This window comes from Pocillopora damicornis, chromosome 14, assembly GCF_964200805.1.
Source record: "Pocillopora damicornis chromosome 14, jaPocDami1.2, whole genome shotgun sequence".
In the NCBI taxonomy this organism is placed as follows: Eukaryota; Metazoa; Cnidaria; class Anthozoa; order Scleractinia; family Pocilloporidae; genus Pocillopora; species Pocillopora damicornis.
Window position 1 is genome coordinate 17,177,749 of NC_142683.1, and position 72,089 is coordinate 17,249,837.

Below are 72,089 nucleotides of genomic sequence, written 5' to 3' on the forward strand. Positions count from 1 at the left end.
GCTGTATTGTGATGTAAATTGCTGAAGAGGGAAGTAAATAAAGTGCTATCTAGGGGTGCATGTTGCTTTTTATGATCCATCAAATATTTTTGCCCGCGAACAATTGGTGTAAACGCAGCTAGTAACTAAATATCCCACAGCTAATACTGGGTGATATCAGAGAATGGTGATGTATGGTGATGTAAAATGTAAAATTCAGTAGAGGAAAGCACTGTTCTATTTAGGGGTTCATATTGTTATGATACGCTGCACAGTTACTGCATTTTACGGATTTACAGTGCTACTCAGGGGCATAATGTTGTATTGTGCTGTATTATGATAAAAGTTGCAGTAGAGGAATGTATATTTCTGTTTAAGGGAGGGGGAGAGAGGCATATAGACGTCCGTATTGGAGGGGTTTATTCTAAGGAGACATGGAGTCGAATAACCGACGGAACGTGTTTGCTCATAATGAATCTCTCGGGCTGTTATCGACTACCTCTTAGGAAGCATTACAATAACTTAACCTTTCTTAATTATTGTTTAGTCAAAACTCTTTTTCAAGGTCCTCTCTGCGTCTACATCCAAGATGGCGGCTATCGACTCGGAGAAGTCTGTGGATTGGCCTGCTGCCATCTTGTATTCGCGATGTAGGTGGACCCTGGGCGAGAGTTTGATCCATTCAATCAGATGATAGAAAGAAGCCTTAATCTGGACATTGAAGGACTCGTTTCCAACAAAATGCATCGATTATGTCGCAGAGACTTGGAGGGAGTTCTTTCGTTTTATAGCTGCTACTGTGATGAGAGGACTGAGGAGAGCAAACACTGGCAAGTGAGACTTAAAATTGAGAGACCCTGTGGACTGGGAATGAGTAGAAAGGAAAACTGAGATTTTACCAGAAATGATGCTTAGAGGACACTGTCCTAAAGTGAACAAAATAAGCATAATAACAACTACTCTGGGGGAGTAAGGAGGTATATGAATTGTAAGAGACCTGACGTTGCGCGAGGATTGAGACGAATGAAAACTGAAACAGACAAGGAGATAGTCGCGTCTAATGAAGCGCGTAGAAGAATAAAGTTGAGGGCGATGAAAGAAGTGCGCGTAAAAATGGGAATAAAGGAAAAGTACGATGAAAAATAGGGAAGAAACAAAAGGAAGGAGAAAAAAGAGATGCGCAAATGTGAAAAGGTGTAAAAACTTGTATGAGGATAAAGGTAAAAAGGGCGCACACAGGAAACAGTATGAACACGTCCGTCGGCATTCAAAATCGTGTGACAATATGGAGAACGGTAGACAGTGAAAGAGACACAATCGAAGAGGTGGCGAGCGTTTGTTAAGTGGGTGGGGGCTTGAAACATGGAATGTCAGTACACTGTCAGCTGCAAAGACTATCAACTTGACGGGTCAAAATAAGCATTGAAGTCCCCATAGGATCTGTTCTCTCTACATCTCACGTGAATCCCTAGAATATGGAGACAGACAATGAAAATCAACGCAGTTTTGTATTTTATACACTCTCTATTTCTCTTACACAAAAAAGTAAAAAAAAGTACAATACAAACTGCAATAAATTGTTCAAGGCATTAAGTAAAGTACGCGCTAAACGGAGACACTAAAATGAACCCATTTATTCCCAAGACTGATCATAACTTAAATTCTCCTCACAAAATCAATGCACCGACAAACATGGTGTCAATAAGAATTAGAGAAAATCTAAACTGGAGGATTATTTTTCACTAGAAACGTTATGTTTCATCGAATTCCCAGAATGAAGCGACAAAGAAACACATTCTTATCAGTTGGGAGAATTTTTCTTCAGAACTTGGGAGTTAATGAGTTAATTAATAAAAACTAAGGTAAATAGACAAATAGCTTCAACTTTAAATACAAATAGCATCAAAACAATTCACACAAAATACACTGACATTATAAAAAGCATATTTAGTTAAAACTGTCCCAGCTTGTTGTTAAAATCCTACGTTACATCATATTCAACCGTGTGCGAGGTTAACTATTACATTTTATACCAGCATATACCAAAAGCAGTTATGAAAACCTGCCAAAAATTAAGATTGATTTTACAAAAATTTCTTTTAAAACAGCCGTCTACCTTAAACTTTTGACCACATAACGGGTTCTAATCACAAAGCGTGCTCGGAATACCTAAGTATAAATTCTTAAATCTAACAAAGATATCGTCCGACATCTTCAAATTATACTAAGGTAAATTTAAAGCCATGAAAAAAATTTGAACTGGAAATTTTCAAAAAAATGCAAGTTTTATCCTGAAGCCGTCAACCTTTTTACTGCGGACTACATTTACATTTATTCATAAACATTTTCACTAGAATAATTCCCATTGAGGACTACATGGCTTACTTCAACTGTTTCCCTAATTTATTAGCGTAAACATTTTCCTACTAGAAACAACAAATTCCATGTCACATACATTAAAAGTCACAGCTATGGAAACTTCAGTTAAAGTAAACTCTGCTTCGCTATTTCCTTGTTTAGATTACATGGACAATTTGTCTGTCGTGGTTTTTTAAAACAAACAGATGAGTGTTTGATAAAACGGACTAAAATTCATCAAACTCGTTTGATTGAAAGCAGGCCGTTGTAGTCAGCTCTTTGACTTGTTGTAGGCCTTTTTCCTGGGAAATTTCAATTTTTGTTTCAACATTTGTAAGAGTCATATTAGAAAAGTCAAGTGGGCGGAAAACAATTGTTGGCCGGGCCCACGGGACTAGAGGCTGGCCACACCCCTGAGAGTAGGTCTAATGTCTCTAACATATGGTCAGTAAATTCAACAACATCATCTCTGATGATTACTTCTTCAAATTAAGCTTAGAATGGCAATCTTGGCACTGATGGAATTGGATTGCATTAAAATGAATTGAAAAAAAGTTGAAAATGATAATCAATTTTTTTGTAAAGATAATTGCAAATTGCAACAAAGTAATTAATGACGTAGAAAAACCATTAAGATTAATTCACATATGGCTGCGAATTTTGCAGATCAAATTTTTTAAATTAAAATTTCGCCACCTTTTGCAAATGACAAACTGTTTCTTTGCTTATCAAAAGCTTAGAGTATCAACGTAATTAAAACCCTGTGGACAAGCTCCTGGTTGTGTACAAGAAAAAAACCTTCAAATTATTTCCCATACAACTGATTGCAATAAACGAATAGATCTGAGTGTCCTTTTGGCGAAACGAAAACCTCGTAGTCGCCTTCAACAACTTCAGGCATTAACAACAAAAGCCTTGTTGCATCTTGTTCTCTTCGCAAGCATCTAAATTTGTAAAGGTAAAAAAATAGCAATTCCATTGAACAAAATATACTGAAATAGTCTGTTTTATTTCTTCATCAAAGTAAAGTCACACATCTCAAGTTCCATTTAACAAAAAAGTGAAAAGTCATGAAAAATAGCCAAAAAACTCCAAAATAGAGAAGCATTTAAACCTTCCAAGTTCCTGCGTCATTCATTTTGAGATGAAATAAAAAGTTTTCATTTATGTGATTTCATATTTAAATTTTCTCTTTCCTTTGCCATGAAGTCAAGAGTGACGTCATCTCCAATCAGCAAAAAGGGCGCCCAGTGTTTGATGTCGCAGAACTTGTCTGATTCTCTGAGGCTTTTCATGGCCAGGTTCAGTGACTCGCTTGCTCGTTTACCTCCTGCAAGTTGTTGATAAAAGTATTTCATGAACTCAAGAGTAGCCTTGTCTTCAATCGCCCACAGGGACAACACAACAGACCGAGCACCAGCCCCCATAAAAGCGCGCGCAATGCCAACCACACCTTCAGCCTTGATTTCGCCCTGGCCGCTGTGGCAGCAACTAAGCACAACAAGTTTGGCCCGAAGTTGAGCATTCAGCACATCTCCAGTTGTTAAAATGTAATCCTCCTCCGTTGGCACAGTGGATATTCGGTCTGGGTCAGGTGTAAGAGCAATTTCGCCAGTTTCCATACATCCGTGTGCCGCAAAGTGAACTAAGGAAACGGAACTGAGTCTTTTCAACACCTCACGTTTCGTGGCCTGACTGCCAGTGATTGGCGTGATATTCAAAATTTTTCCGATCATTTCTACTTCTTCTTTAGCACACGGAAGCTGCTCGAGGACTTTCTCTCCCTCGCTGTTAGTAACCTCGGCTACCCACGGATCTCCTACAAGCAACGCGCCACTGCTTTTGTGATAATCATCTGGGCAATCGGCGATGAGTCTAAGACTTGTTAACGATGGAGCGAGTCGGATTGTGAACGATTCACACAGGTAATTAGAATTACCATTCTTCAATGCAGCGTAAGGAGCAAGCCACAGGGGTCCATCGGGAATAATGACTAGCTCATCCCCTTGAACCAGGTCAGCCACTGGCTTCATGACGGTATCATACAAAGTGCTCAAGCATTCTTTTTGTTGGATGGGAGGTCGAGGGCTGTCTTCTTTAGTTTCCTCGTCCACTTTTGAACGGCTCCCCCTCAGAGCATCCAAAGATCGATTCTCGCATCTCACATTAGAACGAACACCAAGTTGTGTATAGACACCGAGCATGAACGACTCAAAGGACTGGCTAACTCCACTATTCTCTGAAACAAAACCTTTGAGTTTTCTTTGTCTTAACCGAACTTGTTTTCCTTCGGAAACAACCCAAAGATTGACGTTAGCTTTGTCCACTGCCTGAAAGACGGTGTTTGATGGAACGTTTTTTAAAACTGTGAAATCTTCATCTTCTCCCTTGTGGTGACTTGTTCCACCACAAAAACTGGATTCCATGAGGTCGGTCAGAGCTTGAGCTCGCCCTTTCTCAGCAACAAATAAGGCTTCATCCACATTACCTTGTTCTACGAGAACTCTCCACAAACCCGTATACGCCATTTGATACTGATTTCGAAAATTAACTTTCCACTCATCTTTAGATTTTAGAAGTACTCTCAAGAAATCGAATACGTTTATGCTAGCTTGATAATACTCAACGGCTTTTGGCAGTCCACCTTGCAACTCAAAAACGTATCCTAGTGAAGAGTAGGCCATTGCCTCCAAGGATTTGTCTCCTACTTCTTTAGCTATTTTAAGAGCTAGGTTGTGGTACTCTATGGCTTTTTTGAAATCACCCACACTAATATAAGCATTGCCAAGATTGCCATAAGTCTTACCCTCCCCATGCTTGTCTCCTACTTCTTTAGCTATTTTACGATCTAGGTTGTAGTACTCTATGGCTTTTTTGAAATCACCCAGACTAATATAAGCAATGCCAAGATTGCCATAAGCGTTACCCTCCCCATGCTTGTCTCCTACTTCTTTAGCTATTTTAAGATGTAGGTTGTAGTACTCTATGGCTTTTTTGAAATCACCCAGACGGTGATAAGCATTGCCAAGATTGCCATAAGCACCACCCTCCCCATGCTTGTCTCCTACTTCTTTAGCTATTTTAAGATGTAGGTTGTGGTACTCTATGGCTTTTTTGAAATCACCCAGACTAATATAAGCATTGCCAAGATTGCCATAAGCGTTACCCTCCCCATGCTTGTCTCCTACTTCTTTAGCTATTTTAAGGTGTAGGTTGTGGTACTCTATGGCTTTTTTGAAATCACCCAGACTCTGATAAGCATTCCCAAGATTGCCATAAGCGTTACCCTCCCCAATCTTGTCTCCTACTTCTTTAGCTATTTTAAGATGTAGGTTGTGGTACTCTATGGCTTTTTTGAAATCACCCAGACAGTGATAAGCATTGCCAAGATTGCCATAAGCGTTACCCTCCCCATGCTTGTCTCCTACTTCTTTAGCTATTTTAAGATGTAGGTTGCGGTACTCTATGGCTTTTTTGAAATCACCCAGACTAATATAAGCATTGCCAAGATTGCCATAAGCGTTACCCTCCCCATGCTTGTCTCCTACTTCTTTAGCTATTTTAAGGTGTAGGTTGTGGTACTCTATGGCTTTTTTGAAATCACCCACACTCTGATAAGCATTGCCAAGATTGCCATAAGCGTTACCCTCCCCATGCTTGTCTCCTACTTCTTTAGCTATTTTAAAATGTAGGTTGTGGTACTCTATGGCTTTTTTGAAATCACCCAGACGGTGATAAGCATTGCCAAGATTGCCATAAGCACCACCCTCCCCATGCTTGTCTCCTACTTCTTTAGCTATTTTAAGATGTAGGTTGTAGTACTCTATGGCTTTTTTTAAATCACCCAGACTAATATAAGCATTGCCAAGATTGCCATAAGCGTTACCCTCCCCATGCTTGTCTCCTACTTCTTTAGCTATTTTAAGGTGTAGGTTGTGGTACTCTATGGCTTTTTTGAAGTCACCCAGACGGTGATAAGCATTGCCAAGACTGCCATTAGCGTCACCCTCCCCATGCTTGTCTCCTACTTCTTTAGCTTTTTTAAGATATAGGTTGAGGTACTCTATGGCTTCTTCTCCCCAATTATAGAGATCTATGACTTTCTTGACATCACCTGAACTTGCACTACCGTGGTCATGACTAATAGGATCTTTTTCCTCCATGGACTTATTTCCCACTTCACTGACAGACTGAAGTCTTAATGACAACAAGATCCTATTGTATTTGTCAATCTTCTTTATGTTAAGGGTTAAAAATGTGGAAAAAACAAAAAAGATTATGTTTCTGATCATATTGATATGTAATAGTCCATTTTAACATTTGCGTGCTTGGTTCCCAAGCCTCTGAACAAGAGGGATGATAAAGGGTGACCTTGTTATGTTAAAAACATTGCTGCTTTTTAAATGCAAACTACTTTGTTATTATCGTTTCTAGACAAATTTGGTCTGGAAATTAAAGGGTTATTTAAACTAATGTAACAGTTATTGGCATGGATAGTAGAACTAAGTCAAATTGGCTAAAAGGAGTAATTTCATTAATAAGTCATGAGGTAATAACTTCTCCTATATTTTTAATCACACACACTTAAAGTATATGAGCTGACAAGTTCCCATCATAATTAATACCCTTCTTTGTATTTTCTCCCTTGAAACATCAAATTGTGGAAACTTTTTTTTTATACCCACGGTTAAAAATGAACGATTCCTTCAAAGGATACAACTAGTCCCTTATCACACCAACTGATTGCTTCTTCAAATCTCTTCAATTCAACACAAGCAGCGGCTCCTGTAGGCAACAACACAAAGAAGCATACTATTACTGTAGCTTAATTTTGAGAAAAGAACCTGAAACCATTGAAATCATTACAGACCAGAAGAAAAAAAAAAAGACAAAACAAAATGAAACAAAGAAACTAAACGGAAAAGAATAAACAGGCCCTATTAGGTTTCAGTTAGATTTATTTAGCTTTACAGACAACTGAAACTTTTAAGAACAATTAAATTGGGATCAACAACTCCCACAAAAACACTAAGAGTTAGGTAAGTCCTGATCCTTCTTTCTAAAACAGCTAGATAGTGACTTAAGAGCGTGTCCACGAGAGCACTGGGCGGTCGTGCTACATGCCATCTCACCGATTTCAATGAAACCTTGTCAGTTTAAAGGCTCTACCCCAAAATTAAATAAAAAAACAGACTGGTTTCTGTTTTGGTTTTTTCCGTGGGGAGATAGACCACCCCCGGTTTTTCTTGGTTTTCACTAATGAAATCGCTTCAAATAGGTAAAATATATGAAGCTCTCACTGCGATGGTATTTAACTGATTACTTTGAGGATTTGCACACATATTTTTACATCCTTAGTTAATGGCCGCCGCGAGCATCAGTCAGTTTGATTGACGGCTTGTCAATCAACGGAGGCAAATATACGACTGTGTTTTTAGACTTTTCGATTCATCTAAATATTTTACAACTTTGAGGTCAAATATCTTCCGTTGCCAGAGAGCTACAAGACTAATCTTAATTACCCTTTATAACCCATCATTTCATCTCTGAAAATTATCCAAAGAATCTTTGGGCACCACCGTATTTTTGTCTTGGATACCTTTTAAAATCTGCGATTGTGACATTTGCTAAAATCAGGACATAGGGCTCTTGTACAGAACAAAACATTAGCCTATACTTTGATCGTCTATTATTATTATCGCACAGTTTACAATAAGGAAACTGTAACAGGAGAGGAGATTTTAAAGTCACATGTCGCCTGCTTGTTGACGTACAAGTTCCCGAGTGTAACAACTTCGGCTTTTCCATACCGCGCATGACGGGAAACTCTGCCCCCCTTATTTGATAGGAAATATCAATAGCCCCATAAATTCATTAATTACGCCATGTTTCCAGAAAATAAGACTGGAAAATGTTTTTTCCACTTTCCACCATCAAGAAATTCCACGTATAGAAATAGTATTTGTAGGGTTACTGCGTGACTTTTCATGAGAAGTAAAAATTGTTCATCTTTTTTTTTCAAGAAGATACTTCTAGAAAGTTCTTAATCCTTCTGTTATCTTATTTTTCTGTTTTTTGACTGCAAATATTATTTGCATTTGCTATTGTTTTCGCTGATTGTCATGGCCTTTCCTGCGTGCACGTGCGAGCTAGTTCATATACAGGTCTCTTTCGAGTTTCTCTGGGTGGTGTCGGGCTTAGGTGTGTGGGTCTGGCTCGAAAGATATCTGCACGCTGCAACACGGGTTCCTATGTTTTCTCCTTTTTCTTCATTTGGATTTTCATTCTCTTGCTTGCATTATCACACATTTATGTTTTTTATTCCCTCAGCGCGTTCCCTCAGATTTGGAAGTAGGCCGTGAAAAGTCAATATTGACCAGAACGGAAATCCTTTTCTATCACTACTTGTTTCAGAGAACCCCCGTCATTTGTGACTTTATTTCTCAAGAAAATGTGTTTTTATTTGCTATTTATTTCCATTAGAACATGAAACTAGGTCCTCATAAGTTTTTTTTGTCTCGTGACTCCCAAAAACCAGGTTTGCGACAACATCAATTAAGAAATCAAAGGCAATTACGCCTGAGAAATTCGCTTGTAGCCTTCTACCCGCGGAAGGCAACTCCATATAATGAAACGTTCTAAGACCTCTGTAAACTAGAGACATTGCGTGATGTTGAGGGTGAAATATTTACCCTAAATCTGTGACCCTCAAACGTATCACGTACTCATACATGTAACGTCCGGAAAATGTCACGCATGTATAACACCGTAGGCGCACCTGGCGAATTCTATCCATTGGCTTCAATAGCAAAGAGACAACTTATTTACTATTTGTATATGAGCAAGCTTATTTACCCTACTTGAAAAAATCCTTGATGAAGTCTACTATTGTCAGACGAAACGCGTGGGAGATAAATACAAGTTTTTACTTTCTCAGTTCGTGCAGTGATGCTCACTAGTTTGTTCCGTCAAAAACGCTTTTAATGTGAAGTCACGTCGACCTCGACAGAAAAATTAAGTTCACCCTGTCATAATCGATGGTTTGATACCGTAAGTACCAATTTAGGTACATTATTGGGCTTTGATCACAATGATAAAAAAAATGTGCGTTTTCTCACGCTTGCCACGTTTATTCTTTGGAAAATTATTTTACTGGAGGGCGATGTCCCTTACCTTGGCGCGTCTTGACTCTGGCCGACGAAAATTATCGAGGTGAACTCCATGAAATTCTAGTCAAATGTTTTAAAAACTTTGTCTACCCTTGATTTGCACGCAGAAAAAAAAGGCAAATTCCGAACGGTATTTCAAAATATTTTATTTTTTTATTCATTAGTCAATTTATGAACTGTTTTATAGCAGCCCGAGGAAAAAGCAAAATTGAAACAACCGGCGTATCGGTCAAATGAATTCCAATTTTTTCAACAAGGAGTTGGTAAGTTCATTTTTCCTAGTAAATTTAAGTGGGGGTCATTTTTTTGTGACAGCCGATCAAAACTAGACATCTCTGAAACGTCTCTGAAACTCTTTTTAAAGAGAGTTTACACTTCCAGTAATATTTTCCTCCTTCTCGCAACAGCGCAACAGACATTTTAATCCTATGTAGTGTAGGTGTATCAGTTGTATTACGTCTTCATAGTGATGTCATATAAGAAACCGAGTGTCTAAAAAGCCCTCAATTCAATCTAACACTCGAATTGATAAAGTCAAGATGGTGCAGTTGTCTTGTTCCTTTGCAACTAACTGTAGAACCAAATGTTATTTTTCTCGCGCTGGACAGGGACGGCAACAGCTCATACCTCTAAATTCGTGGGTATACAGCTTAAAAAAAACATTTGAGAGACATCGGTGTATCCCAAACATGCGTTTCGTCCGAGATGGAGCTTATTCTAGCGCGTATTGGCTTATTTGGAGATTACGAAGGCCGAGATTTCACGATGTACCTCAAATATCGTGCACCACTTGGTGTGAGATTCAGACCTTCGGGTTCGTAAATGCCAGTATCCTCCTCATAAAAATCGGAGACATAAAGTGAGAGAGAGATGAATCTACTGATGGCAGAAGAAATCAAAGCTGGTAGCGAGTCTTCCTGGTAGCGGCAAGGTGACTGTAAACCTAAATAGAACGCTTACTGTAGCTGCTATCTTAGAGTTGGCAATGAATAAGGAAGAAGGGCAAGAAGAGCGCTTATCTGAACATCAGTTTTCCTAACTGGTGATTTGTGACTGAGATGAACTTTATATCATATGATTGCTAGGGATACGCAGGTACTGTAGAGGAGCTCACATAGATAGAGGTGGGCGATCCTCTCTCTGACTTAAGAACTGCGACAAGTTTATAGCGCAGACCAACTGGCACGGTTTGAAGCACCTCAGGGTCTCACTAGGCTCATCACATTAGAAACCTTCAGCAAACTAATCGTAGAAGCGGGTGGTTATCAGCAACGTGCACAGATTTCTGAACGTGGGTCATCGCGAGAACTATACCCAATCCGTCATAGACGGAACAAGAAAGCAAGATATTCTTGCTAAAAGAAGGATGTATCAGGACGTTTCAGTCATTGGCTGCCATCCAAATGTACCTTGACAAAGACAAACACAGTGAGGCCGACAAAAAAATTGCGCCTAGGATAAGATCAATAGGAAATGGACTAAGACCGGCTTGCCATTCTATAGGGGATGGCTACGTTCAAGGTCGGACCTCAGGTAAAAATTCTGACGAACAATCCTTAACTAGCCAAGTGGACTTTGGATGGGCTCTTTGGAAAACACAAAAAACAGCCACCTTTTCTCAGAAAGCAGAGAATTATCTCTTAGACGTGTGCTGGACAAGGGAGGAAACTAGTAAGGCAACCGCCTCTAATGTGATTTCCCAAATATCGAGAGATTTTAAGAGACGACACCGGTCAGAAATGTTGTCTAAGACTGACCGGTTGATACAGCAGCAAATCGCTCAATACTTCAGCCGGTTATCTGCCGTAACAAAAATTGGTTTATTGATGAGGTCCCCCTCTGTAAATATGAATGAGGACGGAGAGGCCGATGCCAATGATCTAGCTTCAGAATTCGAAACTGACCGAACAAGGCAGAAGATAAGGAGGAACCTTGCAAAATTTAGACAAAGACTGCAGGAGAGGGTACAGCTGCTATTAAGCTAAAAAAAGAAAAAAAAGATATTTGCATCTCACTTTTCTTTCATATTTATTGTCTTTGCTCACGAAAACAACTGGCTATGTCTTGGGATTTCATCAAGGGAGATTTGCAGGAAGCCTACTCGTCAAATTACTGCTGGCTCATTCTTATTTTAAAATTTTACAAGTCACGCAATTAAACCCGGCAACACTCGATCTAGAGAGATGTGGATTTATATGTAGTGATAGAATGCTTGAAAAAAATATGCAGATATTTTACAATCGAAGCAGGCAAATAGTCATAGAGATCTGCAGATTATTCTGAAATTGTTATTTAGCAGACAGCATGAACAACGCGCTTGAATAATTCCTACGGAGAGTCTTCGGGTCACACAACAGATGTTAGCTTAGCGGAGTTCTACATGGAAATGTTCGATGGCGGTAAGTGACAACGACAACAGTATTTGAATTTTATTTTCGGGATAGAAGCACGGTTTTTAGTCCGATAGAACTATTGATATTTGCTCTCGAGCGAGAGCGTAGAATTTCTCGTCTGTAAAAGCCGAAGTTGTAGTACACTGGAACATGTAGTAATATCAACCAACACGCAGCATGTGACTTTAAAATCTCCTAAAATGAGCAATGATGATTCTAAACAATCAAATTATAGACTAATGAATGTTTTGTGCCCTACAAAAGCCATATCTGCTGATTTTAGCAAATCTTCAAAGTAATAAACGACTGAAGAAAGAAACGCTACGATTTTGCCATTGATTTTTCGTCTACATGCATCTCTCTAAACGTGAAATTTTCCATTCCTACAAAAAATCTCGAAAGTTTTTCACATTTTTTACCTTTCTTTAACAACCATCTTGTATAAAGAGCTAAAAAATGTAGGTTTATTTGGTCAAGTGACCGCCGAGAGCAAGAAGTGCGTGACAGGTGTAGTTAAGAGAAACTTGTCACAGTCGCAGATTTTAAAAGTCATCCAAGACAAAAATACGGTAGTACCCAAAGATTTTTTTGATGATTTTCAGACATGAAATGATGGGTTATAAAGGGTAATTAAGATTAGTCTTGTAGCTTTCTGTCAACGGGAGATATTTGACCTCAAAGTTGTCAAATATTTGGATGAATCGAAAAGTCTAAAAACACAGTCGTATATTTGCCTCCGTTGATTGACAAGCCGTAAATCAAACTGACTGATGCTTGCAGCAGACATTAACTAAGGATGTAAAAATACGTGTGCAAATCCTCAAAGTAATTGGTTAAATACCATCGTAGTAAGACCTTCATACATTTTACCTATTTGAAGCGATTTTCTTGGTGAAAACTAAGAAAAAAAAGGGGGGGTTGTCTATCTCCCCCCAGAAAAAAAACAAAACAGAAACCAGTTTGTCTTTTTGAGTTTTGGGGTAGACCCTTTAAACTGGCAAAGTTTCATTGAAATCGGTGAGATGGCATGTAGCACGACTCTCCGGTGCTCTCGTGGACACGCTCTTAACATATCTGACACCTGTGACTCATTGAACTTAAGGAACTAAAATATTCATGCTAAAATTGTGCTTTGCATTCCGCATTGAGTTCTTCATCCCGTTCAAAATAATATTCTTATCATGATTAATGGAAGCAATGGCGTAGCAGTCAAGAGCTGGATTCAAATGTACATTTATTTACTCTTATTTACTCTTAATTAAAGTCAATTGAGACAAGATTGAACTCCATTTAACCTCATTTAACTTTAGAGTGTTGAGTTCTTTTTTTTATTACTATTATTATTATTATAGCACAGCTAACATATCTAACCTCTCACAATTGCCTTAAGGAAAGTTGGATTTAACTCAATGGCTGCTTCTGCATCCCTTAGTGAATCCCGGTGATTTCCTGTTATTGAAATAAATATCTCTGATTAACCATACATGTTGCAAACCAACTACCATTACTATAATTTTGGGAAAAACTTGTGATGCTCGTTGATATCTGGGGTAAGAGGTTACTTCTTTGTATATTTGAGAGGCCAAGATAAGATGTAAATTTTTCCGGGCATGCATATAAAATCATCACCTTTTTCAGAAAACTACTACTGAGAACTTAATAGCTTCAAAATAGAAAAAAAAATGCATATTAAAGCTCTCATCATCTTACCAAGTTTAGAATGTGCAATAGCCCTGTTGTTGTGCAGTTTGGCCTTCAGTTCTTTCTCGTTGCAGTTCATTTTAATTCCTTTGGTGTAAAAATGAATAGCATTGATGAAATCTCCTTTCTTGAAGGCCTCATTACCCTCATTCCTATAAACATCAGCTGCGGCTGCAAAGAAAAAATAAAATAATTCGAAAAAAAATTAAAAGTCAAAGTCTGTGGTCGTAGTAAATAATTATTCGTGTATAGTCAGAGCTGCCAAGATCTGAAGATTTCAAATCTGCAGATTTTCAATAGTTATGATGATGCTAACAATGTAGGTGACAACATGGGTAAGAATAATGATGAGAATTATAAGCATCACTCAACTTGAGACAAACCCCTGGAGATGAGAGATTTTGGAGATAGGTTTCCTAAAATTCCTATTCCCTGGCAAAAATTAATAAAATGTTCAATTGCCCCACACAATCTTATGTAAAAGGCGAAATAATTAGCAATTTCACTTTCAACTAATTGATCAAGCTTTAAAAACTAATTGACCAAGCTTTAAAACCTAGACCTTGAAGCCTTATTTCTTCTGAGCCATTTGTTAGTGAAAGTACACTATCTACCTTAAACACCTCCATATTCAATGATAATTAACACTTGTACTCTACTGGAAATTAGATGTGACAGTTTTTATTCAAATTCCCTAACGTCAGTCAGGCAGGGTTAAGCCCCCTTCCCCCCCTCCCCCCCCCGCCCACCCTCTTTCGCTTGGATGAAGATCAAATGCCTGTGGGTTGCTTGAGGAGAAAGGAGGGAATGTTAAAGGTTTCAAAGCGATTATGTTTCATTAAAATAGAAAGATGATGGTGATGACGATGATGGTGATGATGATGATGGTACCTATGATGCAAACTTACAATGGATTTTATATGATGATCAAATAAAGTCTTAACTTATTATAACTTTGTGTTAGTGCTTTGAACTGTTAGTAAAGAAAATAGCAAAAGTTTCTGTGTCATAAATCTTCTCAATGAATAGCACATTGTAATCATAGAAGAGAGTCATGACTGGTCAAGTATCCTTTAAAGTGGTCATACAGTGTATGTATCCTTTTCCACATCTGCTTGCATTCTTGAAACTGATCGAATAGAAATTGCTCTAACAATAACTGAAGCCGAAGTTGAACCTAGCTCACCTCGTAAAGTGTCCTCGTCAAAATCTAGTGCATTTTCTTTGTCAGGTAAGTCTTCATTTTCACATGGAACTTTAATTGAACTTCTTCCGGTAGCCATAGCAACTGTAAGAAGACTGATGCTTCTTAAAAAGTTGTTCTTTTAGGTCATCCTGGCCTGAAAAAAAGGTGATTGAAAATGGTTGTAAACATCAGTTCAACATATTACCCAGTAGCAAAATAAATATTTTTCCCTCCTGAGAATGGGAGGGATACATAGACACAAAACCAGAAGCCAATTAAGAGCTAATGTCAACATGCATCAGACAAACAGCGGCAAGTCGCCCATATTCGTTTTCTCTCCTACTTTCATATTTTGTAGCCCAATATGTCCTAATAATTGTGGTGTATTTTTTTGTGAAAATACATTTAGTTTTTGAGAAATGATTTTTTTCGTTCGACCGCTCAAATATGCAAATTTTCACTCTGAATATTACCCGAGTTGTGTGACCTCATGTAACGAATTTACTTGACCTCCGGCATTTCTGTTGGCACAATCCTTTGTTTTATCATCTAAACTTAATTCCCTGACACTATTGAGGCTGGTAAAACAATATTTATTTTTTGGTGAATATTTTTGTCCGACATACTTTTTTTATGTCGAAAAGTAGCATCAAAACAAAGACAGTTTTAACAATGACCAATGAGACAGAACCTACTGAGCTTCTAGCTTTTAAAAGAAAAAAGGATGGTTATAAAGTAACTGTAAATATTTTCTTGTGTAATTGTGTTGTTCTATGGTGAGACGAACTCAAAGTCCGGCAAAATTTACTTGCTAGCGATTGTGAAATATACATGGTGTGCCTACTTGTCGCCACCTTTCATTGGCATATCAAGGCATAGATCACTACAATTTATAAAAAATCTAACATAACACTCTTACCTAGTTTATTTATGATTTTATAAGACCAATAAGCTGTTTCGATCATTATATTACGCTTGGGTATTATTTTTTGCCGAGAGCCCAGGTTTTACGTTGTGTTTTCCCCTATCCCAGTTATATCAGAGGCTAGTCACGCAATAATTGATACCAACACAAATGAATATTTACCCTGTGTGAAGATTTTTTTTTATGTTGAATCGACAATATTACAATACGTTACTTTTGTGGTCACTAATTGTTGTTTCAGTGGCAGCGTAGCAGTTCAAAGCGGGTTGTTGCTTCAACGCTATTGAAATTTATAGTAAAGTAAATGGTTTGAAATTTATAGTGTTCTGGCAGGAAAGCAAAGCATGATGCTCTGGGAATAAAAACTCTTAGGGGCCTTTTACATGATATCGGAATGAGTTTTGTTCAAGAATGAATTTATCTCGGTTGCCACATAATACCAGAGTAAAATTATTCGAAACGAGTCATTTCTGAAGGAGTTTATTGAGGTTTTCATTCCAGAACGTAACACTTATTCTGGACAACCTTTTGTACCTGTGTAAAGTAAACGCGGTACGACACTCATAACTTTTCATGTGATGAAAGAATTTGGATATATATGTATTACTCGCGTTGTTGTTGTTTTTTTTTACATTACCGAGCGAATTTCAAGTGATAATTTCAGGAAGTAAGAAGCAACAACAAAAGGATTCCTATCAAAGTGAGGTGCCATTTTCAGTCATACGTGATCGGACACCTTGAAAACAAAGGATGACACGCAAGCAGTTTACTGCATATTTGACATGAAAACTGTTCGTGGATATTGACAGGAAAATGAAAGATCCTTAAAGATCTTGGCAAGAAAATGAAAGATCCTTGAAGATCTTGACAAGAACTTTGAAGATCCTTGAAGATCCTGGCAAGAGAATGAAATATCCTTGAAGATCTTAACAAGAATTTTGAAGATCTTTAAAGGTTCTCGTAAAGATCTTGTAGGATCGTTAAAGATCTTTCAAAGATTTTCATCAGGGATGTGTCACAACAAGGCGAAAAATATAGAAAACGCTTGGTAGCCACTTTGGAAATTTAGCCGGGCATTTTAAGGTTGTTAATTCAAATGTGATTTATTATAGTGTACACGTAAATACGCTAGTCATAAAATCAGCAGTCCACTGTTTGCAACTCTGCACAATTATCATGATAATATGCGAGACTTTGTTCGACGATTTCCGCTTGCTGACAAGTCTTTCCACTTGATACAATTTTACCCCGGGTTTATATTTCCTTTTGCCTTTAGAAGCAACAATAATCTACACGATCTTTACTTCTTACCGATCGCACCATGTTGTTTTTGCAACCACACCTTCGGGCATGCTCCGTAGAACTTTGACCCCAGTCAGGAGGTATGGCATCAACGAAATGACTCGGATTAATTGAAATGTTTTCTCTCTTTCATATTGGACTATTTCCTTCTGGCATTTCAAACTAAACTAATAGATAAATATTCACCACCCAAAATGCCTTCAATGAAAATCACGAACGGGTAGCACTCATGATTTTATGTGGAACAAGCAAATGCAATTAGGCAATCTCATTTCAAATTTTCGTTAAATTTCCGACTCGAGTTATGACGAACAAGAACGAGGAGCATGTGGTTCACTCGTTAATTTACGTGGGACAAAAAAAAAGAGCAAAGAAGACGATCATTTATTCCAAAATGTATGTGCAAGCTGGATTTCGGCTTATTTTCATTTTCCACAGGTGTGCTGATAAATATTCAGTTACGCTATGTTCTTAATTTAACCTACATTTTTTTAAAAAGAAGTCAAATAATGTGTTAAAGAATTCGTATTTTGATTTGTCGCCTTAAATTTTTCTCTGACCGAAAATACCTGCCAAGTTTTGTATCATTTAGTAAGCTAGGAGCGTTTCCATCTTCCCCTCGAAACATGTGTTTGTGACAACTGTTTCCTCTTTCAATTTCTAACATGCGAACAGGATGTAACACGTAGACGGTAGTTGATAATCAAAATAAAAAGGAAAAAGGCTTCAGATTATCTCGTAACACTCAGTTTTCTCGGTTCTCACTAAATATTCTTCTAAAAAAATAGACTAAGCAGGGACGCAGCACTTTAGATCGATAACATTTTCATAACTTGCTCTTGTCTGCGATCATATGGCCTAGTGTGTTGTTGCCGGCTCACTTTGCTGAAAGACCTATATGAAACCAAGACCCCACGCCTCATACCGGATTGTCTATATTTTACAATGTAAAAAGTTTTTCTTTGTTAATACAAACTGGCAATGTTACTGATGGAACACTGCGAGTGGGTGAGACAAAAATCCACTTGGTTTAATTAATTATTTCTGAGCTTACCTTAAAACGACGTTTCGTCAACGACGGAGCGTTTAAGTCGTCCTTAAGAACCTGTTAAATTTGTAAAATTTTGCAAGACCGAAGATATTTTGATGAGTTCTTCAGAAGATGACTTAACACGCACGGTGTCGAGGAGTTACTCTTTTCCTAGTGGTCTCACGCTGTAGAAGTATTTGATTATATTCCTCTGAAATTTAGCTCGCGGTAACGCAGATGCAACGCTTCGAGATGGGGATGGCGAGCGTTAAAAATTTCTCGCTGCCACCAAAGATGTTCATTCGACCGCGACAGGATACAAATGACCCACTTTTTATTTCACGACCATAACGATGTTTTTACTGTTGCGTGACATTTTCAGGAAAACCAGAAGTTGATGATGTAATACATTGTGGACTTCCCCCAAGAAATGAGTCATAAATGGAGAATAATACACGGGCGCGCGTAGATGTGAATTTGATTGGTGGAGTACAATTCAAGCACGTGAACAATTGCCTAATGCTCATGTTTTGCAATGATTGGGTTTTTTCTGATTTGTTGTTGTTTTATTTTTTTTATGGTACGTGATGGAACGTGGGTTGTAAGGCGTGTTCGATGTGAGTAAAAGAGCCGAAAATACTCGTTTAACTTAAAATTGATACAAAAAATGAAATGCGAACCTTTCATATCCCGATAAATTTTGACCTTAATCAACGAGGCTCTCGCGAAGGCCACAAACCACTACACTTATCAAATGAGCCCAGGATTTCTGGTTCATGCCTTTTTTTGTACACAGCCCCTGATCCATGACATCATTTATAAAAACGTTTCCAGTTTCTTTTCCTGAAAGGATTTCTCGGATTTTTTTATATGGCGGTGACATACCTGAGTATTTTTACGAATGTGCCGTATTTTGCCTTGCCCCCAGGCTCGTCACTATACAAGCAAGGAGTGAAAATATTAAGCAATGCTACACACCAATAAGTTATTTATGATCCAACTGCTTTTTTTTTCTGTCAAGTCTTTCCGCTCATTTCTAATAAGGCGGGAAAAGCAAAGTGGATAGAGAAGCGCAGCGTGCGCAGCCGACCGGTTAAACAAGTTTTTTTTACAGTACAAAATAACTAACTGTACACATGCGCTGTATACATATATTCGCGTTATTTAAACTCTACCTTGTGCAGTTGGATTATAAACCAAATTATCTTGTTGTGTCCCTCACCGACGCAGCACCACAGTTTCCTTAGAAACTAAGCCCATTTATTCATACGTTGTTAATTATAATGCTTTCCGCTGGTGCGAGGCCAAAAGCAACCAAAATAAACTTAATAGACTGCACTTGGAGTAGAAATCTCCCAAAAACTTAGCATACTTCGTATACATATACCTTAACATTACTGACATACTTCTCGAGCGCTTCACATAACATTATTCTCTCACTTTCATACGATTTAATTAGCTATACTTTATGTCAGTACATCTATTATTTTGACATTTTTTCTCAGTATTTTTGCATGTTTCCTTGTTACTCTAAACGCTTAACTTATGAGGTAAGTGTTAGAAACACAATCCACAAGCATTCCTCATGTTCGAAATGAGAGAAAACGAGTAGCTCCTAGGACGAGAGTGGGCATCCTGTGATTTTTCTTTCCTTCCAAAGTAATGCGGTTGCAAAGGATGTTCCTATCGTCGTTGAAAAGCCTTTCCCAAAAGAAACTTATTCCCCAACTACGCTCCCTGACACAAATTAAACACAATTCGCTTTTCGGCACAGAGAGAAGTTTATTAAGAATACGAACGAAAAGTAAACAACAGCCAATGATGTGCTGAGTAAACCTCTCTGCCACCCTATGACATCACGTAAAATCACCGAGGGTGGGAGGGTAGGTGGGAAGAAAAACAAAACAGTACAATACAAAATATCTGGTGTTCGCTTGAGGTGAAAAATGACGTGAAATGAGACACAAAACTCCTGAAGCCTGATACTAGAAGGCGTGTGTTGCGTGTGAATTGGTTTAGGAAAACAAACGTCACGACTCACAGAAATAACAGCGTTGATCTTGTGTGCCCGAGTGATTAAGGCACTAGGTTCCAGGTTAAAGTCCTTTACCCTGCAACTTACTGGATTTGTTCTCGATTGCTCGAGCTCAACTCCTTGGCTGCACTTTGTCTATAGGCGATTGGTTTGCCTCCGGCCAATTGAGATTTTTAAACTCTACGTTTACCTGCATTGTTTATTGACAATTTGTGTAAATGGACAAGAAGAGTCACCTCGTAGAATGTTTTACGGATCAGGTAAAATGAACCATGATATCCAAAGTGAAATACTTTCTAGAAGCCTTTCCAGTTTTTGGAAGCTACGTACTCACTCCCAGCATCTGAAAATGGGTGTTCATAACTGCTGCCCTACATATATTTCCATGTTTTTTGATATCGACAATTTGTTGGGATATCAAAGCTTCAATCCAGCTTTAAAAAAACTGTGTAATGAACTTGTGGCCAAAAATTACTTAATGGTCACTGCTTGTGGTAACAGGTTTAATATCATCTCTTTTGTATCATTTACAGGTCGATGAGCGAAGCTTACTTTTGGCGAGGAATGTTTGTTAATTTATAGCCAAGTGGTTTCATGCTAGCAGAACTTAGCACTCATATGTTTCTCTCATTTTCATATGTTCGCAAGCAAACTAAGCATCAATGACAAAACAGCTTGCTTGCAGACTTGGTTTTCTTGCGGGAGGACGCGCTCTTTTCATTATTTCCTGGAAAGCTCCCAATCTTTCTCATTCTTCTATCCAGAACCCTTTATTTGCGAGAAGTCTGTGTTAAATTCTCGCGGTCAGTGGTCAGCGCATCGTGGTGGCCAAAGAAACCGACAGCCCTACACTGGTTTACCTGCGGAACGACGCACCCCTTTGTTTTTCCTGATAAGCTCCCGATCTTTCTCAGTCTCGTTTCTTGGACTTGTCTGTTGCTTTTGCAATCGCTTTGAGTAAGTTAGAGCCTAAGGTAGTCAATGGGCGAACGTTTATTAAAATCTGTCAATAACCTCCTCCCAAGCAGTTTGCGCACTCGGGCAGTTTCCCGCCCTTTCCTGAACCAGAGCAAAGGCGCCTGAAAACGAGGTAAAAGTTACGTATACTTGCTAATCTGTTGATTGGTTTATTATCTCGTCTGTTTCGTCATCACGACGCGCGAAAATTACAACCCGTCATTATAACTTTCCGTTGGTTGGAGTTAGGCGCTTCATAAGTCATTCGGAGGAAAATTAAAGAAAGTGATGGAAGCAATCAAAGAGATGAGCCCTGTAAACGTGAGTACTATTCGTTGTTAATTTTTTTGTACTTAGGGTGGTTGAAATAAGCTCCTAGCTATATTTCGTCGGACACATTCGGAATTTGTCGTGTGCCAGGCCTTTGGGCTCCTGCATACATAAAGTTGAGTTGTCTTTATATTAGAAGATAAAGGAGAATTCATATGTGTTGGAAGAGGAAGCCAAGAGACTAAGCGTAGGGAATGAAGGACCAGATGTAAACGCAAGGAAATTTGACGCCAAAAATAAATAACTGAATAATGGGAAAGGGTTAGCTAAAAGTAATATTAAAGCGGAAATAATATATAATAATATATAATAGATAAAATCAACATTTTGCGCGGTGTTTGTAATGTTACTTTTGCGATCACTTAGCTTCTCCTTGAACAAATTCTATGCATCACGCAAGTGTTTTCACTACTGTTTTTCGATTGGACTCATATCCCCAAAACTCAAGTGAAAAGTAACACTGAAATGAACGCGGAGCATGGAAAAAAAAAACGGAGCTAGGAACCAAAAAAACTCCAAAGGGCGGGTACCAAAGCAAGCGCAAGGAAATCCTATTCTTAATTATTGACAGCTACCGCTAACTAATAAACATAAAAGTCTGCCAAATCAAGATGCGCAGAATGAAGAACAATGAGAATTCGGAAAGATTTTGTTGCGGCAAGTGGATCTTTTCACGCGTGAAATGAGAATAAAATGCGCGCGCTTCATTCAGGAGCAAAGTTATCAAGAATCTCAGACTGTAGCAGGTGGAAAGGATACTAGGTAGGTGCGGACAAGGGATAGGCACAAAACGAAATATTTTCAAGACAACATAGCACTATGGAAAACATTGCAAGATGGAATATCTAAACAAGAAGGTTTTTTCCTATTCGTGCAATTGTGCAGTATTTTTGCGCGCGCTTACAGGCTGGAGACTTATTTACTAGCGAGGTTCCGTTTATACTGAATTGCTAATCTCATTCGTCATTCTTTTTGTTTGAAATAACTTTTTCAATTTTTGGGGATGATCGCCACCCTTGGCTTAAAAGGAATCTTCCCAAGAAAAGTGTCAGGGCACGGTGTGGACCCTGGTTACGAGTCAAAACACTGTCTTTACAGGGGAGGGGCAGGGAGTAGATTTAAGGCTAAAACATGGCGAACTTCTCTAACGATCCCAATCGATCGTCTGGCAGACGTTATGAAAGGAGGGTATTAGAGAATATTGGACAGAGTATCTCTGTCCAAAAACGTGAAGGAGAACTCTAAGTGATCGATAGAGAGGAAAGAAATCTTCAGCTGCTCGTTCATTTTCTTCAAACGTTCACTTTAGTATGGCGGCCGTTTCTTTGTCGCATTGCTGGACACTCAATATATATGGTGAGGGTCTCTTTATCGTAGAAATGCGATAATCTACCTTTTCAAGAAAGAGCGCAGTTGGATTATTTTACACATTGCAATGGCGCACGTTTTAGCTTATTTTCAACATTTCCCAATTGGAAACTAACTAACCTTGTCTAAAGTGCACTAGGTTCTCCTTATTTTCAAACCCTGTTTATCAAATCTCTTTGAGTCCACTATGCATAAACCTATAAGGATTTACCAGCTTTTGGTTTACCAGTCTGTATATTGTGACAGAACTCTAAAGAATTAAGATTTAGTGTGTATATCATACATGAACTACTTGAACCTCTAAAGGAATCAAGACCAGGGTAATAGTTTCTATTTTACTTTTCTTAAGTGACTTTTCTCCTTTTAAATATATAAAAAAAATTAATTTTTTTCATTTTAAACCTGATGCATTAGCTGCCTTAAAGCTAGAAGCCTATTAAGTACCAGGTTCTTGAGTTTAAATATAGAATTATGTATGCACCAGCTGGCTTCAAATGGGGTTTCAAATAAGTGTAGTGCGTGCTGTGCCTCAGGAACAATTTGTATTAAAAGAATCAATCATAACATGTAAATGCCTTTTTTAATCAATCATTGTCATTAATATTATAACAGCAAATAGGAAGTTTATTTATACTTTTCTCTTTCACAGTTTTTCAGCTAAGATATAATTATAACGATTTATTACTTTCAGAATGCTACTCTCAGTTCTAGGGAGTCAATGAAAATCAATGAACAGCAGCTTGACCTTTACATTGAGAGAATAATAGAAGCAGCCACATCAAGCTTGGGGGACGTTGTTGTAAGGGTGTCAAGCAGCATTAAACAGTCAGAGAAAGATTTTGGTAATAGAAGTACATCATCTTTAAATGTGTGTGGAATCTTGACATCATCCTATAGTGAAGTGACACCAAGTGAGAGTCTTACTGCAGTCTGTGAGCCTGAGGGAGGAACTCCAGTCCATGCACCCAGTCAAGAAGGTAATTACTGCTGTTTCATGAGTATGCTCTATTGCAATAAGTTCAGTCGTGGTAACCATTAGTCTTTTGTAACCCAGGTGGACTATTATCCCAATCTGTACTTACTTAGGATAGTTAACTTTTTGTCTTAATGCAGTCTTTGAGCCTGGAGGAGGGACTCCAATTCCAGCTCAGAAATATGAGGCCTCCCCAGCAATTGATGCCCCCAGTCAAGAAGGTAATTACTGCTCTTTAATTAGTATGTTCTATTGCAAGTAGTTCAGCCAAGGGCTGCAGTTAGCCTTTTGTATATTCTTGTTGGAATATTCTTTCAATCTGTACTTACTTAAAATAGTTAACTTTTGTAAAACCTGCCAGTGTTTTAACCCTTTAACTTAAATATCTGAATATTAATTCTCCCCACTGGTTGCTACATATTTAACCCTATAAGCAAGTAGTTCAGCCAGAGCTGCCATTAGCCTTTTGTATCCCAGGTAGAATATTCTCCCAATCTGTACTTACTTAGGATAGTCAACTTTTTGTCTTACTGCAGTCTTTGGGACTGAAGGAGGAGCTCCAATTTCCAGCTCAGAAATATGAGGCATCACCAGCACTTGATGCCTTCATCAATTGCTGGTGATGCCTCAAATTTCAAGGTAAAAAGTTCTACCAGATAAGTTTGGGTATTCTCACTATATGTTTGCCAGATGATGTGTGAATATTACAGGGAGAAGTAACATGTTAAATAGGGTTAAGCTGAAGAAAGAGTCATTTGCAATTATTATGCATTTGTAGACTCAGTATAAACCTTGCCATGAGTGAAAATTAGTTGATGTTCTATCATGGGGAGTAATCAAGGAATTTTCTGTGAATGTTTAAATATCTACTAAACATAAAAATAAACATTCAAATTGTCAACCATTTGACTTTTTCATAGTGCTTGTTCAGAAGAGCTCTGACCCCCCTATTTATCAACCTCCCCAGTCCCCATCATCACCTGAGCCTAGTGGAAAGAAGATTGTAAGTAGAAAAATCAATGGAACTTGCATTTGGTATAAAAGAACCTTTTATTTATTTAATGTTGATACATTCATTCATTAAATTTTATTGATTTCATTTTCACCTTCATTTGCCAAAAGATGATGTAAGAGTGTCCTTTGGCAAGTGGTGGCTGTTGCTTTTCCTTAGGATAACCTAAATTATCAGTGGGCACATCAACAGTCACCCTTGGCTTATAAGAAGGAAAATGTGTAATATAGAATAAATAATGTAGACAGTTAACCTGTTTAACAATCAAGACAGTGGTTAAGAAGTTCAATCAACATGGGCTGATAATTGATTATTGATTAAATGATTTTATTCGTGAATAGAAATCTGGTTCAGATGGCGACAAAAGTCTTCAGCAGTTATGCCAACAACAGAGGACACTGAGAAAGGTAACTTGTAAAATGTAACTTTATTTGTGGTGAAGAAATTAAAGCAATAACATTCAGGGTTTTTACTGACAGTAAGCTCTTGTATCTGATGAGTATTTTCCTATGAATGATAGATAAAATACCTAAAGGTGAAAGGTTTTTTTTGATGTTAACCATTTTGTATTGCATGAGATTTCAACTGCAAGGTGTGTGAAAAGTTGTGTGATTGTCTGGGTTAATTGAGATAATTAATGTATAATTAATTTAAGGATTTCTTCTGATTTATTAACTACAGTTGAATTAAAAAGAAAATGTCACTATTGAACAAAAATTTTTCAAACCATGCAGACTCACAGGTTGAAGTACATCGCACTGCTTTTGAACAATCTCATCTTACTTGTGATGAATATGATGTCAGCTCTTTCTTCACAAAAAGTGGTGAGTGATTGAAATTCCAAGGGCATGAGTGTTTGGTTCATGTAGTTTACGAAAATAAGTCTTAATAGTGGTATGATAATCTTTTCTGAAAGGAGTTTTCAATATTTCTTTATTCAGATCACTGTGATGAATCAGGCAATGACGTTTTCCTTTTGAACACGGGAAGGTACCTTTGGTATCAAAACTGTTCCGAAGGTCAAAATCAAAGACGCTTACTGACAATCTCTGCTTGTAAATGAGGGTATTTCTTTAATCCTATGTTAATGACTAAACTATGTTAATGACTATGTTATCCAAACGAAAACTCTTTAATGTGGTAATTAGATGCACACTCCGCTCAGGATATTTGGGAACCAGTTGAAAGTGCAGTGTAGATACTCACATGATGGTTATATACAATTCAATTATTCCCTGTTGTGCAAAATGCATTGAAATTGACAGAGGTAAATTTTTTGTTTCCTGTAATCCAAGATTTTACATCTTGTATTAAACCAGTCATTAACTACATGTATAATGTGGGTTAATCATCTTTGTTTGATCTCTGAATTCAGAAAATGTAGAAGTCAGTGACAAGATTTTTGCTGATGTACTCAGTACATTAAAAAAAATCTTGTCACAGACAACTTCACAGTTGTTATTCATGGAAAGGAAGATGGTGCAAAGCTTTATTCATTATAACTATAATGTGGGTTAATCATCTTTGTTTGATCTCTGAATTCAGAAATGTAGAAGAGTACATCAAGAAAAATCTTGTCACTGACAGATTCACAGTTGTTATTCATGGAGAGGATGATGGTGCAAACCTTTGTTTGATTCAATTGGCAAAGAAATTTTACAAACTATTAAAGAATAGGTAAGAGAAGTAATTTATACTGATGGAAACATATACCTACTTCAAATATTAGCAACCAAATCAACAAAGTCAGAAGTCAAATGATAAATTTGGTGAATTATACTGGTACTGGTAAAAAGCATCTTATGATGCTGATAACTTTGTACATCAGTGGATGTATTACTGACAATTATTTTGCTGATAGAGTACAGAATATGGTTTTATCTGACAGATTTTGGTAAATAAATGATATAAGTTAAACTGTAACATCTCTTTCATTGCTTTTTTTCAGGTTCTTTGAACGATTGAATTTTTGCATTATTTTAAAGGCCAAATTCACCCTGAAAGCTGTTTTTAAGCTTGGAAAACCATTCATCCCGTGAGTATAAGAAACAAATAGTTTATTTTATAACTGAAAAATATGATAGTGCTTGATTTTTGATATTCTTGTAAAATTAAAACCAAGTGGATTTAATAAAAGTGATTTTACTGCACTTGGTTTGAGTTCATAAAACTAAAGCCATTGACATTAAAAAAATGCAATCAGAAAAAAAGCAGAGACTGTTAGAAAGAGATTATCTGGTTTCATTAACTGAGTTGATAATGTAAATTGGCGACTGTAAAGAATTTCTAAAGCTGATGTTTCAAGTGTTGTAGTCCTTTGTAAGAGCAAAAGAAGGAGTCTATTAGAACTGAATGATAAAGCATGACTGTGAACTGCCTATAGAAGGGTTAAATGAGATTGAACACGTTGTAATAAATTCATGTTATGCATGTGAATGGCTGACAGGCTCAAATTTCCATAGAGTGTATGCTAAAATTTTATGAATGTGAAAAATATTTTTGGTATTAGACAATTGAAGTTTGTGTTTTCAAGTAACAGCAAGATTTAAAAGAAATTTTCATTGGAAAACATCTGTCAAAAATGGGAAGTTATTAAGTTTTACCATAATGCATGTCATTTGCTGACAGTGTTCATCTTTTTCTAGGAACAATGTGTGAAGCGAAAGATTTCTATGGTAAATGATGTTGGTGAACTTGTTTTGTTCCACAGTAAGTACTTCATTAAAAGCTGTATGAAGTATGTGCTAGAAAAGAATATGAATGCATTTGTTTAGCATTTTCAAATATTGGAATGGCATAGCAATGATTGAAGGTAATAACTTTGATGTTGTGATGTACTGGATTGCATTACATTCCGTGACATTTAATTAGTGGGTACAAATTATGACAAGTGTAATTGAAAGTTAAAGTGAAGAAGAAGTGAAAACAATTTTAGATTCAAAACTCCTTGGAAAGCTTATTGTTATATTATTAGCATTTAATGTGTTAAATTATGAGTGTTTTTCAGTTGATTTCCTTTTTGTTTTGTTTTAGGTATTCCGGACACAATTCTGTATTATACATAGAATTGTGTCCGGAATACCTAAAGCATGCTAGTTTCTACAGATACCATGATACCAGACTTCTTTCAAAGATGTATATTCTCTGACATTGAGGAAATTTTTATATCCCTGACTTTTCCCAGAACTTGCAGCAACGATGTAACAGTTGACTTGAGCAGGAAAACTCCAATCAGCCCGGAGAGGCTAGAAAATAATTGTGCTAAGAAATAACAGTTACCTCCAGCTGGAAAACAGAAAAGACAGAACAGCTTACAGGGGCTGGAAAATACAAGTAAGTACTGGAAAAGAATATTTATTCCTTGCTCTGGTAATCTCAGAACAGCTGTGTGGGGCTTGAAATTAACAGTACTGGAATACAACAGTTAACTCCTGCCGAGAAACTGAGAACAGCTGAGAGGGGCTGGAAAATAACAATGCTGGAATACAAGAGTTATCCACTGCTGGAATTTAGAAACAGGAAACTTTGAAATACTATCATGCTACAATACACTGAGCATGCAAAAATATTTTCCATTGCCTCAATTCCAGTTACTTGTAGAGAGGTCATCACAGAACCCTTAAATAGGATCCGTTTTACCAGTGATGTACAGTTTGCAATACATTAATGAAAGAAAAAATCTTGACCCTTTAACCCCTGAGAGTGACCAGCTTCTAATTTCTCCATACAATATCACACCTGAATCAAGCATTAAAGTTACAAGAATCAAGGATATGACCAACAACTCATAAAGCTCTTGATTTTTAAACAAATTCTCCTCATCAGCACCTTAGGAAATGTATAGAGAACAGTATGGAGAATATGCAAACTGATGTCTGGGTGTAAAGGGTTTATCAATATATGTATGTTTAAGGTAGCAATCTTATATAGCTATTACTTATTCACAAGAACTTTATTTTATTTAGCAGATTGTAGCTTCAATAGATGCCAGAAATATGTTCATGATGAACTGGCAGATACTGTTTTGTGCATTGTGCTGGTGAAGACAGCAGTGCAAGTATAGGCGAAGATGGAATCAATAAATGCAGAACAGGAGTGAGTCCTAAAAAAACCATGGAAGAGGTTTCTGCTGGTTTTGGTGTTGCTTTTCTTGGTAAGTATGAATCAGGGGATTTTGAGGAGGATTATGAAGATATGGAAGATGATCCATTTGTTTCCCCCTCCTCTCTCCCTCCTCTCCCCCTCCTCATCCCCTTCCTCTCCCCCCTCCTCTCTCCCCCTCCTCTCCCCCTCCTCTCCCCCTCCTCTCCCCCTCCTCTCCCCCTCCTCTCCTCCCTCCTCTTCACCCTCCTCTCCCTTTCCTCTCCTCCCTCCTCTTACCCCTCCTCTTCCCCTTCCTCTCCCCCTTCTCTCCTCCCTCCTCTCCTCCCTCCTCTTCCCCCTCCTCTCCCCCTCCTCTCCTCCCTTCTCTTGCCCCTCCTCTCCCCCCACCTCTTCCCTCATCAGACATTAAACAATTGGACAAAGACACAGAGTTGTCAAATGAAAACAGTATTCAAGGTAATTAATAAATGAGTTTTTTTGCAATATTGTTCCATAACTATTCATCTGTATAAACCTTTTTGTTTTTTGTTATTTGCTAAAGAAAGCATTGTTGTTTTTTTTTTACAGCCAGTGAACCAGATGATAAAGATTTTGTCCTGTATGAGCTCCTCAAGCCTCCCAAAGATGCTGCTTATTAGGTATGCAGAATTTGTGAGTGATTTATGGTTTTCTTCTGCATAAGTTTTCTCTTACTTTATTATTATTGTTATGATTATTATTATTAAATATTATTATTTTTATTATTGTATACTATGCAGAGATGTTCGTGTAACATGTTAAGTAGTTTAGGGGAATATCATTATTATTTTCATTATTTTATAGTATGCAGAGATGTTCTGCCATCATTATGAAATGTGGAGAGACTGGAAATGGAGGCAACTTGAGGAGAAATACTTTTTTTAATTTTAAATAAAATCAGTAAGGCAAGCTATTTGGCTTAGTGTAATACTAATAATTAAACATCTGATGGGTCATGTGTTCACTTGAACAGTTTTGACTGGGTTTTGAAGCATGCTTAATTCAAGTTATATCCAAAATTCCCCTGCTCCAAATTGTGAATAGTACCTAGACATGGCCATCAACATGTTAAGCATGTTCACACCAGATCCATGAATTTGTCTACAAAACCTCCTTTGGAATTGTTAGGCTCCAGAGTTTCACATCAAGTGCATTTCCAGAGTAGTAACATGTTAAAAAAAAAAAACACAAACATTTAAATTGCACAGAATTTATTTAAAACCTTGACATTTACAGCAACCCATATAAAAAAGAAATCTTACCAACAATTATGAATGAATGGGTGAATAAAATAGCTTTGACTCCTCAATCTGGTGTCAACTGCTTTATTTTATTCCAAAGTATATAAGGGCAAATTGGAAGGACAGAAAGAGTTACTTTCTATGATCAGTGAAATAATATTGAACAATTAGAGCCAAATAGTTGCAAGTAAATAAAAGATAGAATGGATTTAAGTTGTATATTAGTGCACTGTGGTCTACTTTATATTTCACAAATTCCAAAAAATCACTATTTCACCTGAAGTTATTTGCTTGAATTATTTGTACTGAAGATGTTGACCATAGAAGTGTTGCATGCTCAAGTACAACTGAAGGAGTTCTTTTTCTTCTTTTAACTATCTATTTTTTTTCGTTAGATGAGCAATTTAGGCTTGAATTTTGAGTTAGATTAATTATGGTTCGCTAGTGCACCCGGTAATTAGAAAAAATATTTAGCACCAATCACTCCTGCCTGAATGACACAAAAAAGTGTTTATTTGTTCCATACACTTACAGTGTATCCTACTTATCAAGAGAATTTGTCAACAAAGGACATCATACAGTAGCAGGATAAAGGTAACTAAAATTTATATGAAACATTTAAAAAGGAACAACTAGAGTGATTTTAATGAACCCATGAAACAGTATGTATGACACCAGCACGCATGTTTGATTGTTGGATCACCCCGTATTGTGTATGGAAAACATGACATAAACCAAAAATGTTTGTAATGCACAGTAGTTTATGACCAATTTCACTGGTTGGATAAAATCTCTCTTTATCTTCATCTACAATATCTTGTTGAGAAATAAACTGTGACAAAGCTTTGACTTAGCATTAGCATGAATAATAGTTATTGCTCAATTGTCGTTCGTGATGCATGTTAATTATGACAAGAATGTAATGCTTGTTAATATTGTCATCTGTTGAAAATTTGATTAAATCTGAATTAACTGAGTTTGATTTTCTTTTCTTTTCTCGTATAAGCATCCCACTTTTTGGTTAGAGGTCTATCTTGAATGAGATCCTTTTGGAATGGCTTCTTTTGCACTCAACCCTTCAATTATTCTGTTACGATGTTTTATCTGACGGTGCATAGTACCCGTAGGCCTCTACGTAGATGTTCACTTTGCTTGTCAAGCAAAGATAAATCAATAGTTTGCCGTCGATATATGCACATGCATCTGCGTATACAGCGACTTCTGGGAAAATTTCCCATTGCCTGAAAACATTTTTAACGCTAAATTGACTTAAATTCCAAGGGCGTGGGTAATATATGCAGACCCTTCTCAACAATCAGAACATCACAGTGGTGAAACATAACACCAATTTATTATTTTTGCGCTTGATGCACGCGCTTTGGTTATGTTTAATTACGATAAGCCATCTCGTATTTTTCTGAAAACAGGCTAAATTGTGTCCATTCATCTTAAAATTGGAATAAAATATAACTCGGGACATTCCTGATTTTCCGTTTTTTTCTAATTAATTCCAGAAAAACGGGGTAAATTCTGAGAATTCATCCCAAAAGTGGAATAAATTTGAAGTTTCCATATCCAATCTTAAACCCGATCCTCTATTTTTATTTCAATGAATTCCAGAAAAATGGGGTAAGTTATGAGAATTCATACCGTAAGTGGAACATATCCTAAGTTGTCATATCCAATATTTACCCCGATTTTCCATTTCCTAATGAATTCATTCCAGAAAAAGAGGGTAAACTCTGAGAATTCATGCTACAAGTGGAAAATACCCGGAGTTTCCAAATGCCATCTTTGCTCCGATTTTCCATTTTTTAGTGAATTCTAGAGAACCGAGGTAAATTCTTAGAATTCATCCTACAAGTGGAATATAACCTACGTTGTCGTGTCAAATATTTCCTACTTTTCCTTTTTTTAATGAATTAAATTCAGAAAAACAGGGTAAAATCTGAGAATTCATGCTACAAGTGGATAATACCCGTAGTTCCCATATGCCATCTATACTCCCGATTTTCCATTTCTTTTTTTCAGCAGTGAATTCTACGATTAGCGCGAATCGTTAGCCCCCCAAAATAAAGCAGTACGCAATAACTTAATATGTATTTAGGTGTTTTTTATAACGCCCGCTTTCAGTTATTGTTATAAAATAATTCGAATAGTACGCGCGCTCTGATTGGCCATAAAACCATTTTACATGAGCGTATGTAAACACGGTTTTCGTTCCTCTTTCATTAGTTATTTTATAAAAGAAATGTAAAATGGTTTCCGCGTTTACACTGCCTGATGTAAACACTTGGGAGGTTGGGAGAACACTCGATAAGCTGGAAACCACTCTGCTTCACGACGTGGTTTCCCACGCTTATCTCGTGTTCTCCCAACCTCCCAAGTGTTTACATCAGGCTATGTAAACACGGAAACCATTTTGCATTTCTTCATTAACTTCCATGGAAATTCAAAACTTAGGCACACCAATGTGCTATATAATATACTGTTCCTCTTTAACTGTAATCACTCCGTAAAGAAGTTTCAATTAGAGACGAAACGCATCCGAGATAAACGAGAAACTTACAACTACAAGAAGTGTTTCTTTGTGCAGCTGGCTTGTCTTAGTTAAAAATAAAAGATAGGAAAAATTACAAATTTTAAGAAAAGTGTTTTGGTGAATTCTAGAAAAGCGGGGTAAATTCTGAGAATTCGTCCTACAAGTGAGATAGATCCTAGGGTGCCAAATGCAATCTTTAACCCGATTTTCCATTTTTTTTGCAATGAATTCTAGAAAAACGGGATGAATTTTGAGAATTCGGCCCGCAAGTGGCTAACACGCTAAGTTCCCATATGCCATCTTTACTCCGATTTTCCTTTTCTAGAAAAACGGAGTAAAATCTAAGAATGCATCCTCCAAATGGAATAGATCCCAAGTTACCATATCCAATCTTCAACCCGATTTTCCATTTTTTTTTCAATGAATTCTAGAGAAACGGGATTAATTCTGCAAATTCATCCACAAGTGGCTAACAAATGCAATCTTTAACCCGATTTTCCATTTTTTTTGCAATGAATTCTAGAAAAACGGGATGAATTTTGAGAATTCGGCCCGCAAGTGGCTAACACGCTAAGTTCCCATATGCCATCTTTACCCCGATTTTCCATTTGATCAGTGAATTCGAGAAAAACGGGGTAAATTCTGAGCATTCATGTTACAAGGGAATAATACCCGAAGTTCCCATATGCTATCTTTACCCAGATTTTCCTTTTTTTTTCAGTGAATTTGACAAAACTTCGAATTCATCCGCAAGTGGCTAACACGCTAAGTTCCCACACGCCATCTTTACCCAGATTTTCCATTTGATCAGCGAATTCTAGAAAAACGGGGTAAATTCATCCTTTAGGTGGAATATATCCTACTGACTTGCCATAGCCATCTTTACCACGATTTTCGATTTGATCATTGTGTGAATTTGTCGTAAACGGGGTAAATTAAGACAAATCCACCCAAAAGTGCAATAAATCCAACGATAACTTAGAAACAGTACTGAAAAAAGAACAGCTAAAATCAGTGGAACCGCAATAAAATCACATCACAATCTACTACTTCAAATTTTTACGGAGGGCTCGGTGCGATATAGCAAAAACCTACAATATTCAAAATAAACAACTGAAGGCCAACTTCTGTGATTGAAGGAAGACTTCGTGACGCAGACAAATTAACACAACTTTGACCTCTCAGTCGATCTCACCTCCGGCAGATCAGCGAAGCGTCAAAAATATATAATTTTATGCCGACGAACCATAATCTATGATCTTCAACTATTAAAGAAAATAAAGCAATTGTGATATGACGCCACATTGTGCTTTTGTCTCAGCTTGTGGGTAAAATGTTGTCAGTGGAGTCGCAAGTCGAACAATGAAGACAGTAAATAAAGCAAGACTGCAAATAAAGCGTGAACAATAAGGCATCCTTTGGTCGAAAGTCGCTTTGTTATTTGCGTAGCTCAGTAGTTATTCTTCCACGTTTAGGTTATAACAACGATGCCATCACACGGCGCTAACGAAGGAACGATAGAACTTCAAAGAAAATAATGTGAGAGGCCAATGATCCGGTTCGCAATGATCATGCGAACAGCATGTTTTCTTGAGATCAGTTACCGGAAAATACTGGTCAAATTTTCCACTTATCCCGACCCCCCTTGAATGAGTACTTTTGCTTGAAAACATTACTACAACGAAGTCTCTTAACCAGTCCCGAGCCGCGTGTCGCTCGATAGATCACAGGATATGATTGGCACAGAGCAAGCACTGGCACCCTGCGGACTAGGAATCAATCGAAAGGAAAACTGAGATTTCACTAGAGATGACTTTAAGAGGACACCATCGTAAAGTGGTCACAATAAACATAATAACAACTACTCTGGGAGAGTAACGAGGTATATGAGTTGTAAGAAGCCACACGTTGCGCGAAGATTGAGACGAATGAAAATTGAAACAGACCGAGGAGATAGTCGCGTCCTATGAAGCGCGTAGAAGAATAGAGTTGAGGATAAAAGAGGTGCGCGTAAAGATGGGAATAAAGGAAAATTATGATGAAAAAAAAAAAAGGAAGGAACCAGAGGAAGGGATGCGCAAACGTGAAAAGGTGTAAAAACTTGTGTGAGGAAAAAGATAAAAAAAAGGCGCACACATGTAACAGTATGAACACGTCCGTCGGCGCTCAAAACCGTGTGGCAATACGGAGAACGATAGACAGTGAAAGAGATACAATCGAAGAGATGACGCGCTTTTGTTAAGTGGGTGTGAGTTTGAAACATGGAATGTTAGTACACTATTAGCTGCACACATTATCAACTTGGTGCGCGGGTCAAAACAAGCATTGAAGTCCCCATAGGATCTGCTTTATCTACATCTTACGTGCATCCTAAGAACATGGAGACAGACACTGTAAATAAACGCAGTTTTTGTATTTTATACACTCTATATTTCTCTTACACAAAGAAGTAAAAAAATAAGCACAATAGAAACTGCATTAAATCGTTCAAGGCATTAAGTAAAATACGCGCTAAACGGAGACGCTAAAATGAACCCATTTACTCCCAAGACTGATCATAATTTAAATTCTCCTCACGGTATTAATACACCGACAAACATGGTGTCAATAACAATTGGAGAAAATCCAAACTGGAGGATAATCTTTTACTAGAAACGTAATGTTACATCGAATTCTCGGAACAAGCGACAGCAAAGAGAAACACATTCTTATCAGTTGGGAGAATTTTTCTTCAGAACTTGGGAGTTCGTGAGTTAATTAATACAAACTAAGGTAAATGAACAATTATCTTCAACTTAAAATAAAAATAGCTTCAAAACACTTCGCACGAGATACACTGACATTATACAAACCATGTTTAGTTGAAACTGTCCCAGCATGTCTTTAAAACCCAAGTTACATTGAACCAAGTGTGAGGTTAACTATTACATTTTATACCAGCATTTACCAATGGTAAATACAATAATCTGCAAAACTAAGATTTATTTTACAAAGCTTTCTTCTAAAACAGCGTTGATAAAGTCTATCTTAAAACTTTTGACTACATAACGGGTTCTAATTACAAAGTGTGCTCTAAATACCTAACTATAAATTCTTAAACCTAACAAAGATATTATCAGACATCTTCAAATCATGCTAAGGTACATTTAAAGCGATGAAAATTTTTGAAGAGGTGATTTTCAACAATTAGAAGTTTTATCCTGAAGCCCTGAACCTTTTCAACTACGCACTAGGTTTACATTAATTAATGAGCCTTTTTACCAAAATAATTCCCATTGAGGACTACATGGCTGACGTTAACCGCTTCTCTCATTTATGAGCGTAAATATTGTCCTACTAGAAACAACAAATTCCATGTCACATACATTAAAAGTCACATCTATGGAAACTTTAATTATAGTGAACTCTGCGTCCCTCTTTCTTAGTTTAGATTACATGGACAATTTTTAGCCTCTCTGTCGTCGTTCTTTAAAACGAACGGATCAGTGTTTGGTAAAACGGACAAAAATTGGCCAGACTCGTTTGATTGAAAGCAGGGTTGTAGCCAGCTTTTTGAATAATTGTAAACCTCTTCCCTCACAAATTTCAATTTTTGTTTCAACATTTGCAAGAGTCATAGTATCTTTTAGTAAAAGTCAAGCGGGCAGAAAACAATTGTAAGTCGGGCCTACGGGACTAGAGGCTGGCTACACCCCTAAAAGTAGGTGTAATGTCTTTAACATGTGGTTAGTAAATTTAATAACATCATCTCTGATGTTTACTTCTTCAAATTAAGCTTATAATGGCAATCTTGGCACTGACAGAATTAGATTGCATTAAAATGGATTGAGTTGAAAATGGCAATCAATTTTTTGGTAAATATGAAGGTAAATTGTAACAAAGTAATGTATGATGTAGAAAACGGTCTAAGATCAATTCACATATTCAATTCAATCAAAGTTTTGGAAACAAAAATTTGCCAACTTTTGCAAATGACGAATTGTTTCTTTGCTTATCAAAAGCTTACAGCATAAAGGTAATTAAAATCCGGTGGAAAAGCCCCTGGTTGGGTAAAAGAAATAACCTTTAAATTATTTTCCATACAACTGATTGTAATACAGGAACAGAGCTGAGTGACATGTTGGTGGAAATGGAAACCTCGTTCATAACAGAGGCCTTGTTGCATTTCGTTCTCTTCGCAAGCATTTAAATTTGTTAAGGTAACAAAAAATGACAATTCCACTGATCAAAATATAATGAAATAGACTGGTTTATTTCTTCACCACAGTAAAGTTGCACATCTCAAGTTCCATTTAACAAAAAAAATAAAAAGTAAAGAAAAATAGCCAAAAATTGTTTAAAATAGAGAAACACTTAAACCTTCCAAGTTCCTACTTCATTCTTTTGAGATGAAAAAAACATTTCCTCATTTATTTGATTTTCTATTCAAATTTTCTCTTTCCTTTGCCATCAGGTCAAACGTCAGGTCATCTCCAATCAGCAAAAAGGGCGCCCAGTATTTGATTTCGTGGAACTCATCTGATTCTCTGAGGCTTTTCATTGCCAGATTCAGTGACTTGCTTGTTGGTTTACCTTCTGCAAGGTGTTGATAAAAGCATTTCATGAACTGGAGAGTAGCCTCGTCATCAATCGCCCACAGGGACACCACAACAGACCGAGCACCAGCCCCCATAAAAGCGCGCGCAATGCCAACCACACCTTCAGCCTTGATCTCGCCCCGACCACTGTGGCAGCAACTGAGCACAACAAGTTTGGCGTGAAGTTGAACATTCAACACATCTCGAATCGTTAAAATGTAATCCTCCTTCTCCGTAGGCACAGTAGATATTCGGTCTAGGTCAGGTGTAAGAGCAATTTCGCCAGTTTCCGGACATCCGTGTGCCGCAAAGTGAACTAAGGAAACGGAACTGAGTCTTTTCAACACCTCACGTTTCGTGGCTTGTCTGCCAGTGATTGGCGTGATATTCAGAATTTTTCCGATCATTTCTACTTCTTCTTTAGCATACGTAAGCTGCTCGAGGACTTTCTCTCCCTCGCTGTTAGTAACCGCGGATACCCACGGATCTCCTACAAGTAACGCACCACTGCTTTTGTGATAATCATCTGGGCAATCGGCAATGAGTCTAAGACTTGTTAAAGATGGAGCGACTCGGATTGTGAACGATTCACACAGGTATTTAGAATTACCATCCTTCAATGCAGCATAAGGAGCGATCCACAGGGGTCCATCAGGAATAATGAGTAGCTCATCCCCTTCAATCAAGTCAGCCACCGGCTTCATAACGATATCATACAAAGTGCTCAAGCATCCGTCTTGTTGGATGTGAGGTTGAGGGTTGGCTTCTTTGGTTTTCTCACCTTCTTTTGAACGGCCCTCCCTCAAAGCATCTAAAGATCGATTCTCGCATCTCACATTAGAACGAACACCAAGTTGTGTATAGACACCGAGCATGAACGACTCAAAGGACTAGCTAGATCCACTATTCTCTGAAACAAAACCTTTGAGTTTACTTTGTCTTAACTGAACTTGTTTTCCTTCGGACACAACCCAAAGATAGACGTCAGCTTCGTCCACTGCCTGAAAGACGGTGTTTGATGGAACGCTTTTTAAAACTTTTGAAAAACGTTTCATCCAAATCGATGTAGACTTAGCAGTGACTGCTAAATCTTCATCACCTGCCTTGTGCTGACTTGCTTCACCACAAAAACTGGATTCCATAAGGTCGGACAGAGCTTGAGCTCGTCCTTTCTCAGCAACAAATAAGGCTTCATCTATATTACCTTGTTCTACGAGAACTCTCCACAAACCCGTATACGCCATTTGATACTGATTTCGAAAGTTAACTTTCCACTCGTCTTTAGATTTTAGAAGTACTCTCAAGGAATTGAATAAGTTTATGCTAGCTTTGTAATGTTCAACGGCTTTTGGCAGTCCACCTTGCAACTCAAAAACGCATCCTAATGACCAGTAGGCCTTTGCCTCCAAGGATTTTTCTCCTACTTCTTTAGCTATTTTAAGATTTAGGTTGTGGTACTCTATGGCTTTTTTGAAATCACCCAGACTAAAATAAGCATTGCCAAGATTGCCATAAGCCCTACCCTCCCCATGCTTGTTTCCTACTTCTTTAGCTATTTTAAGATTTAGGTTGTGGTACTCTATGGCTTTTTTGAAATCACCCAGACTGTCATAAGCAATGCCAAGATTGCCATAACCACAACCCTCCCCATGCTTGTTTCCTACTTCTTTAGCTATTTTAAGATTTAGGTTGTGGTACTCTATGGCTTTTTCCAAATCACCCAGACGGTGATAAGCAATGCCAAGATTGCCATAACCACGACCCTCCCCTTGCTTGTCTCCTACTTCTTTAGCTATTTTATGACATAGGTTGTGGTACTCTATGGCTTTTTTCAAATCACCCAGACTGTCATAAGCACTGCCAAGATTGCCATAAGCACTACCCTCCCCATGCTTGTCTCCTACTTTTTTAGCTATTTTAAGATGTAGGTTGTAGTACTCTATGGCTTTTTTGAAATCACCCAGACTGTCATAAGCATTGCCAAGATTGCCATAAGCACTACCCTCCCCATGCTTGTCTCCTACTTCTTTAGCTATTTTAAGATGTAGGTTCTGGTACTCTATGGCTTTTTTCAAATCACTCAGACTAAAATAAGCATTGCCAAGATTGCCATAACCACGACCCTCCCCTTGCTTGTCTCCTACTTCTTTAGCTATTTTAAGATCTAGGTTGTGATACTCTACGGCTTTTTTGAAATCACCCAGACCGTCATAAGCAATGCCAAGATTGCCATAAGCACGACCCTCCCCATGCTTGTCTCCTACTTCTTTAGCTATTTTAAGATCTAGGTTGTGGTACTCTATGGCTTTTTTGAAATCACCCAGACGGTGATAAGCAATGCCAAGATTGAGGTACTCTATGGCCTCTTCTCCCTGATTATAGAGACCTATGACTTTCTTGACATCACCTGAACTTGCACTACCGTGGTCATGACTAATAGGATCTTTTTCCTCCATGGACTTATCTCCCACTTCACTGACAGACTGAATTCTTAATGACAACAAGATCGTATTGTTTTTGTTAATCTTTTTTATGTTAAGGGTTAAAAATTTGGATAAAACAAAAAAATATTATTTTTCTGATCATATTGATTTATGAAAGTCCATTTTAACATTTGCGTGCTTGGTTCCCAAGCCTTTAAACAGGAGTGTGGCTGAGGGTGACCTTGTTATGATAAAAACATTGCCGCTATTTAAAGCAAACTACTTTGTTATTATCGTTTCTAGATACTGGTCTCTATCACAACAAGGTCATCTTCAGCTTTACTCCAAATCAAAGGCTTGGCAACTAAGTACAGAACTATAAAATGGCCCATTAGGAGGGCTTGCATGAAAGATAGATGTTTTATCAACATTCAGTCTTAAAGTCAGTTATGAAGTAAATTTACATTTCAAAAAATCTTTTTTCAGTGTGCAGCCTAAAAATTTAACGCGAAATATCTAAGTTTAATCTCTAGTTTCCAAAAACTGAGCAGCACTTGCTCAATTTTTTAAATTAATATACCTTTAACATCAGACGAATGTTTTACAGCAGCGGAAGAAATGAGTCTACAACACCAATACGTGTCAACACCAATACGTTTCTTTTTTATTAGTCCATAGGAAAGCAGGACGAAAGTTTCCGAGTCTCTAAGTAGTGGAAAAAGGTCGAAGGCAAGAAAATCTGCATAAGATATCTAAACATTACCGAGCTTTTTGTTCTGGCTTGATTTAGAGAGATCATCTAGCCACATACCATGTATAAACTGGATGAATATTAGTCTTTTAACCCTTTAACTCCCATGAGTGACCAAGAGAGAATTTCTCCTTACAATAGCAATACAATATCAATCAGATGAGTGTTGAGAGTAAAAAAAAATATCAATTTGGGAATAATTAGTTGATCCAATGCTGAATTCTTTGAACTAACATTACAAAAATCGTACGGTTAACAGTAAGGATAATTACAAACTTGGTCTGTGAATTAAAGGGTTATCTAAACTAATGTAGCAGTTATTTGCATGGATAGTATAACTAAGTCAAATTGGCTAAAAGGAGTAATATCTTTAATAAGTCATGAGGTAATAACTTTTCCTACGTTTCTTAATAACACACACTTAAAGTATGTGAGCTGACAAGTTCCCATCATTATTAATACCTTCTTTGTATTTTCTCCCTTGAAACATCAAATTATGGAAACTATTTCCATTATACCCACGGTTAAAAATGAAAGATTCCTTCAAAGGATACAGCTAGTCCCTTATCACACCAACTGATTGCTTCTTCAAATCTCTTCAATTCAACACAAGCAGTGGCTCCTGTAGGCAACAACACAAAGAAGCATACTATTACTGTAGCTCAATTCTGAGAAAAGAAGCTGAAACCATTGAAATCATTACAGACCAGAAGAAAAAAAAAGACAAAACAAAACAAAACAAAGAAACTAAACGGAAAAGAATAAACAGGCCCTATTAGGTTTCAGTTAGATTTATTTAGCTTTACAGACAACTGAAACTTCTAAGAACACTTAAATTGGGATCAACAACTGCCACAAAAACACTAAGAGTTAGGTAAGTCCTGATCCTTCTTTCTAAAACAGCTAGATAGTGACTTAAGAGCGTGTCCACGAGAGCACCGGGCCGTCGTACTACATGCCATCTCACCGATTTCAATGAAACTTTGTCAGTTTAAGGGCTCTACCCCAAAACTAAAAAAAGACAGACTGGTTTCTGTTTTGGTTTTTTCCGTGGGGAGATAGACCACCCCCTGGTTTTTCTTGGTTTTCACTAATGAAATCGCTTCAAATAGGTAAAATATATGAAGCTCTCACTACGATGGTATTTAACTGATTACTTGAGGATTTGCACACATATTTTTACATCCTTAGTAATTAGGCGCCGCGAGTATCAGTCAGTTTGATCTACGGCTTGTCAATCAACAGAGGCAAATATACGACTGTGTTTTTAGACTTTTCGATTCATCCAAATATTTGACAACTTTGAGGTCAAATATCTCCCGTTGCCAGAAAGCTACAACACTAATCTTAATTACCCTTTATAACGCATCATTTCATCTCTGAAAATCATCAAAGAAATCTTTGGGCACTACCGTATTTTTGTCTTGGATGTCTTTTAAAATCTGCGACTGTGACAAGTTTCTCTCAACTACACCTGTCACGCAATTCTTGCTCTAGGCGGTCACTTGACAAAATAAACCTACATTTTTTAGCTCTTTATACAAGATGATTGATCAAGAAAGGTAAAAAATGGGAAAACTGTCGGGATTTTTTGTAGGAATGGAAAATTTCACGTTTAGAGAGATGTATGTAGACGAAAAATCAATGGGAAAATCGTAGCGTTTCTTTCTTCAGTCGTTTATTACTTTGAAGATTTGCTAAAAATCAGGACATAGGGCTCTTGTACAGAACAAAACATTCATTAGCCTATACTTTGATCGTCTATCATTATCATCGCACAGTTTACCATAAGGAAACTGTAACAGGAGAGGAGATTTTAAAGTCACATGTCGCCTGCTTGTTGACGTACAAGTTCCCGAGTGTAACAACTTCGGCTTTTCCATACCGCGAATGACGGGAAACTCTGCCCCCCTTATTTGATAGGAAATATCAATAGCCCCATAAATTCATTAACTTAGCCATGTTTCCAGAAAATAAGACTGGAAAATGTTTTTTCCACTTTCCACCATCAAGAAATTCCACGTATAGAAATGGTATTTGTAGGGTTACTGAGTGACCTTTCATGAGAAGTAAAAATTGTTCATCTTTTTTTTTCAAGAAGACACTTCTAGAAAGTTCCCAATCCTTCTCTTATCTTATTTTCCTGTTTTTTGACTTCAAATATCATTTGCATTTGCTATTATTTTCGCTGATTGTCATGGCCTTTCCTGCGTGCACGTGCGAGCTAGTTCATATACAGGACTCTTTCGAGTTTCTCTGGGTGGTGTCGGGCTTAGGTTTTGTAGGTCTGGCTCAAAAGATATCTGCACGCTGCAACACGGGTTCCTATGTTTTCTCCTTTTTCTTCATTTGGATTTTCATTCTCTTGCTTGGATTATCACACATTTATGTTTTTTTATTCCCTCAGCGCGTTCCCTCAGATTTGGAAGTAGGCCATGAAAAGTCAATATTGACCAGAACTGAAATCCTTTTCTATCACTATTTGTTTCGGAGAACCCCCGTCATTTGTGACTTTATTTTACAAGAAAATGTATTTTTATTTGCTATTTATTTCCATTAGAACATGAAACTAGGTCCTGATAAGTTTTTTTGTCTCGTGACTCCCAAAAACTGTGCTTGCGACAACATCAATTGAGAAATCAAAGGCAATTACGCCTGAGAAATTCGCTTGTAGCCTTCTACCCGCAGAAGGCAACTCCAGAGAGAGAGATGAATCTGCAGATGGCAGAAGAAATCAAAGTAACCGTAAACCTAAATAGAACGCGTACTGTAGCTGCTATCTTAGAGTCGGCAATGAATAAGGAAGAAGGGCAAGAAGAGCGCTTATCTGTACATTAGTTTTCCTAACTGGTGATTTGTGACTGAGATGAACTTTATATCATATGATTGCTAGGGATACACAGGTACTGTAGAGGCGCTCACATAGATAGAGGTGGGCGATCCTCCCTCTGATTTAAGAACTGCGACAAGTTTATAGCGCAGACCAACTGGCACAGTTTGAAGCACCTCAGGGTCTCACTACGAGGGAGGAAAGTAGTAAGGCAACCGCCTCTAATGTGATTTCCCAAATATCGAGTTTAAGAGACGACATCAGCCAGAAATGTTGTCTGACTGACTTGTTGATACAGCGGCAAATCGCTCGATACTTCAGCGGCTTATCTGCTGTAACAAAAATTGGTTTATTGATGAGGTCCACATCTGTAAATATGAATGAGGACGGAGGGGCCGATGCCAATGATCTAGCTTCAGAATTCGAAACTGACCGAACAAGGCAGAAGATAAGGAGGGACCTTGCAAAATTTAGACGAAGACTGCAGGAGAGGGTACAGCTGCTATTAAGCTAAAAAAAAGACATTTGCATCTCACTTTCCTTTCATATTTATTGTCTTTGCTCACGAAAACAACTCGCCATGTCTTGGGATTTCATCAAGGGAAATTTGCAGGAAGCCTACTCGTCAAACTACTGCTGGCTCATTCTTATTTAAAAATTTTACAAGTCACGCAATTAAACGCCGGCAACACTCGATCTAGAGAGATGTAGATTTATATGTAGTAAAAGAATGCTTTAAAAAAATATGCAGATATTTTACGATCGAAGCTGGTAAATAATCATAGAGATCTGCAGATTATTCTGAAATTGTTATCCAGCAGATAGCATGAACAACGCGCTTGGATAATTCTTACGGAGAGTCTTCGGGTCACACAACAGATGTTAGCATAGCGGAGTTCTGCATGTAAATGTTCGATGGCGGTAAGTGACAACGTCAACACTATTTAAATTTTATTTTCGGGATGGAAGCACAGTTTTTAGTCCGAGAGAACTATTGATATTTGCTGTCGAGCGAGAGCGCAGAATTTCTCGTCTGTGATAGCCGAAGTTGTAGCACACCAACACGCGGCATGTGACTTTAAAATCTTCTTAAATGAGCAATGATGATGATAAACAATCAAATTATTAACTAATGAATGTTTTGTGCCGTACAAAAGCCATATCTGCTGATTTTAGCAAATCTTCAAAGTAATAAACGACTGAAGAAAGAAACGCTACGATTTTCCCATTAATTTTTAAATTTATCTCAAAAGTTTTTCGCGAAAGTTTTTCACATTTTTCACCTTTCTTGATCAATCATCTTGTATAAAGAGCTAAAAAATGTAGGTTTATTTTGTCAAGTGACCGCCTAGAGCAAGAATTGCGTGACAGGTGTAGTTGAGAGAAACTTGTCACAGTCGCAGATTTTAAAAGGCATCCAAGACAAAAATACGGTAGTGCCCAAAGATTTTTTTTGATGATTTTCAGAGATGAAATGATGGGTTATAAAGGGTAATTAAGATTAGTGTTGTAGCTTTCTGGCAACGGGATATTTGACCTTAAAGTTGTGAAATATTTAGTTGAATCAAAAAGTCTAAAAACACAGTCGTATATTTGCCTCTGTTGATTGACAAGCCGTCCATCAAACTGACTGATACTCGCAGCAGACATTAGCTAAGGATGTAAAAAAATGTGTGCAAATCCTCAAAGTAATCGGTTAAATACTATCGCGGTCACAGTCAAGAGCTGGATTCAAATGTACATCAGGGTGGTCTCGACCTCTTAATTAAAGTCAATTGAGACAAGATTGAACTCCATTTAACCTCATTTAACCTTAAAGTGTTGAGTTCTTTTATTATTATTATTATTATTATTATTATTATTATTATTATTATTATTATTATTATAGTACAGCTAACATATCTAACCTCTCACAATTGCCTTAAGGAAAGTTGGATTTGACTCAATGGCTGCTTCTGCATCCCTTAGTGAATCCTGGTGATTTCCTGTTATTGAAATAAATATCTCTGATTAGCCATACATATTGCAAACCAACTTCCATTACTATAATTTTGGGAAAAACTTGTGATGTTCATTGATATCTGGGGTAAGAGGTTACTTCTCTGTACATTTGAGAGGCCAAGATAAGATGTACATTTTGCTGGACATGCATTCAAAATTATCACCTTTTTCAGAAAACTACCACTGACAACTCAATAGCTTCAAAATAGAAAAAAAAATGCATATTAAAGCTCTCATCATCTTACCAAGTTTAGAATGTGCAATAGCCCTGTTGTTGTGCAGTTTGGCCTTCAGTTCTTTTTCGTTGCAGTTCATTTCAATTCCTTTGGTGTAAAAATGAATAGCATTGATGAAATCTCCTTTCTTGAAGGCTTCATTACCCTCATTCCTATAAACATCAGCTGTGGCTGCAAAGAAAAAATAAAAAATAATTTGTGTCAAAGTCTGTGGTTGTAGTTAATAATTACCTGTGGTTGTAGTTAATTGGTGCATAAGCAGAGCTGCCAAGATCTGGAGATTTGAAATCTGCAGATTTTTCCTTTAGTGCCAGCTGCCACTTTTGCACCTGCCTGACTCTACCCATCCCCTGAAAAGCTTGGAGGATGTGTGCAGTCCCCCCTCCTCCCTTCAACAGTTATTATATAACTAACAGTTATTATATAAATCATAAGAATAATGATAAAGAAGATGAGATTAATATCTATAATCATGATGTTAATAATTTGGTTGACAACAGTGGTAATAACAATGATGAGAATTAAGCGTCACTCAATTAGAAGCAAACCCTTAGGCATTTAAACTTTTGGTTTCCTAAAATTCCTATTCCACAGGCAAAATTAATAATGTGTTTAAATGCCCCACACAATTTTTAGGCAAAAAAAAAAAAAAATAATAATAATAATAATAATAATAATAACAATAAGCAACCTGACTTTCAACTAATTGACCATGCAAGCTTTAAAACCTAGACCTTGTAAACTTTTTTCTTCTGAGCTATTTGTCAGTGAAAGTTCACTATCTACCTTAACTCTTTAAACCCTAAGAGTGACCAGCATCTCACTTCTCCTTACAGTAATACTGCTGAATCATTCACTAAGCTCATGAGAATAAAGGAAATGATCACCAACCTAAGAAGCATTGATCTTCAAATGAATTCTCTTTCTCAGTACCACAAGAAACATGCAAAGAATAGTATGGAGAATATGGATACTGATGTTAGGGTGTCAAGGGTTAAACACCTCCATATTCAATGATATAACACTTGCACTCTACTGGAAATTGGTTGCTTGGGGGAATATGAAACTTTCAATTGATTGTTGCATAATATGATGGAAAGATGATGATGATGATGATGGTACTTATGATGCAAACTTACAAAATGAATGTTATGATGATCAAATAAAGCATTTACTTATTATAACTTTGTGTAATTTGCTTTGAACTTTGAGAAAAGAAAATAACAAATATGTCATAGATCCTCTCAGTCAATGAACAACATATTGTAATCATAGAAGAGAGTCATGACTGGCCAAATATCCTTTAAAGTGGTCATGCAGTGTATTAACATCATTCTCCACATCTGCTTACATTCTTGAAACTGGTGGAATAGAAAACGTTTTAACAGTGACTGAAGCTAAAGTTGAACCAAGCTCACCTCGTAAAGTGTCGTCATCAAAACCTGGAGCATTCTCTGTGTTAGGTAAGTCTTCATTTTCAGATGGAACCTTAATTGGACTTCTTTCTTTTGCCATAGCAACTGTAAGGGGATGCTTCTTTCAAAAAGTTGCTGTTTTAAGTCATCCTGGCCTGAAAAAAAGATGGTTGCAAATGATAAAAAATTAGCTCAACATATTCCCAGTTGCAAAATAAACATTTTTTCCCTTCTGAGAATGGGAGGGATACATAGACACAAAATCACAAGCAATTAATATTAATAACATATTTAAAGCAGTAAAAGAACAAAAGATATATATACTGAAGAAAACAAGCATTAATATTTAAATAAATAGTAATTCACTTCTCATTACAATAAATTTCAAGATTTACCAAAGACATTCCTATGCAATTGACTAAAATAAATTGGGTAAAAATCAACATCTGTGTGTTTCAAGTTTATATAATTCGTAACAGTAGCAATTTAAATCATTTAAACTAGGAGGTGGTAGGTAGTTAGGTCCCATCTGAATTTGAAAAGTGGCCTGTCCAGGGCATGAGCTTTACTTAATCCTGGTTTCCTCACATGAAGCAACTGGGAGTATTACTACCCAGCCCTGGACAGGATGGAAGTCCATTCCACCATAATTTCCCCCCCCTTCACCCCCCCCCCTACTCATACCCATTTATACTCCTGGGTGGAGACAGACACTGTAAGAGTAAAGTGTTTTGCACAAGAACACAACACATTGACTGGAACCCAGACCTCTTGACCCTGAGTCCAGCACAGGCCAGGCTACAAATGCAGACCTCTTGACTGTGAGTCCACCTCACTACTCATAAGACCACCATGTCTCCGCAAGAGGGGAGAGTTTATGCTGAATCCTTTCTCATAAGAAACAACTTTTACAACACCAAAGTAAAATTTTCTTATTTGATTTTTAAATAGGGATTACTGGTCAAAACTTATAAAAGATATATTTCATTTATTCAATTTCCTACAGTTGAGCTGATGCCCATAGTTCAACTGTTTCACTTTATCACAGGAAAAACAGTGAAATATTTACATTTATGCATGCTGATGTATGTTGAAATGGATTTCAATTTAGTGCAGGTGCTGACATTTTTGCTTTATTAGTATATGTATATTTAACTAATTGTTTTTGCAGGTATTCCATATTTACATTGTCTGTGCACACAATTGATTTGTCTTTGATGCTAACTTTAATTCTCCTAATAATCATGACTGGTTGTTTTTTAAATATCAAATAATCCTTGCTGACTGTCTTCATGTACAAAAAAATTCAATAAATGTGAAGTAAAAAGGAAGTCAATTGAACTGGAATTCAAAATAGCCTGTAAGTGTATATCGCTTTTACAAAAACCACTACAAACTTCTATATAACCAGCTGATTGCCAGGGCTTTACAGAGGTATATTGGCCCAAGGTTGTAACAGTATAGGAATGACATGGTGCCAATATTCCCTTGTACCCCTCAAGAGAGCAAGGTAATTGTAATGCACCAATGTCACTTGGACTAAACTAGTTTACAATGAATTTACATGTTTTATGATTTTCTGTATGGTGCAATGATGGTTTATGTGGCAAAATCCTGACGAAGTAAGAACCAATCAGAACTTTACATTTATCCCAAGACTACCATGCCATATAACAACACAAATTATCACCAAACACATACTTGGATGCATGCAGCCTCATGCAGAACTAAACCAGTTTTGATAAAAAAAAAAATTGATCGGAAACATTCAGTTGGTATGATTATTGATTGATCATATGTTGATTAGCAGATGACAAAAGGTAAAACTTCACTCAGACACTAATCAATCATTACCAGTTGATGAATTGGACTCCTAAAACTCGAATGCAGTTAATTGAAATAACTCTTGCAGTAAATAACTAGCTGAATTTGAAGAAAAATCAACTTGTTTCAATATTTAACAAGGAAATCAGTTTTACAGTACAGTTTGGAAGGACAATCTAAGCTGTCTATCGAAAAGAAAAAATCACTTTCAAACTACAGTATAAAATGATAAACATAAACACATGAATTAATTTAATTCGTACATAAGCCCGACATGAAGTTAATTCGTACATAAGCCCGACATGAAAGCTTGTGCCAAACACGATTGTGTACATGCCCCGCATGACACGCAAACGAAACTGAAAGTGTTGCGATCAAAAGGGCTTGCACTGAATCAAATCGATAATTTGGATATCCTTTGTAACTCTCCCGAATTACTTATTTTGTCCAAGGTAAATGGCAGGCATTGCTTGCGAATTTTTGTGAATTCGAAAGCTGTAACTTGTTAAAATAAGCTCAGCTTAATAAGCTTATAACTAACACGAAGCGGCAATACAGTTAATACACGCCAGAATAAAGTAAAAGTTGGCAATCGTTGTCACTTAACTGCAGGAACGTCTTTCATTATCGGAAATAAGAGAAAGTTCGGACAGATGAGGAACATTTGAAGGAGGAAATCTCAACTAAAAAAATTTGAAATAAAAGTATATACTTTATACTCAAAAATCTGATACAACCATGCGTTCTTACCTCTGTCGCAGAAATGGAAAGCACGTTTGACTATTTTACGACCTTGCTTCCTCAGTCCGTCATGAAAATGTTTCAAAGTCACTAAGACAGAGAAAGTACTAAGAAGACTCGAAAGCTATGTCATGGAACGGAGAATCGCAACGGCGCGTTGTGAAAATGAAACGGGGAGTTTCTTGGCCCATAAATCTGTGCAAGCTTGAAGCCGGAAATTCTTCAACGTAAATTGAAAGAAGAGCCCACATATGGGCGGCTGTCACCGCCAAAAATACAAAAATAGAATTGGTTTGTAATACCAGATAGAGTCTAATTGTCTTTTGGAGAACGATTTATCTTATCGTTAGAGATTTATTTAAAATACAAATGGACAAGTCGCCTTTGGTGAAATGAAATATTCAAACAAAATATGGTTTATACAATTCAGGAGCTGTGTAGCCACCCTAAGTTGAACTGATTCAATAAAAACACGAGTGGCCAAGTGTTAACTGAAATGGTTCAGTGTCGAAATGACAAACGGTTCAGCTAACTGTACTTTAGTTTAGTAACTTGACACAAACGGTTCAGGGAAGTGTGAAATGGCTTAGGTTATCGGCAAATGGTTAATCGTAAGCCGCAATGGTTTAGTATCGCATCAATCTAATCACCGTAAAGTGAAATGGTTTAGCGTGACCCCAAATGGTTTAGCGTGACAACAAATGGTTTAGTACAAACCGAAATGGTTTAGTGTTACAGCAGTTGGTTTACGCCGTAACCGCCAAAAATACAAAAGGGAAATGGAAAAGTCAAGCTTGAAATTGAATAGGATAAGAATCTAAAATGCCCCTCAAAACTATAAAAACTATATAGTTTTAAGGCGCCCTTTAGTTGTAGTTTCGTCGTCTTAAAACAATGAATCGCTTTATCACGTTTCCTGGCTATAGTTCTTACTGTCTAGACGGTAAATGTGCTGTCGTGTAAAATGATGCATTTTATCTGTATTTTTGTTATTCCTTTTGTTTCAGATTCTTATTTTATATTGAGGTAGAAAAATGGGGAATTCTTACCATGACCATGGTAAGAATTCTCCATTTAAAGTACAGCAGTTTTCACTTACAGAAACTGAAAAGAACAAAAGAACAATTTAGAACTAGCTAATAGCAATTTAAACTCCCAACATGGTTAAGCCGCAACTATCAGAAATTTTACAACCTCAAGATTAAGTCTCTAATAGTTGCGGCTTAACTTAGTTTTAACAAACTATAAAAATTGGAGTGAAAAAAAAGCATATGGTTTGAAACGATAGGAAAATACATCATTGTGAAAGCTTACTTTCATTTTCAGTAAATGATTATTGAGCTACCGAACGTTCTGCAGCTCGATAAAAACAGTTTCATCCGAAATATCATTTACTTACTGATATTGCGGTAAGATGATGAGGGTATAAATTTATTCGCTAGCAAGCTAAAATAGACAAATGTGAAAAAGGTTATTACCTGAGTGAGGCTCTCTGAGTCTAGTAGACGAGGCTACAGAAATAATTTGTTAATTGTTCCTGTGTTAAACGTCGAATGGACGGCGTAGCGAATACCTCTTTCTGGCGAATTTCGCGCCAAATTCGATCTGAATGACGTAGGTTGTGACATTAGACCCCACATAGACTGTTTCATTTCAAGCGCTTGACTTGTCTACTTCCCTTTTGGATTTTTGGTGGTTATTGCGTAAACCAACTGCTGTAACACTAAACCATTTCGGTTTGTACTAAACCATTTGTGGTCACGCTAAACCATTTCACTTTACGGTGAGTAGATTGATTCGATACTATACCATTGCAGCTTACGATTAACCATTTGCCGATAACTTAAGCCATTTCACACTTCTCTGAACCGTTTGTGTCAAGTCACCAAACCAAAGTACAGTTAGCTGAACTGTTTGTCATTTCGACACTGAAGCATTTCAGTTAACACTTGGCCTCTCGTGTTTTTACTGAATCAATTCAACAAGGTTGGCTACACAGCCCCTGAATTGTATAAACATTTTTTGTTTGAGTATTTCATTTCACCGAAGGCGACTTGTCCATTTATATTTTAAATAAATCGCTTAAGATAAGATCAAGTGTTCTCAAAAAGACAATTAGACTATATCTGTTACTGATTACCTACCAATTATATTTTTGTATTTTTGGCGGTGACGGCTAAAATTTTGAGAATATAACTTAGTATCAAGGAAAAAAATTATGACCCAAGATGAAGAAGACTCGATAGAGATGAATAGGTTGATGTAACGACACAAGGCGAGGGTGAGAAGAAGAACCAGAGTCACGAATGAAGGAACAAACATGAGCTGATATAGAATTGCCTTGTAACCGGGGAACTGTGGAACATTCCGAAAAGCAACAACTGAGCCAGCGGTGAAAATACACAGCGAAGCCAGCCACACTATTGCTAGCTGCTCTGAAAAAGGGAAAGCGGCATTTTATTGCACTAATATGCGGTGGATTGGACCCTGATGCAAGAAACATCACGAATCCTGTTCGGAAGTGCCCTAACTATTTGCCATAGCAACAACAAACTGAAGACCACTGGATAACAGGAATTTCGTTGTCTTGGCCAGATTAGTTTTATTTTGGCTGATTTCCGTATCTGTGGCTGATCTATTTCGGGGCAGGCTGTCATGATGGTAACTCGCCAAAACCACCTGTAGAAGAAAAAATATAACGGATAAATTGTGAGGAATCTGGGGACTAGTGGTCTAGACCGCAATCTTATTAACCTGCGGTGTGCGTGCAGCACATGCGCAGAGACAAAAACGTGCTCGACTGCACGAGAGAACCGCCATGTTGTCAATTAATTCAGTCTTGTGGTTTACACAAATTGAGAGGTTGCTTGAGTCAATTTTTGTGGGGCATCTGCCGTTGGCCTTTCAGAACCCCTACCCCATTATAGTCTATTGTATGGCTAATTATCGACCCCATCTTAGTCACTTTTGATAATACGCGCTGGTAACGACCTTCTAACTGCGAACTTTCCGTCATTTAATCCCTACTTTCTTAGACTTGTCTTACCCCCAAAATTTCGAAAATGTGCGACCCCATTATTGTAATTAACTCTGTTGAAAATGTTATAGTCAGTAGTCAGTTCGGTCGTGATCGTGACCTATAACTAGGAAGCACACCCCATGGGGTGATCATACATGCAGCTGTGCCTCTGCTACGATCTACATACAGCCGGAATACACAGTGCATGTTCTTGTAGTAAAGTAACTGAAGCTTAAAGCGAACCTCGTAAGTAGTCTTCATTAACATCCTGACTAATTTCTTTGTCAGCTGTTTCAACGTCCACAATTGGAACTTCAGTTGAAATCCTCTCCATGGCCACTAAAGATGTGAAGAAATGTTTGCTACTAAATTTCTGTCTTAACGCTATCATATAAAAAGATGATTATAACAGGTAGCAGTAGCCATCAACTCAACTTAGCCTGAATTACATTAAATATATAAGCTCTCGAAAAATGGGGTTAAAAACAGAAAAAAGCAGCATTAAGGTCTTAATTTTGTCACGAAGCATCTCCATTCCTACGAGTTCTCACGTGGTCTCGCTAGATGCCGATATCGAGTCACGCACTCCTTAAAAACAGACATTCTAAAGCAGATATTTATTTTACGAAACTCTTTTCAACTCGCATTTACTTTTGTTTTTCACAAGTGTCTTTGTGGAACTTTATTGTTTCTTGCTTAATGGAGTGACAGACTGTCACGCACTAACGTAGACACCACTATTATAAAATATTCACTAAAGTAATCTACTGTTGATTTGGTGTTGCACTCAGGCAGAAATTATTTCGCTGCGCGTTTGAAGACTAATCTTTCACCGCTTAGAACAGACAGATGGAAATTTAGACTCTCCATTAGCAAAGATATTTTAGATAAGATTAAAACCATTCCAATTTTCGCGCGATGGAATCGATGACTCACGCCCGAGATTCTCCTGATTGACACGAACACTCATGGTGCCACTGGGCACTGCATTGAGGATGCCCAAAACCTTTGAATCAAACTCACCTTTCATTGGTTTAAACACTGAATTAGTTGTGTTTGAACGCGTATGTAACAAAAAGAGCAAGCAAATAAAAATATAATAAGTCTCAGTAATTAAAATGAAATGAAATTGGTATATTAGGATTTACACCCGTTTATATGTTAAGAGAAACATCTAAGAAGTAACTAGCAATTTCGCTTGAGACGCGAAAACACGAATATTATGCCATTTGCTTTTTTAACCCGAGAGATGTGGAACAGGCTATTTACAATTCGTTAGAGCCATTTTCTCTGTCGTTCGCATAGCGAGAAAGTAATAGAATTCCTAATAGTTCATTTCGATTGAGTGTCTTTAAACCAAAGCCAAAGTTAATACATCGGCAAATCAGAGGAGAGGAAATCATCTCAAAGAACCGATACGAATTCAAAGTAAAACCAAGCAAAACTGCAAAAGTCGTGGAAACACGCGAGGGTACAAGTCGCGATTGGGTTTAGCGTTGCATCTGATCAGTTCTGAGGGGAGCGAGAGTTTTCTGGACTAATCATAGAGCGTGATGAAGCAAATCTCGGATTACTTTCGACACTCAATCGAAAATTGCGCCAAATGGGATAAGAGGCCGTCACTCTCACCAATCTATACACCCTCTGTTTTACTGCTCTATCATCAAAGGTGCTTGGTTAGAGAGAATATTTTTATCATCAATGAAAAGTTTCTGCCAAAAGAAACTCGTCATTTTGAATCTGAAAGTGGTTGTACCAAAGTCACGCAGAAGATCATTTATCATTTCAAAATACTCCGAGTGTTGTGCTCCCATAGACCGATGTACCTTATGAACTTGAACAGTAAGTTCCAAAATGGTGGCGAGCAAGTTCACCAGAGAGATGGCAAATAACACCAGCACGGAAAGCTTTGACAACACAAAGATATAATTGGGATGTTGACGCTTCAGAAAATTCAACTGTGTATAATTCAAGTAGCCAACAAATATAGTTCTTAGAATATAATTAAAAGCCAAACCCATCAATATCATCCAGGAATTGATGGATTTGGCAGATATAGCGAGCTTGACGTATCTGGTCAAGGATACAAACAAAAGAATCATCAGAGTCCAATAGGAGGGAAGGAATTTCAGCTGATGTAGGATGGCTTTGTATCCAAGAAAATCTGGAACTTTCTGTAGTGCCAAGATGATGATGATTGTGAAAACAGAGAGTGTAGCAAGCCATGTTATCACCAGTTCTTCGGAATATGGAAACACTGCGCCTTTCTCACAAAAATAGACAGTGGAATTGTCTTTGAAACAATTTACACTGCGAATCATGTAAACACATGGGCCACCAATATTCCATAGTAACAGCAAGGCAAAGCCTACAGCCCACAGTTTGACGGATCTTTTGTTTTGCCTGTCTTCGTTTGGAATAGGCAGGTAATAGCTTGAGCGGTGCAGGAGTGATGCATGCTCGTCTATGTCCACGCGGGTTGTCATCATAAAATCTTCCATAAATATTCGTTCAATCACTTCGTTGCTGAAATACAATACACTGATCTCTCCTTAAAAACTGGTGATCCTTTGATCAATACTGAGGGATAAAAAAAATCAAAGCAGAACTTTTTAGATGTACGTCGTTAGTTTCGCTTCATAGTAAATGGAAATGTTGTTTTGATAGGCGCGTAATATATTCAGCACACAATTATTAAGAAGCACTTAACCACAATGATTCAATGCTGTGTAGTTTAGGAATTTTTCATAACAGTAAGCCGTGAAGACTACAACACCATCGTACTGAATGAAAAAGTTATGAAGTAAGAGGGCTCTGAACTTTGAGAGAGCTAAGGTGCTGAAAGTTTATTGTGTAAGAGTTCTCTGTGTTAAACTGAGAAAAAAAAATAGAAAAAGATCAGCTGATGCGAATTCCTACCTGGTCCGGTAAATAGAGCAGTCATAGCTGGGCCAGTTATTTTGCTAAAAAAAAACTAATCCTTATGTCCCAAACAAACTTATCATTTTAAAGGACGAAGACAGACGAGCAGCGAAACAACACAAGAAGCACAACATGAGTTCTGTGCGGAAGCTAGAAATGGTTTTCAATTTTTTAAATGTCGTTTCAGGGTAAACATTACAGAACTGATCACTCAAATCATATGATTGCTTTCTAAATATTTAGTCATTATTTTAGAGAGCAAAGCCAAGGTTATTTCGTCTTTATTAGGAACATTCAGCTGTCATTACACTGGCAAGTGTGTTTCAGAAAATTCAAAAGGCTTCATTAAAATCAAAAAACAATTTTTTTTTCTTACCTTGATATTACTCCAGTGTTGTGTGTTTAAGCGAAAATCTCCAGGTCTCTGCAGTTTTGGTGAAACTTTTGCAAGGGTCTGCTCAGGATGATGCTTATGACCACAAGTACTACGTTAGCAATGACCGAAAAATCAGAATGACCAGTAATCGTCCGTTGTACCTTTGCGGCTTACACCAGTCATTGCCAAGATTTGTGCCACAAAATGCGTCCCTGTTTCATGAATATAATTTCAGTTGCTGACGCATTGAGAAATGAGAAATTTAGGGGACTAAAATAGCGTCCACGTTAATCATCTGACAGCAGACTTTTAGTTCAGTTAGCTGAGCTTAAAGAAAATCAATTTTGATTTCAATGCGTTCATTCGCCGTTAAGCAAATTCATAAATCTATTCAGCTGGAGTCTACAAATCTTCATTTAAGTTTTAACAGTCAAACTGTCGAACTGAACTGTCAAATCAAAATAGAAGTCAAGCTATCACACGAACGAAAACGGATTTTAAGAGAATTTTGGCAGCTCGTTGAGCCCGTTAAGAGCGTCATGTGGAAGAAAATGTTTAAACGGTTAGTGTTTTAAGTACGTGGTATCTCTGGTTTGTTGTGTTTCATTTCATCAAAAAAAATTAATGCAGAGTCTCAAGTTGACATTAGCATTCTTATGTAAATATGATACCACTATTAGGATTGGAATCGTTTAAAATGAAGAAAAAAAGAAACAGTTTGCTGATCTTAGCTGAACGTCACGTTAAATGTGAAAGTAGGTTACTGGAAAATGTCGAATCCAGTAGCACGAATTCCTTGGTATATAGGAAGGTCTTAAGCGCGGTTATTCTTCCGCGATTATTCCACTTTTGTGATAGCATAGTTCTACTGAGGATGAGGATGGAGATTTACAACTGTGTAGCTGTGTCTTGTTGAAGGTATTGTTCAGTGTATTGATTTCTTTGTATGATTGGCAAAATGAGAGTAAAATTTATTATTTAAAGTAAACATCAATTCAATTTACATTAATCAGAATTAATAGTGATGTTCGTCAATGATTTTGTTTAAAAAATATTTCCCGCCTTTAAGAGTTTGAAACTTAAAGCCTCAATCAACTCGCCATCTCTGTGTCTTCACGTCAGACGAGTCATGACTGCGCTGGAAAATGCTGTATTTTCTTTAAACGACGCAAAGGTTTTCATAGCGCTGTATTGTGATGTAAATTGCGGAAGAGAGAAGTAAAGTGCTATCTAGGGGTGCACGTTGCTTTTTATGATCCATCAAATATTTTTGCCCGCGAGCAATTGGTGTAAACGCAGCTAGTAACTAAATATCCCACAACTAATACTGGGTGATATCCGAGAATATCACGCAAGCGATATTCCCCAATTTGTAAACCTTACGTCCACCTCGATAAGCCTTCGTTTAAACTTTAATTCAATTCAGTGAGCTGTTCATAAAGATTTTTTCACGAGCGTTGCAAAATAGTTGAAGGATAAAAATCACAATAGCCTCTATTTTGCACGAAAATATGTTCGGATACTTGTCCTTGGACATTGTCTGTCCCTCGAAGCTTACAGTTTTGGCATCTTGGAATAGATAATGTCCGCGGACAAATATCCTCAATTATTTTCGCGCCAAATTGGAACAATAGCTTATAGAGCGCTGTATGGTGATGTAAAATTCAGTAGAGGGAAGCTCAGTTCTATTTAGGGGTTCATATTGTTGTGATGCGCTGCACAGTTACTGCATTTGACGGATTTACAGTGCTACTCAGGGGTATAATGTTGTATTGTGTTGTATTATGATAAAATTTGTAGTAGAGGGATGTATATTGCTATTTAAGGGAGGGGGAGAGGGGCATATAGACGTACATATTCGAGGAGTTTATTGTACAACGTAAGGAGACATGGAGTCGAATAACCGACGGAACGTGTTTACTCATAATGAATCTCTCGGGCTGTTATCGACTACCTCTTAGGAAGCATTACAATAACTTAACTTTTCTTAATTATTGTTTAGTCAAAACTCTTTTTCAAGGTCCTCTCTGCGTCTACATCCAAGATGGCGGCTATCGACTCGGAGAAGTCTGTGGATTGGCCTGCTGCCATCTTGGACTCGCGATGTAGGTGGACCCTGGGCGAGAGTTTGATCCATTCCCAATCAGATGATAGAAGAAGCCTTAATTTGGACATTGAAGGACTCGTTTCCAACAAAATGCATCGATTATGTCGCAAAGACTTGGAGGGAGCTCTTTCGTTTTATAGCTGCTACTGTGATGAGAGAACTGAGGAGAGTAAACACTGGCAAGTGAGACTTAAAATTGAGAGACCCTGTGGACTGGGAATGAGTCGAAAGGAAAACTGAGATTTTACCAGAAATGATGCTAAGAGGACACTATCCTAAAGTGAACAAAATAAGCATAATAACAACTACTCTGGGGGAGTAAGGAGGTATATGAGTTGTAAGAGACCTGACGTTGCGCGAGGATTGAGACGAATGAAAACTGAAACAGACAAGGAGATAGTCGCGTCTAATGAAGCGCGTAGAAGAATAAAGTTGAGGGCGATGAAAGAAGTGCGCGTAAAAATGGGAATAAAGGAAAAGTACGATGAAAAAAAGGGAAGGAACAAAAGGAAGGAGAAAAAGGAGATGCGCAAATGTGAAAAGGTGTAAAAACTTGTGTGAGGATAAAGGTAAAAAGGGCGCACACAGGTAACAGTATGAACACGTCCGTCGGCATTCAAAATCGTGTGACAATATGGAGAACGGTAGACAGTGAAAGAGACACAATCGAAGAGGTGGCGAGCGTTTGTTAAGTGGGTGGGGGCTTGAAACATGGAATGTCAGTACACTGTCAGCTACAAAAATTATCAACTTGGCGCGCGCGGGTCAAAACAAGCATTGAAGTCCCCGTAGGATCTGTTCTCTCTGCATCTCACGCGAATCCTTAGAATACGGAGACAGACAATGAAAACAAAGGCAGTTTTTGTATTTTATACACTCTCTATTTCTCTTACACAAAAAAGTAAAAAAAAAGTACATTACAAACTGCATTAAATTGTTCACGGCATTAAGTAAAGTACGCGCTAAACGGAGACACTAAAATGAACCCATTTATTCCCAAGACTGATCATAACTTAAATTCTCCTCACAAAATCAATGCACCGACAAACATGGTGTCAATAAGAATTAGAGAAAATCTAAACTAGCGGATTATTTTTCACTAGAAACCTTATGTTTCATCGAATTCCCAGAATGAAGCGACAAAGAAACACATTCTTATCAGTTGGGAGAATTTTTCTTCAGAACTTGGGAGTTAATGAGTTAATGTATAAACTAAGGTAAATGGACAAATAGCTTCAACTTTAAATACAAATAGCATCAAAACAATTCACACGAAATACACTGACATTATAAAAAGCATATTTCGTTAAAACTGTCCCAGCTTGTTGTTAAAATCCTACGTTACATCATATTCAACCGTGTGCGAGGTTAACTATTACATTTTATACCAGCATATACCAATGGTAGTTATGAAAACCTGCCAAAAATTAAGATTGATTTTACAAAAATTTCTTTTAAAACAGCCGTGATACATTATACCTTAAACTTTTGACCACATAACGGGTTCTAATCACAAAGCGTGCTCGGAATACCTAAGTATAAATTCTTAAATCTAAGAAAGATATCATCCGACATCTTCAAATTATACTAAGGTAAATTTAAAGCCATGAAAAAAATTTGAACTGGAAATTTTCAAAAAAATGCAAGTTTTATCCTGAAGCCGTCAACCTTTTTACTGACTACATTTACATTCATTCATAAACATTTTCACCAGAATAATTCCCATCGAGGACTACATGGCTTACTTCAACTGTTTCCCTAATTTATTAGCGTAAACATTTTCCTACTAGAAACAACAAATTCCATGTCACATACATTAAAAGTCATAGCTATGGAAACTTAACTTAAACTCTGCTTCGCTATTTCCTTGTTTAGATTACATGGACAATTTGTCTGTCGTGGTTTTTTAAAACAAACAGATGAGTGTTTAATAAAACGGACTAAAATTCATCAAACTCGTTTGATTGAAAGCAGGCCGTTGTAGTCAGCTCTTTGACTTGTTGTAGGCCTTTTTCCTGGGAAATTTCAATTTTTGTTTCAACATTTGTAAGAGTCATATTAGAAAAGTCAAGTGGGCGGAAAACAATTGTTGGCCGGGCCCACGGGACTAGAGGCTGGCCACACCCCTGAGAGTAGGTCTAATGTCTCTAACATATGGTCAGTAAATTCAACAACACCAACAACATCATCTCTGATGATTACTTCTTCAAATTAAGCTTAGAATGGCAATCTTGGCACTGATGGAATTGGATTGCATTAAAATGAATTGAAAAAAAGTTGAAAATGATAATCAATTTTTTTGTAAAGATAATTGCAAATTGCAACAAAGTAATTTATGACGTAGAAAAACCATTAAGATCAATTCACATATGGCTGCGAATTTTGCAAATCAAATTTTTTAAATTAAAATTTCGCCACCTTTTGCAAATGACAAACTGTTTCTTTGCTTATCAAAAGCTTAGAGTATCAACGTAATTAAAACCCTGTGGACAAGCTCCTGGTTGTGTACAAGAAAAAAACCTTCAAATTATTTCCCATACAACTGATTGCAATAAACGAATAGATCTGAGTGTCCTTTTGGCGAAACGAAAACCTCGTAGTCGCCTTCAACAACTTCAGGCATTAACAACAAAAGCCTTGTTGCATCTTGTTCTCTTCGCAAGCATCTAAATTTGTAAAGGTAAAAAAATAGCAATTCCATTGAACAAAATATACTGAAATAGTCTGTTTTATTTCTTCATCAAAGTAAAGTCACACATCTCAAGTTCCATTTAACAAAAAAGTGAAAAGTCATGAAAAATAGCCAAAAAGCGCCAAAATAGAGAAGCATTTAAACCTTCCAAGTTCCTGCGTCATTCATTTTGAGATGACATAAAAAGTTTTCATTTATGTGATTTCATATTTAAATTTTCTCTTCCTTTGCCATGAAGTCAAGAGTGACGTCATCTCCAATCAGCAAAAAGGGCGCCCAGTGTTTGATGTCGCAGAACTTGTCTGATTCTCTGAGGCTTTTCATGGCCAGGTTCAGTGACTCGCTTGCTCGTTTACCTCCTGCAAGGTGCTGATAAAAGTATTTCATGAACTCAAGAGCAGCCTCGTCTTCAATCGCCCACAGGGACACCAGAACAGAGCGAGCACCAGCCCCCATAAAAGCGCGCGCAATGCCAACCACACCTTCAGCCTTGATTTCGCCCTGGCCGCTGTGGCAGCAACTAAGCACAGCAAGTTTGGCCCGAAGTTGAGCATTCAGCACTTCTCCAGTTGTTAAAATGTAATCCTCCTCCGTTGGCACAGTAGACATTCGGTCTGGGTCAGGTGTAAGAGCAATTTCGCCAGTTTCCATACATTCGTGTGCCGCAAAGTGAACTAAGGAAACGGAACTGAGTCTTTTCAACACCTCACGTTTCGTGGCCTGACTGCCTGTGATTGGCGTGATATTCAGAATTTTTCCGATCATTTCTACTTCTTCTTTAGCATACTTAAGCTGCTCGAGGACTTTCTCTCCCTCGCTGTTAGTAACCTCGGCTACCCATGGATCTCCTACAAGCAACGCGCAACTGCTTTTGTGATAATCATCTGGGCAATCGGCGATGAGTCTAAGACTTGTTAACGATGGAGCGAGTCGGATTGTGAACGATTCACACAGGTATTTAGAATTACCATCCTTCAATGCAGCGTAAGGAGCAAGCCATAGGGGTCCATCGGGAATAATGACTAGCTCATCCCCTTGAACCAGGTCAGCCACTGGCTTCATGACGGTATCATACAAAGTGCTCAAGCATTCTTTTTGTTGGATGGGAGGTCGAGGGCTGTCTTCTTTAGTTTCCTCGTCCACTTTTGAACGGCTCCCCCTCAAAGCATCCAAAGATCTATTCTCGCATCTCACATTAGAACGAACACCAAGTTGTGTATAGACACCGAGAATGAACGACTCAAAGGACTGGCTAACTCCACTATTCTCTGAAACAAAACCTTTGAGTTTACTTTGTCTTAACTGAACTTGTTTTCCTTCGGAAACAACCCAAAGATTGACGTTAGCTTCGTCCACTGCCTGAAAGACAGTGTTTGATGGAACGTTTTTTAAAACTGTGATATCTTCATCTTCTCCCCTGTGGTGACTTGTTCCACCACAAAAACTGGATTCCATGAGGTCGGTCAGAGCTTGAGCTCGCCCTTTCTCAGCAACAAATAAGGCTTCATCTACATTACCTTGTTCTACGAGAACTCTCCACAAACCCGTATACGCCATTTGATGCTGATTTCGAAAATTAACTTTCCACTCATCTTTAGATTTTAGAAGTACTCTCAAGGAATCAAATAAGTTTATGCTAGCTTGATAATGTTCAACGGCTTTTGGCAGTCCACCTTGCAACTCAAAAACGCATCCTAGTGAAGAGTAGGCCATTGCCTCAAAGGATTTGTCTCCTACTTCTTTAGCTATTTTAAGATGTAGGTTGTGGTACTCTATGGCTTTTTTCAAATCACGCAGACTAAAATAAGCATTGCCAAGATTGCCATAAGTTTTACCCTCCCCATGCTTGTCTCCTACTTCTTTAGCTATTTTAAGATCTAGGTTGTGGTACTCTATGGCTTTTTTGAAATCACCCAGACTAATATAAGCATTGCCAAGATTGCCATAAGCACTACCCTCCCCATGCTTGTCTCCTACTTCTTTAGCTATTTTAAGATGTAGGTTGTGGTACTCTATGGCTTTTTTGAAATCACCCAGACGGAGATAACCATTGCCAAGATTGCCATAAGCGTTACCCTCCCCATGCTTGTCTCCTACTTCTTTAGCTATTTTAAGATCTAGGTTGTGGTACTCTATGGCTTTTTTCAAATCACCCAGACTAATATAAGCATTGCCAAGATTGCCATAAGTTTTACCCTCCCCATGCTTGTCTCCTACTTCTTTAGCTATTTTAAGATCTAGGTTGTGGTACTCTATGGCTTTTTTGAAATCACCCAGACGGTGATAAGCATTGCCAAGACTGCCATAAGCGTTACCCTCCCCATGCTTGTCTCCTACTTCTTTAGCTATTTTAAGATATTGGTTGTGGTACTCTATGGCTTTTTTGAAATCACCCAGACTAATATAAGCATTGCCAAGACTGCCATAAGCACTACCCTCCCCATGCTTGTCTCCTACTTCTTTAGCTATTTTAAGATCTAGGTTGTGGTACTCTATGGCTTTTTTCAAATCACCCAGACTAATATAAGCATTGCCAAGATTGCCATAAGTTTTACCCTCCCCATGCTTGTCTCCTACTTCTTTAGCTATTTTAAGATGTAGGGTGTGGTACTCTATGGCTTTTTTGAAATCACCCAGACGGCCATAAGCATTGCCAAGATTGCCATAAGCGTTACCCTCCCCATGCTTGTCTCCTACTTCTTTAGCTATTTTAAGATGTAGGTTGTGGTACTCTATGGCTTTTTTGAAATCACCCAGACTAAAATAAGCATTGCCAAGATTGCCATAAGTTTTACCCTCCCCATGCTTGTCTCCTACTTCTTTAGCTATTTTAAGATGTAGGTTGTGGTACTCTATGGCTTTTTTGAAATCACCCAGACTAAAATAAGCATTGCCAAGATTGCCATAAGTTTTACCCTCCCCATACTTGTCTCCTACTTCTTTAGCTATTTTAAGATGAAGGTTGTAGTATTCTATGTCTTTTTTGAAATCACCCAGACGGTGATATGCATTGCCAAGACTGCCATAAGCGTTACCCTCCCCATGCTTGTCTCCTACTTCTTTAGCTATTTTAAGATGTAGGTTGTGGTACTCTATGGCTTTTTTGAAATCACCCAGACTAATATAAGCATTGCCAAGATTGCCATAAGCACCACCCTCCCCATGCTTGTCTCCTACTTCTTTAGCTATTTTAAGATCTAGGTTGTGGTACTCTATGGCTTTTTTGAAATCACCCAGACTAATATAAGCATTGCCAAGATTGCCATAAGCACCACCCTCCCCATGCTTGTCTCCTACTTCTTTAGCTATTTTGAGATGTAGGGTGTGGTACTCTATGGCTTTTTTGAAATCACCCAGACGGTGATAAGCATTGCCAAGACTGCCATAAGCGTTACCCTCCCCATGCTTGTCTCCTACTTCTTTAGCTTTTTTAAGATATAGGTTGAGGTACTCTATGGCTTCTTCTCCCCGAGTATAGAGATCTATGACTTTCTTGACATCACCTGAACTTGCACTACCATGGTCATGACTAATGGGATCTTTTTCCTCCATGGACTTATCTCCCACTTCGCTGACAGACTGAAGTCTTAATGACAACAAGATCCTATTTTTTTTGTCAATCTTTTTTATGTTAAGGGTAAAAAATGTGGAAAAAACAAAAAAGATTATGTTTCTGATCATATTGATATGTAATAGTCCATTTTAACATTTGCGTGCTTGGTTCCCAAGCCTCTGAACAAGAGGGATGATAAAGGGTGACCTTGTTATGATAAAAACATTGCTGCTTTTTAAACGCAAACTACTTTGTTATTATCGTTTCTAGACAAATTTGGTCTGGAAATTTAAGGGTTATTTAAACTAATGTAACAGTTATTGGCATGGATAGTAGAACTAAGTCAAATTGGCTAAAAGGAGTAATTTCATTAATAAGTCATGAGGTAATAACGTCTCCTATATTTTTAATCACACACACTTAAAGTATATGAGCTGAGAAGTTCCCATCATAATTAATACCCTTCTTTGTATTTTCTCCCTTGAAACATCAAATTATGGAAACTTTTTTTTTTATACCCGCGGTTAAAAATGAACGATTCCTTCAAAGGATACAACTAGTCCCTTATTACACCAACTGATTGCTTCTTCAAATCTCTTCAATTCAACACAAGCAGCGGCTCCTGTAGGCAACAACACAAAGAAGCATACTATTACTGTAGCTCAATTCTGAGAAAAGAACCTGAAACCATTGAAATCATTTCAGACCAGAAGAAAAAAAAAAGACAAAAAAAAACAAAACAAAGAAACTAAACGGAAAAGAATAAACAGGCCCTATTGGGTTTCAGTTAGATTTATTTAGCTTTATAGACAACTGAAACTTCTAAGAACACTTAAATTGGGATCAACAACTGCCACAAAAACACTAAGAGTTAGGTAAGTCCTGATCCTTCTTTCTAAAACAGCTAGATAGTGACTTAAGAGTGTGTCCACGAGAGCACCGGGCGGTCGTGCTACATGCCATCTCACCGATTTCAATGAAACTTTGTCAGTTTAAAGGCTCTACCCCAAAACTAAAAAAAAACAGACTGGTTTCTGTTTTGGTTTTTTCCGTGGGGAGATAGACCACCCCCCGGTTTTTCTTGGTTTTCACTAATGAAATCGCTTCAAATAGGTAAAATATATGAAGCTCTCACTGCGATGGTATTTAACTGATTACTTGAGGATTTGCACACATATTTTTACATTCTTAGTTAATGGCCGCAGCGAGCATCAGTCAGTTTGATTGACGGCTTGTCAATCAACAGAGGCAAATATACGACTGTGTTTCTAGACTTTTCTATTGATCTAAATATTTTACAACTTTGAGGTCAAATATCTCCCGTTGCCAGAAAGCTACAAGACTAATCTTAATTACCCTTTATAACCCATCATTTCATCTCTGAAAATCATCAAAAAAATCCTTGGGCACTACCGTATTTTTGTCTTGGATACATTTTAAAATCTACGATTGTAACAAGTTTCTCTCAACTACACCTGTCACGCACTTCTTGTTCTAGGCGGTCACTTGACGAAATAAAACTACATTTTTTAGTTCTTTATATACGATGATTGATCAAGAAAGGTTAAAAATGTTAAAAACGTTCGAGATTTTTTGTAGGAATGGAAAATTTCACGTTTAGAGAGATGCATGTTGACGAAAAATCAATGGGAATATCGTTGCGTTTCTTTCTTCAGTCGTTTATCACTTTCAAGATTTGCTAAAATCAGGACATAGGGCTCTTGTACAGAACAAAACATTCATTAGCCTATACTTTGATCGTCTATTATCATTATCGCACAGTTTACAATAAGGAAACTGTAACAGGAGAGGAGATTTTAAAGTCACATGTCGCCTGCTTGTTGACGTACAAGTTCCCGAGTGTAACAACTTCGGCTTTTCCATACCGCGCATGACGGGAAACTCTGCCCCCCTTATTTGATAGGAAATATCAATAGCCCCATAAATTCATTAACTACGCCATGTTTCCAGAAAATAAGACTGGAAAATGTTTTTTCCACTTTCCACCATCAAGAAATTTCACGTATAGAAATAGTATTTGTAGGGTTACTGCGTGACTTTTCATGAGAAGTAAAAATTGTTCATCTCTTTTTTTCAAGAAGATACTTCTAGAAAGTTCTTAATCCTTCTGTTATCTTATTTTTCTGTTTTTTGACTGCAAATATCATTTGCATTTGCTATTATTTTCGCTGATTGTCATGGCCTTTCCTGCGTGCACGTGCGAGCTAGTTCATATACAGGACTCTTTCGAGTTTCTCTGGGTGGTGTCGGGCTTAGGTGTGTAGGTCTGGCTCAAAAGATATCTGCACGCTGCAACACGGCTTCCTATGTTTTCTCGTTTTTCTTCATTTGGATTTTCATTCTCTTGCTTGCATTATCACACAATTATGTTTTTTTATTCCCTCAGCGCGTTCCCTCAGATTTGGAAGTAGGCCGTGAAAAGTCAATATTGACCAGAACTGAAATCCTTTTCGATCACTATTTGTTTCAGAGAACCCCCGTGACTTTATTTCTCAAGAAAATGTGTTTTTATTTGCTATTTATTTCCATTAGAACATGAAACTAGGTCCTCATAAGTTTTTTTTGTCTCGTGACTCCCAAAAACCAGGTTTGCGACAACATCAATTAAGAAATCAAAGGCAATTACGCCTGAGAAATTCGCTTGTAGCCTTCTACCCGCGGAAGGCAACTCCATATAATGAAACGTTCTAAGACCTCTATAAAATAGAGACATTGCGTGATGTTGAGGGGTGAAATATTTACCCTAAATCTGTGATCCTCAAACGTATCACGTACTCGTACATGTAACGTCCGGAAAATGTCACGCATGTATAACACCGTAGGCGCACCTGGCGAATTCTATCCATTGGCTTCAATAGCAAAGAGACAACTTATTTACTATTTGTATATGAGCAAGCTTATTTACCCTACTTGAAAAAATCCTTGAGGAAGTCTACTATTGTCAGACGAAACGCGTGGGAGATAAATACAAGTTTTTACTTTCTCAGTTCGTGCAGTGATGCTCACTAGTTTGTTCCGTCAAAAACGCTTTTAATGTGAAGTCACGTCGACCTCGACAGAAAAATTAAGCTCACCCTGTCATAATCGATGGTTTGATACCGTAAGTACCAATTTAGGTACATTATTGGGCTTTGATCACAATGATAAAAAAAATATGCGTTTTCTCACGCTTGCCACGTTTATTCTTTGGAAAATTATTTTACTGGTGGGCGATGTCTCTTAGCTTGGCGCGTCTTGACTCTGGCCGACGAAAATTATCGAGGTGAACTCCATGAAATTCTAGTCAAATGTTTTAAAAACTTTGTCTACCCTCGATTTGCACGCAGAAAAAAAAGGCAAATTCCGAACAGTATTTCAAAACATTTTATTCATTAGTCAATTTATGAACTGTTTTATAGCAGCCCGAGGAAAAAGCAAAATTGAAACAACCGGCGTATCGGTCAAATAAATTCCAATTTTTTCAACAAGGAGTTGGTAAGTTCATTTTTCCTAGTAAATTTAAGTGGGGGTCATTTTTTTGTGACAGCCGATCAAAAATAGACATCTCTGAAACGTCTCTGAAACTCTTTTTAAAAAGAGTTTACACTTCCAGTAATATTTTCCTCCTTCTCGCAACAGCGCAACAGACATTTTAATCCTATGTAGTGTAGGTGTATCAGTTGTATTACGTCTTCATAGTGACGTCATATAAGAAATCGAGTGTCTAAAAAGCCCTCAATTCAATCTGACACTCGAATTGATAAAGTCAAGATGGTGCAGTTGTCTTGTTCCTTTGCAACTAACTGTAGAACCGAATGCTATTTTTCTCGCGCTGGACAGGGACGGCAACAGCTCATACCTCTAAATTCGTGGGTATACAGCTTAAAAAAAACATTTGAGAGACGTCGATGTATCCCAAACATGCGCTTCGTCCGAGATGGAGCTTATTCTAGCGCGTATTGGCTTATTTGGAGATTACGAAGGCCGCGATTTCACGATGTACCTCAAATATCGTGCACAACTTGGTGTGAGATTCAGACCTTCGGGTTCGTAAATGCCAGTATCCTCCTCATAAAATTCGGAGACATAACGTGAGAGAGAGATGAATCTGCAGATGGCAGAAGAAATCAAAGCTGGTGGCGAGTCTTCGCGGCAAGGTGACTGTAAACCTAAATAGAACGCGTACTGTAGCTGCTATCTTAGAGTCGGCAATGAATAAGGAAGAAGGGCAAGAAGAGCACTTATCTGAACATCAGTTTTCCTAACTGGTGATTTGTGACTGAGAAGAACTTTATATCATATGATTGCTAGGGATACGCAGGTACTGTAGAGGAGCTCACGTAGATAGAGGTGGGCGATCCTCCCTCTGACTTAAGAACTGCGACAAGTTTATAGCGCAGACCAACTGGTGCGGTTTGAAGCACCTCAGGGTCTCACTAGGCTCATCACATTAGAAACCTTCAGCATACTAATCATAGAAGCGGGTGGTTATCAGCAACGTGCACAGATTTCTGAAAGCGGGTCATCGCGAGAACTATACCCATTCCTTCATAGACGGAACAAGAAAGCGAGATATTCTTGCTAAAAGAAGGATGTATTAAGACGTTTCAGTCATCGGCTGCCATCCAAATGTACCCTGACAAAGACAAACACAGTGAAGCCGACAAAAAAATTCCGCCTAGGATAAGATCAAGAGGAAATGGACTAGGGGATGGCTACGTTCAAGGTCGGACCTTAAGTAAAAATTCTGACGAACAATCCCTAAGCAGCCAAGTGGACTTTGGATGGGCTCTTTGGAAAACACAAAAAACAGCCACCTTTTCTCAGAAAGCAGAGAATTATCTCCTAGACGTGTGCTGGGCAAGGGAGGAAACTAGTAAGGCAACCGCCTCTGATGTGATTTCCCAAATATCGAGAGAGTTTAAGAGACGACACCAGCCAGAAATGTTGTCTTGGACTGACCGGTTGATACAGCAGCAAATCGCTCGATACTTCAGCCGGTTATCTGCCGTAACAAAAAGAGGTTTATTGACGAGGTCCCCCTCTGTAAATATGAATGAGGACGGAGAGGCCGATGCCGATGATCTAGCTTCAGAATTCGAAATTGATCGAACAAGGCAGAAGATAAGGAGGGACCTTGCAAAATTTAGACGAAGACTGCAGGAGAGGGTACAGCTGCTATTAAGCTAAAAAAAAAAAAAAAGGCATTTGTATCTCACTTTTCTTTCATATTTATTGTCTTTGCTCACGAAAACAACTGGCTATGTCTTGGGATTTCATCAAGGGAAATTTGCAGGAAGGCTACTCGTCAAATTACTGCTGGCTAATTCATAATTATTTAAAAATTTTATAAGTCACGCAATTAAACGCCGGCAACACTCGATCAAGAGAAATGTAGATTCATATGTAGTAATAGAATGCTTGAAAAAAATATGCAGATATTTTACGATCGAAGCAGGTAAATAATCACAGAGATCTGCTGATTATTCTTAAATTGTTATCCAGCAGACAGCATGAACAGCGCGCTTGAATAATTCCTACGGAGAGTCTTTGGCTCACAGAACAGATGTTAGCATAGCGCAGTTCTGCATGTAAATGTTCGATGGCGGTAAGTGACAACGTCAACACTATTTGAATTTTATTTTCGGGATAGAAGCACAGTTTTTAGTCCGATAGAACTATTGATATTTGCTCTCGAGCGAGAGCGCAGAATTTCTCGTCTGTGAAAGCCGAAGTTGTATCACACTGGAACATGTAGTAATATCAGCCAACACGCAGCATGTGACTTTAAAATCTCCTAAAATGAGCAGTGATGATGATAAACTTCAAAGTAATAAACGACTGAAGAAAGAAACGCTACCATTTTCCCATTGATTTTTCGTCTACATGTATCTCGAAAGTTTTTCACATTTTTCAGCTTTCTTGATCAATCATCTTGTATAAAGAGCTAAAAAATGAAGCTTTATTTTGTCAAGTGACCGCCTAGAGCAAGAATTGCGTGACAGGTGTAGTTAACAGAAACTTGTCACAGTCGCAGATTTTAAAAGGCATCCAAGACAAAAATACAGTAGTACCCAAATAGTTCTTTGAGGATTTTCAGAGATGAAATTATGGGTTATAAAGGGTAATTAAGATTAGTGTTGTAGCTTTCTGGCAACGGGAGATATTTGACCTCAAAGTTGTCAAATATTTGGATAAATCGAAAAGTCTAAAAACACTGTCGTATATTTGCCTCTGTTGATTGACAAGCCATCCATCAAACTGACTGATACTTGCAGCAGACATTAACAAAGGATGTAAAAAATATCTGTGCAAATCCTCAAAGTAATCAGTTGAATACCATCGCAGTGAGAGCTTCGTACATTTTACCTATTTGAAGCAATTTCCTTGGTGAAAACCAAGAAAAACCGGGGGGAGGTGGTCTATCTCCCCCCGGAAAAAAACCAAAACAGAAATCAGTTTGTCTTTTTGAGTTTTAGGGTAGACCCTTTGAACTGGCAAAGTTTCATTGAAATCGGTGAGATAGCATGTAGCACGACTGCTCTCGTGGACACGCTCTTAACATATCTGACACCTGTGACTCATTGAACTTAAGGAACTAAAATATTCATGCTGAAATTTTGCTTTGCATTCCGCATTGAGTTCTTCATCCCGTTCAAAATAATATTCTCATCATGATTAATGGAAGTAATGGCGTAGCAGTCAAGAGCAAGATTCAAACGTACATCAGGGTGGTCTCGACCTCTTAATTAAAGTCCATTGAGACAAGATTGAAATCCAATTAACCTCATTTAACCTTAGAGTGTTGAGTTCTTTTATTATTATTATTATTATTATTATTATTATTATTATTATTATTATTATTATAGTACAGCTACCATATCTAACCTCTCACAATTGCCTTAAGGAAAGTTGGATTTAACTCAATGGCTGCTTCTGCATCCCTTAGTGAATCCTGGTGATTTCCTGTTATTGAAATAAATATCTCTGATTAGCCATACATGTACATACATGTAGCCATACATACAACTACCATTACTATAATTTTGGGAAAAACTTGTGATGCTCATTGATATCTGGGGTAAGAAGTTACTTCTTTGTATATTTGAGAGGCCAAGATAAGATGTAAAATTTTCCGGGCATGCATTCAAAATTATCACCTTTTTCAGAAAACTACTACTGACAACTCAATAGCTTCAAAATAGAAAAAAAAAATGCATATTAAAGCTCTCATCATCTTACCAAGTTTAGAATGTGCAATTGCCCTGTTGTTATGCAGTTTGGCCTTCAGTTCTTTATCATTGCAGCTCATTTTAATTCCTTTGGTGTAAAAATGAATAGCATTGATGAAATCTCCTTTCTTGAAGGCCTCATTACCCTCATTCCTATAAACATCAGCTGTGGCTGCAAATAAAAAATAATTCGAAAAAAATTAAAAAATGGGTGTCTGTGGTCGTAGTTAATAATTATTCGTGTATAGTCAGAGCTGCCAAGATCTGGAGATTTAAAATCTGCAGATTTTCAATAGTTATGATGATGCTAATAATGTAGGTGACAACATGGGTAAGAATAATGATGAGAATTATAAGCATCACTCAACTTGAGGCAAACCCCTAGAGATGAGAGATTTTGGAGATAGGTTTCCTAAAATTCCTATTCCCTGGGCAAAATTAATAAAATGTTCAAATGCCCCACACAATCTTATGTAAAAGGCGAAATAATTAGCAATTTCACTTTCAACTAATTGATCAAGCTTTAAAAACTAATTGACCAAGCTTTAAAACCTAGATCTTGAAGCCTTATTTCTTCTGAGACATTTGTTAGTGAAAGTACACTATCTGCCTTAAACACCTCCATATTCAATGATAATTAACACTTGTACTCTACTGGAAATTAGATGTGACAGTTTTTATTCAAATTCCCTAACGCCAGTCAGGCAGGGTTAAACCCCCTCCCCCCCCTCTTTGGCTTGGATGAAGATCAAATGCCTGTGGGTTGC

General features: G+C 37.6%; 4 protein-coding genes and 1 pseudogene across 6 annotated transcripts in view; 1 reads left to right on the forward strand and 4 right to left on the reverse strand.

The window, feature by feature from the left end:
* Positions 1-1,483: 1,483 nt before the first annotated feature.
* LOC149034787 (uncharacterized) lies at positions 1,484-14,883 on the reverse strand. Its single transcript, XM_089194470.1, has 5 exons — positions 14,787-14,883; positions 13,610-13,771; positions 13,271-13,348; positions 7,055-7,122; positions 1,484-6,569 (listed from the first exon to the last, which is right to left on the reverse strand). Exons 1-5 carry the CDS (start codon positions 14,881-14,883, stop codon positions 3,498-3,500), a joined length of 3,477 nt encoding a protein of 1,158 aa, XP_089050596.1. The 3' UTR covers positions 1,484-3,497.
* Positions 14,884-22,487: 7,604 nt separating this feature from the next.
* LOC149034788 (uncharacterized) lies at positions 22,488-25,732 on the forward strand. Of its 3 annotated transcripts, XM_089194428.1 has the most exons (5): positions 22,488-22,721; positions 23,425-23,710; positions 23,847-24,709; positions 25,060-25,125; positions 25,453-25,646. In XM_089194428.1, exons 1-3 carry the CDS (start codon positions 22,719-22,721, stop codon positions 23,966-23,968), a joined length of 411 nt encoding a protein of 136 aa, XP_089050554.1. In that variant the 5' UTR covers positions 22,488-22,718; the 3' UTR covers positions 23,969-24,709; positions 25,060-25,125; positions 25,453-25,646. The 3 variants fall into 3 exon arrangements, with proteins under 3 accessions (XP_089050554.1, XP_089050553.1, XP_089050552.1); XM_089194427.1 differs by lacking the exon at positions 25,453-25,646 and adding an exon at positions 25,660-25,732 and having other exon boundaries at positions 23,847-25,125; XM_089194426.1 differs by having other exon boundaries at positions 23,847-25,125.
* Positions 25,733-35,015: 9,283 nt separating this feature from the next.
* Positions 35,016-40,212, reverse strand: LOC149034789 (tetratricopeptide repeat protein 28-like; annotated as a pseudogene).
* Positions 40,213-54,089: 13,877 nt separating this feature from the next.
* On the reverse strand, positions 54,090-54,926 carry LOC149034790 (uncharacterized). Its single transcript, XM_089194907.1, has one exon. The coding sequence runs from the start codon at positions 54,924-54,926 to the stop codon at positions 54,090-54,092; it is 837 nt and encodes a 278-aa protein (XP_089051033.1).
* A 5,103-nt stretch (positions 54,927-60,029) lies between these two features.
* LOC149034791 (uncharacterized) overlaps positions 60,030-72,089 on the reverse strand; it is a 12,599-nt gene continuing 539 nt past the window's right edge. Inside the window, exons 2-5 of the mRNA XM_089194468.1 lie at positions 71,333-71,494; positions 70,979-71,056; positions 64,645-64,712; positions 60,030-64,158 (exon numbers count right to left, since the gene is read on the reverse strand). Coding sequence (XP_089050594.1) covers positions 60,748-64,158; positions 64,645-64,712; positions 70,979-71,056; positions 71,333-71,494 — 3,719 coding nt within the window. The 3' untranslated portion in view covers positions 60,030-60,747. The remainder of the gene's footprint in view (positions 64,159-64,644; positions 64,713-70,978; positions 71,057-71,332; positions 71,495-72,089) is intronic.

Bases quoted from the DNA above. Each gene is read 5' to 3' on its own strand.
- LOC149034788 (XM_089194427.1), top strand. The intron at 23,711-23,846 runs GTAATTACTGCT...GTCTTAATGCAG, and splicing joins CCATGCACCCAGTCAAGAAG to TCTTTGAGCCTGGAGGAGGG.
- LOC149034787 (XM_089194470.1), bottom strand. From the start codon at position 14,883: ATGGCTACCGGAAGAAGTTCAATTAAAGTTCCATGTGAAAATGAAGAC. The intron at 13,349-13,609 runs GTAAGATGATGA...TTTCAATAACAG, and splicing joins TATTGCACATTCTAAACTTG to GAAATCACCGGGATTCACTA. The intron at 6,570-7,054 runs GTATCCTTTGAA...AACATAAAGAAG, and splicing joins GGTGTGATAAGGGACTAGTT to ATTGACAAATACAATAGGAT.
- LOC149034790 (XM_089194907.1), bottom strand. From the start codon at position 54,926: ATGACAACCCGCGTGGACATAGACGAGCATGCATCACTCCTGCACCGC.